This window comes from Salvia hispanica, chromosome 4 (assembly GCF_029641045.1).
Source record: "Salvia hispanica isolate PSC_SH4W2 chromosome 4, Shi_PSC_v1, whole genome shotgun sequence".
Taxonomy (NCBI): Eukaryota; Viridiplantae; Streptophyta; class Magnoliopsida; order Lamiales; family Lamiaceae; genus Salvia; species Salvia hispanica.
The window spans coordinates 2,819,389-2,889,137 of record NC_142695.1 but is presented as its reverse complement, the minus strand read 5'-3'; the positions used below and the strand labels follow the sequence as shown (position 1 = coordinate 2,889,137).

Here is a 69,749-nt window from a genome sequence, read left to right as displayed (position 1 = left end):
TTAATTCAACAGATTAGTAAATTGCCATTTAAATTTATTTTTATATATATTTACATCACATAATATAAAGATTTCATAAGTTAATTAAAAATTTGATGTTCACCTTTTAATAATATTATAAGTAATAGTTCCAATTTTCATGGATGGGAATATTGCACCAATGTATTTTATTTTAGTTAATTTATTTAGAATAACAAAGTTTTATAAACCAAGATAGGAAGAAATACCTCATTGTAAAATCATAATGGTGGCATAAAAATGATGGAGTACTACAAAATTATAGTTTTAATTTTAATGTTTATACCATATAAAAGCAAAGGCCCAAAATAAGGCCCTGTGAATTCCAATTAGCTAAGGCCCAAATCTCCATCAGGAGAGACTTTCATAGTAATAGTACTTACTAAGTTTTAAGAGTAGAATTGGACATACAATCAACTATGGATTCAGTAAACGAAACTCTTGAGATTGGACACAACGGGAAAAGATTTTTTCGGCGGCATATGAAGACTGAGACAATGCGACGGTCGTTGCCATCAATAAGAGTTAATGAAGAATGAAAGTGAGTCAAAATATATATTCGAATGATAGAATTTGATGGAATTTTCCAACCCTCGTGGATTGACAATGGAGGCAGTCAATACCCACGATCACCTTGATTCAAAACTGCAAAATGCAAACAACATACTCTGATTTGAGGATATAGACTCCTTAAAGTAGAATAATTTGACACTTGATATTCAATTTGATTGATTATATAAGATTGAGTTTTATGAATATTGTTCGATTGGATAGATAGAGTCCGATATATAATATGGGGACAAAGCCATTGGATTAGTTTTAGCATATGAGATTTGCATTTCAATGTGACAACATTAATTTAGTGTAGGAGTAGGACCAATTCAATTTCGAACAATCTTGAGAAGATTTAACGTTGAACAATTGAAAATACTTGGGCTTGGGCCCATCAACAAAATCATTGCTCAACCGTTGGACTGTGACCAACACTTAAATAAAAATGAGTTTTTTTAAATGTACAGTCCAAGTATAAATCATGTAGAGTAGCAGCATCTTATAAATTGGAACTAACTGATGTTTTCTCAACATGATTTATAATTTAGATGCAATTAGATAATAGACCAGTTATCATAATTTTTTCAATGTTTGATTATCTCTTTCGTTAATATTTCGGATCCCATTAGTTTTATATTTTTCTACTTTTTCTACCGCTACCACCGCCACTCCTACCACTGCCACTATCACCTTCACTACCATTACCATTGTTATTATTGCTAATTTCTATTTTTTTTTTCACTCCATTATTTGAAATGTTTGTCATTATTGATAAAGTTAAATGTGCAAACTAAATATTAGGAGTAGTAAATTTAATCTTAAAATTTTCAACGCCAAAGCGGCTTGATATACTATCTTTAGTTTCTATCTCTAGTCCTTTAATTATTTTTTTCTCATTATCTTTCTCTCTCGCATCTTCTACTGGCATTGTTATATTGGTGCTTATGGCGATATTGAGACTCAATAATACTCCATACATTTAAGAATCCACATGAGATAAACTGTCCTACATTTTGTCTACAATTTATAGTATCTCAATAATAAATATGATATTTATTTAAAAGTATTTATATTTTTAAAAATAATTAATATTGGTTCATTATCTATTATCTATCTTTACGGTGGTTCAATTTTCTGATCTACTGTTTAGATGAGATACGTCTTATCAATTTTGAGTTACGTTTCATCGTCCGACTCTGACTAACTCAATCTTTCGAGTTACGTTTCATCGTCCGACTCTGACTAACTCAATCTTTCCTACTCCACAAACTACTCCCTATGTCATTTCAAAATATTCCACATTACTTTTATTTTTTCCTTTTTAAAAATAGGAGTAACACAACTAATCTCTTCTCATTATAGAATCTCTCTCATACTACGCATTTTCTTTTCCAATTTTATTTGCATGCCCAAAAAACCGACTCAAACATAGGACATAAGCGGATTGTGATCAATTAAGATTATTTAGGCTAATTGAGAAATGAGATGCAATATCAGCCACTCATTTTTATTAAATGAGTGGTCCAGATTTTGCCACATAATAAATATTTTTAGATTAATTTAATATGAAAGGGCAGAATAGTAATTTTATGTTTTAATTAGGGATGAAGAAGATGGCCACCCAGAGAGTCGATGCGGTGATCCAATCATCATTCTTCTCTCTCAACCAGATCAATCCTTCGAAATTCTTCGTCATTTCGCTGATTTCTCATCGGAAGCTTTGTTTCTTAGATATTCCGGATAGGTGGAGAGAGCTTTCACGAGCGCGCTTCGATCCTTCACCGTTGAAGCTGAAGGAATCGGCGTTTTCGACGCCGTCGAGGAAATGGCGGTATTCGAGAAGCTGAATCAGCAACTGAATTGAATCAATTGATGATCTGAATGTTCAATTCGCGTTAATTGAAAACCTAATTCGGTGAAATTTAGGGAAAACACAGGGAATGGGGGTTCGAGAAGCTGGAATTCAGAGATTCGTGAACGAGGATAAGGCAAGATCGGAAATACGCGATTCAGGCGAGAAACGCCTACGCGACCGGCGTCCACATGTCGGAGAATGTCGCCGGCGGGAGCTCTGCCGCAATCTCCTCCCGGCGAAGGCGGCGCTTTCTGGAATTCGCAGATCGTATTTGGACACACATGTAATTTAATTTCTAATCTCATTTCATTTTGATAGCAGCAACGTTGATCCGATTGATTTTGTATTGATTTTTATACATATTCTTCCTCTTTCCCCTCGGATTTTGTTGCTTTTTTTGTTTTTGTTGTTTTTTCTTGCTTGAATGATTGATGTATGGATGATGATGGGGATGGAGATTCACCTAAATAATGATATTCCTGTTAACTGTGATATCTCAACTTTGTTTTAATTGTTGACATTTGATATTTTGGCTATTGATATGTGAATTATAAGTATTATTTTTTAGTTGTTGACATTTTAATACGAGTTGTTGACATTCGATATTCTGGCTATTGATATGTGAATTATAAGTCTTATTTTTTAGCTGATGACATTTTAATACGAGTTGTTGACATTCGATATTCTCGGTATTGATATGTCAATTGTAAGTGTTATTTTTTAGTTGTTGACATTTTAATACGAGTTGTTGACATTCGATATTTTCGGTATTGATATGTCAATTATAAGTGTTATTTGTTAGTTGTTGACATTTTAATACGAGTTGTTTATATTCGATATTCTCGATATTGAAGAAAGGTTAAATGTACAAATTTTTTATTGTTGTTGGATGATTTATCAAGTATGAAAGGAACGGAAAATACGTAAAGAATTCTGCTTTTGAGGCAAATGTTACGTCTCTCTCTCTTTTATTTCTCCAAATTAAAGCATGAAATATTTTGCACTCTGGTTGTTTGATAATATTTCTCATTTGAAAATTAGTTGCTAAGATTTAGTTATCTCCCTTTTTTAATATCAACTATGCATGTCAACTACCTATATAATCTATGTCAACTACGTATACAATTAATAACATTTGTTGTTGACATCGTAGTTGACATATTGTCTCCGTAGTTGACATCGCGAAAATGACAATTATGCCCCCTAGTTGACATAATGTTTGAGTAGTTGACATTGCGCGAAAATTGTGAATGGGTGGCTGAAAATGCATCTCATTTCTCAATTAAGCTAAAAAATCTCAACCTAACAAGACCCGTTGTTGATATTTGATTTTGCTCTCTATTGACATCTATTGTATGATTTTGTTTTTTTTAATTTTAAGATTTGTTTTCTGAGTTGTACACACTTTATACAAGCTGTTGACATTTGGTTATAAGTTGTTGACATTTGAATACAAGTTGGAGTCAGACTTGCCTCCGTGCTACTCGCTGATGAGGCGTCCAAGCTGCCCCAGTCCTGCCTGGAGGGGTAATTACAATTACAATTCATGTTTTTAAGGTTAATTACAATTAAAAATCATGTCAACTATATATACTAGCCATGTCAACAACTAATATAATTATGTCAACTATGGTGCATATCGTGTCAACGGTACATACAAGTCATGTCAACTACGGTACATATCGTGTCTACTACACGTACAAACCATGTCAACTATGTTACATACTATGTCAACTACACGTACATGTCATGTCGACTATACATAGAAACCATGTCAACAACAATTATAAGTCATGTCATCTACACGTACAAGACATGTCAACAACAATCAGAGTTGTTTTTTAGTTGTTAACATATACTAAAAGTTATTGACATTATCTTATTAGTTGTTGATATTTGATTCTGCTCACTAATGACATCTATCTTATAATTTTCTTTATTAATTATAATATTTGTTTTCTGAGTTGTTGACACTATATACAAGCTGTTGACATTTGGTTATAGGTTGTTGACATTTCAATACAATTTGTTGAACTGATTAACATTTGATATAACTGCTAAGTTCAAACTTTAGAATCCACAATAATAGTTTTAAAACCCATCCAACTATATAATTTAAGATTACTTACATATGGAGATGTAGTCATATAATTTAAGATTACTTAAACATATAATTTAATTATGCTCAATTATAATTCATGTTTTTAAGGTTAGTTACAATTAAAAATCATGTCAAATATATATACTAGTCATGTCAACAACTAATATAATTATGTCAATTATGGTGCATATCGTGTCAACTGTACATACAAGTCATGTCAACTACGGTACATATCGTGTCAACTACACGTACAAACCATGTCAACTATGTTACATACTATGTCAACTACACATAGAACCATGTTAACAACAATTATAAGTCATGTTAACAACAATTATAAGCCATGTCAACTACACATAGAACCATGTCAACAACAATTATAAGCCATGTCAACTACACATAGAAACCATGTCAACAACAATTATAAGTCATGTCAACAACACGTACAAATCATGTCAACAACAATTATAACCAAATGTCAACTACACTTTCAAGCCATGTCACCAACAATTCAGTCATTTTATAAAAACAATATACTATTTAATCTTAGTTTTAGTTATTTTATTTTAACAATATTCTCTACTTTCTCTTTCCTTTTCTCCTGTTGCTTTTCTTTGTTCGTTTCAACTTGTGTGTTATCCATTGGGCTTGCAGCTGGTGGTGAGATAGGAGAGGCTGATTCATTGGCTCACCCCTTTAGGATCATAACCTGGCGATGTAGGGATATTTTCTCTGTTTCTTTCTTCTGCATACTGCTTGTAAATTAGTTCTACAATGTTAGTATATAAACTGTAGGAGTAATCTAATGTCAACTCAGAGAAACATATGTAAACAAAATGATGTACTTACTTCATCAAAGAAATGTCCAAATTTAAAAGTTGGAAATTCGGTCAAATCTTCAAGAACTTCCTTTTCTTTTTCAACAATAACTATTGATTCAGATATTGTTTTCCAGTGATCAAAAGTATCAGGCTTGTCTTGAAGGAACGTCTTGGACAAATGAAGAAACTTGTCGGCCACAGATTCAAGTGAAGTCGTTTGGCTTCCAAGTGCATATCAACTCAAGCAGTTGCATCAAGAAGCAAAACACATATGATGACTGGTGGGAGGGGGTATTGATTGACAAGAGAAACCTCATATACTTATTCAGAGACAATAAAATTACAAAATTCACTGGATAAAAAACAGGCATAAAACACCAAAATATGATTACACATCATCCCTAAGACCCTGACTGTTGGGAACATCCATGAATTGACACTTGAGGAGATTCTAGTAGAGATTGAAAAGACTTACAGCTTACCACATGCAATGAGTCCAGGCTTCTCCCTATCATCCATACGGACACATAGCAGTAGAAAAGCTCTTATATACCAGGGGATTGCACCCAGAAAGAAACTAGTAATAAACCTAGCAAAAAAGCAGCAAAATCAGAGAAGTTCCTATTTCATTGAACAAGATGGTAAATCATTCGACTATCATGAAACTATCATCTGCACCGCATACATTATCTCTTAAGAAAAGCATTTTTGAAATAATTAAGTAGACAATGACTGCTAGATAAACTTACAAGAGCCATCCAAGACCAACACCAAAACAGGGGAGCCGTTCCTCCCTAAAAGGTCCATGAGCAACAACATGACCTAGAAACATTTATATGTTTTCTACAGTCATCCTAACAGTCATTCAAACAAGCATACACTATGTCAATATAATTATGTCAACACCTATTCAAACAAGCATACACTACTACGGTCAACAGTATATTATTATAGCTATGTCAATAGCTAGTATATAAAATGTCAATAATCTTAAAAATTTTAAAATCAAACAGAATAAATCAATATTAATTATACACGATATCATGTCAATAAGAAGTATACCCTGTTGACAACAAGTGCATGCATGTTATTACGATTATGTCAATAGATAAAGTACATAATAAATCTATGTCAATAACAAGTATACCCTATCGACAACAAGTGCATGTATATTCTTAAAATTATGTCAATAGATAAAGTACATAATAAATCAATGTCAATAACAAGTATATCTCATATATAGCAAACACAATTATCTGGTTACTATTATGTCAATTTGACTATGTCAACAGCGATTCTAATAAGTATACACTATGTCAATAACAAGTATATCATGTTTAAAGCAAACATAATTATCTTATTACTTTTATATCAATTGTTAAAGTTTATAATGTCAACAGCAATCCAAACAAGCATACACTATGTCAACAGTATACAATATCATCTCAATGACAAGTATATGCTGTTTATAGAAAACACAAGTCTATTATCATAACTATGTCAATAGCTATTGTATGAAATGTCAATAATCTTAAAAATTAAAACAAATCCTTAACTGGAAGCAGATGCATGTTCTCTTTCGTTTTTTCCAGCAGCCTTGTTGATTTCCCCCTCTTCCGAATCTACCATCGCTAATCAACAATAAAAAATCAACAGAAATCGAATTCAGAAGAAAACAAATCCATATCTATTTTAATACACTAAAATCGAAGCAATATACTTAAAATTTGAATCAATTTCTTAACCTGAAGAATTCGCTTCCACGACCGCCGATTTGGAATGCCTTTTTCCGGCTACAATCGGTGCTTCAACTTCAACTACTTCTTCGATCCTCATTTTTGGAAATTAATTGATGTAGAAAACTGAATGAAGTCTAAGATTAGGAGATGAATAGCGGCGAAGGGAAGAGAAGATGCAGAATTGTAGGAGAAATTTGGGAGAGAACTCAGAGAAATGTTTGAGAGTTTTACGGCGTGTTTTGAATACAGCTGAAACATTTTAGAACTAAAATGACAAAAATACCCCCCTGTTGACATAAACCAGGCATTGTTGACATCGCGCGAAGATTGTGAATGGGTGGCTGAAATTGCATCTCAATTCTCAATTAGGCCAAAAAATCTCAACCTAACAGGACCCGGACATAAGCCGTATATCCCAAATCCTAATATTTTGAAAATTTAAATTTTGCACCGAATTCATCCAACTCATATTTCGGATGCCAAATATATAATTGGGAACCCAATTAATTCAATTTGGTCGAAATATGAACAAATCAAATTGATAAAAATAAATTAGACACAAAAGTACATAAAGTAGGCATCAAAGTTATGGATTTGATCCCCTAGCTAACAATACTTGTACATGCATCTATGCAGCTAATTTTATTAATTAATTCTGCCCACTGTTTTGTGTCTTAATACCAAGGATCTCCTTGCACAATTATGGCATTTTCTTTATTTCTATTAAAATCTTAATAAATACTACCTGTCAAATTAAAATATCGAAAATCTGGAACATAAAATTAAAACATATGTGAAATTACATATTAATGGAGTACCTGTGTTATCAGTATTAATAGTATTATTAACAATTATACAAGCAAGGTAGTGATAAAATGCAAACATAAATATTACACAAACTCCAAATTTTTCAATAAAATATTAACCAACATCAGTATAAAATTTCAAGATTTTGATGTCATTACAATGCCAACACAATTTCAATACAACATTATTTGATATTTTTGTTGCTATTATATTATCATATGTTGATATTTTCTAACGGTCTGGATCGAAGTTTGAAGTTTGTACAATATTTAGAGTTTGCATTTGATCACATTCCTATACAAGTATTATATGCCTTAAAATTTAGAGTTCTTTTTATATAATCTCATTGTCTATTTGGTGACACATGAATAAAGTATATCTTTTTAAAGATAGAATCGAATTGAAAAAATGCAAAGATACTTATTCCTTCCTTGAAGACTAGGATCATGGATGAAAAGATGATGCACGAAATTTTATTTTTCATTCAGATAAATGTGCAAAGATTCACTTAAGATGAACACAAAGGTGTCATGGTGCTGAACCAATTTCTCAATTCGTTGTTAGTTTTATGTTACCGTATTTCTATTATGGATGCTCTTAGTTAGAATTGACGTCACATTAAAAGTGGCGTCTAATAAATATGGTAGATTTGTTAACTGATAGTGACAAAGCTTGAGTACTACTATAATTTGAAAAAATTTATACCAGAAAGAAAATATGATAATATCAATCTTAGACAATCTAGTCACTCATTTTTTATTTAGTGGATTAGAACATGTCTTAGTTCTATTTATATACACACGCGTATATAAATAGATTACAAATTTAATATATAGAATCATAAAATTAGCAATTGGACCACAGAATCAAATCAGAAAACATTAACCTTTTTAAATTAGTTATTGGAATATAATGTTAATCATCCTTAGAAATTGAACAAACATTACTCCTTTTAGTCTAAAAGGGACCACAAACTCAAAATCATCTCCAATCAACATATGCCGCAGCACCATTGGAGCCCAAAACCCACATATTACCCACTAATCCACACACTAATCACCCTTGATCTCCACCATTAATTAATCAAGAAAAAACCCAAAATATCAATATTCCTCAAAATTGTACTAGTAGTAATTGGGATGTATGCATAGGCATGGGGGAAAGAGTAAAGTGGCACATAATTAGATTTTGTCAAAATTCAAGAATGTGATGATGAATTCTCCGACCTCGGACACACGTGTTGGTGCGGCGGAGTACGATGAGCGGCGATCGGGGGCGCCGCCGGTTGACACGTGTGACGGCAGACCAAAGGAGAATTGTTTTGCACAATCATCATGTGGGAATGGACATGTTCACGTGCAATGGGTTGTAGTAATATTTTGTAGGCGCCACACCCATTTTATTCATTTCATAAGACCAATAATCTTTCTAGGTTGGAACTTGAGCCCCTTGTTTGATCCACATGGGATAAATATATAAAAATAGATAGGAATAAGTTAGCTAAAATTCTTTTTAAAATGTAATTCCTGTATTCGCGATATAAAGTTCTATTTTACTCTTTCGACGAGTCCATATAGTTAAAGTTCATTTATGTTTTGAGTTTGTTTTTCGTTTTTTAAAACTCACAGCGAGCCAAAACGGGACTGAATATCGCGAGCGTCGGGAGTATTGATCATAAACCGTGAATTTAGTGCGAGACATGTATAAAATCGCTAAAAGTGTGTTTATCGGTCCTAAATCATGAAAATGTATGGTAGATTCGAAATCGTGGGATTGAGATTGAATCTCGAGACAAAAAATTCAATTTTCAAATCCATTTCATAATTTATTCTACATTTCGTGGTTTGACAGAGTATATAAAGAGAGTATGAGTGAAATATTATGATGCATAATTTATGTGAACACCGTTTTCGTTTAGTCTGTATTAATCTTATTTGTTGTGTTTTATATATTTATTTTGATTATAATAGCTCAAATTTTTTATTGACATTGTTATTTTTACAAATTACATGCCAATTAAAGAAAACTTGATTTTCATATAATTTATAAAATTATAGACATAGTTAACGTTTTTAAGGTGCATGTTAAAATCAAACTAAATGTATAAAATATAAAAAAAATGTTAATTCGGACTAAAAAAGCACAAACAATATTGATTTATATATGGAGTATGTAAATATGGAATTGGGGGCAGGTGGACATGCATGCATATATTTGTATTATAGGTCAATCTTGAATGAATAAATTGTAAATAGTTAGCTAGAATATGTGGAGTGGTTATATGTATGGCTAAATTTCGTGTGGCATTTTCCTCTTGTTCCTTTGAAGGGAACTCATTTCATTAAATTAAGTTAGAACCACAAATAAAAATAAATATCCATCTAAACAGTTGTAAATGTTTCGTCCACAAAATTGGACCCACGTTTAATTTGGGATCACATTAAAAAAAAAAAACTGGCTTTTTGAGAGCATTGGAATGTTGGCTAAATATAGTATTTTGCATTATAATTATTCTTAGACCTTCACTATCTAATAGCCACAATAATTCTTTATAATATGAAAAAAATAAATAAAATAAATCTAAAATCAAAATTCTGATATTATAATTTTACGAATGAAAAAGTGAAAGTACTTGAAACTCATCATGTTTGGTCACTTTCGTATAAAAGTGGTGGGAATATCATTCTTAATTTATGAATGGTACATTCAATTATTTATAGCTGAACTAATATTAATGGAATAATGGTGGTTCTAAATTGTGAAATTACCTGCCTATTAATTAGGCCAGTAACAGTTTTTGAATACAGTGTATAGTATTTTTTCATCCTTTTCAGATGTTTTTTTATTAAAATTATTTAAATGACGTAAAATTTGCCTGCCAACTGATTTTTTTTTTTCGGTTTAATCAAATGTACATTGTATGTAATTGGGTTTTTGAGGTATTTTACAGTTATTTTGTAACTCAACTTAAATTTACCCATATATAAATGAAATATTAATTATGTGATACTAGTATTATATTTGTGAAGATTAGACATATACCTAATATAGACAAGAACATAGGTTGGGTGAGCATGGGAAGACACTTATCCACACAAATAACTATAAAAACACATATTCCTATCACTTAAATTAACCAATTTAATTCCAGCCTAATAGGATTAAATTGCCTTTGCAGCCTTTGGTTTTTTGCAGTTTTAGTGAAAACAAACCTAATGTATGCAACCTATATTTTCTTGCCCTTCCACTAAAGGGATAAGCCCCAAAAAAAATTCTCTTTTCCAACTTTTTAAACATTTTTGGTGGAGGAAAATTATTCAATTTAGGTCCATAATTAGGGTGCATCCATACATTTCACGATGTGGGTCCATAAAGATATTTCACGACTACGTGACACTATTTTACTTGTTAAAATAAAGAAAACAAAAATTCGACCTACATAAATTTATTGGTATATCTCAAAAAATCCAACTTTTATTATAATTTCTAAATAATGGTTTAAAAAAAAGGATTAAAACTTGGGCATGGAACAAATTCATGATTCTCTAAAGCATGGTGCATACACAATAGTATATCCTAGCAAAGATTAGGCAATAACTAAAATTAAATTAGAAATAAGATAAATAACCCTTTTATCAAGAATGTGATTAGGAAAAGAGTGAGATGATGGTTAATTGTTCATGCATTTGTGCCAAACTTTATTCAGTGATTAGGGACTAAATAATAATACTAGTAATAAATGATGAAATAGCAACTTCACTTTGGAATTGAAGGTGGAGGGTACAATCAATGTGTATGGTTTCATTATTGGTGTTAGAATAGAGTCAAAATTGAGCAGACTGATAGTCAAATTTGACAAACATATGTAATTGCTCCACCGATTTAGATAATCAATTCTCGCGTAAATTTTCTTATATTTTACTCCCTCCGTCTCAAATAATTTGATCCAATATTTCATTTCGGATCGTCCCACATAATTTGTCTCATTTCACTTTTACCATTTTTGGTAGTGGACTCCATATTCCACTAACTCATTCCTACTCACATTTTATTATAAAATTAATATTTTAAAAGTAGGACTCACATCCCACCTACTTTTTCAACTCACTTTCCATTAGATTTCTTAAATTCCGTGTCGGGTTAAAGTTTCTCAAATTATATGGAACGGAGGGAGTATAATTGTGTGATGCTTTAATTCATTATACTATTTATAATCTCATATGCCAAATATTAACTTAAAATACAATGGCAAACATTTGAAAGATAAAACATGAATTTGTAATTGATTAACCGTTAAAACATTATAAACAATCATAATCTTTTTATATTTAATAATGAATCGTTATTGATGCTGCGGCACATAAAAAGCAGTTGAAGAGCTGTAAGAAATTTTCGATGAAACAAAACGCAGAGAGGATTGCAGACAGCAAAGATAAGAGAAATTCAAAAAAGGGCGGTTGAACTAGTGCTTTGGAACTTGAACCCAATACATACGTAAATTGACCTGTGGAGGTATAAAATATCACGAACTTTGAACAAATTCTAATTTATTTAATTCAATATTCGCAGGACAATTCTAAATTTTTTTATTTTTATGACTTTTCTCACGATGGAGATCTCTAGCTAAATCGAAGCTAAGAAGATCCCTGTCAGTTCCTCACACTCACACCTACCCATAGGCTATCGCACACCTGCCCTAGGTCTCTATCATTGTGGCTCAATGATTTTTCGGGCAAATGTGATGCTGAATTGGCGCACATGTGTAAAATTTTCATAATTTGGACATATAATGGTGCTTACGTGTATTAACGTGTTGATATGGACAGCCAAATACATCGTTTTGTTCAAGAAACTAAAATAAAAACAAGTTCGATCATGTAGAGCTAAGGAGTATTTTTTACCTCAACAAACAACTTCGTATGTTTCATTGAATATATTGTTCACTTAAACCTTTCTATCTATCACATGAGCTTTAATATCACCGAAATTAAAACATAACGAGTCAGAAAAATCAAAACTTCAGATACTCCATATCATTCAAAATTTGAAAGTTACGGAACAAATCAAAATTGACACAAAATTCATAATTTTCCGTGCAATTACCCGCTCTATTTATACCTTAGAAACCTCATTTCTCATGCTTGTGGGAATTCCATCACCTTTTTTCTCCAATTCCACCATACACATTACACACATTACAAACTCCATCCACACTTTTTTTTGGAGAAAAAAGTCAGATTAATCGTTGCTGCCACAGATGAAGGTAATTAATCTCCAACTCAAGCTAGCAACAGTCACACAATCAATACTAATATACAGTAACATAATCTTCAACATTCAGATCTTTAGCTGGATTCGAAGCAAACGCAATGGAAACGAAGGCAGCAACACGAAGCCCAATCCACAACCAAAATCATGTTTGTTTCTCTCAAATAGTTAATCCGACACCAATAGAGCTAAGAAGAAGATGAATTTGCGTGATTCAATTTCAATTTTGAAATGCATGCAGATGAGAAGAAGATCACCTGCAACGAAGAATTCTCCGATTGGCCGAACACGCTGCTGGCGATCGGCACATTCGGAAACAACGCCGATCCGAAAAATTGCGAGCAAGCAGCTGAGAGTGATGAATCAACACCAGCGATGAATGATGAGGCGGTAGAGCACCTCATAAACTGCCTGCGCGGCGGCGATGGAGGCGGCGATCGGCGTCTGGAGAGGCTGGGCAGCCTCGTGGAGAGAGGCGGAAGAGATATTAAGCCGGATAAGAGAAACAGAGGCATCGGAAAAAGGTCGTTGTCGTTTCTGCTGAAGAAGGCGCTCCTCTGCGGCGGCGGATTCGCCGCGGCGCCTCCGATTATCCGAGATCCGCTTCCAGATCTGAAAATTGATCAATCGACGATGGAGAAGGTGACTGCTCGATTTCTAAATCAAATTCAAATTTAATGCATGAAATGAATGAATGATTTAAGTATTTAAATATGTTGCAGATATTGAGGGCTATGCTGCACAAGAAGATATACCCTCAAAGGCCAACAACTCCAAACAAATGCTTGGATATGGGTGATGAGGAAGAGGAAGACAACACCACTCATGGAAGCAAATGGGATAAAACCGACTCCGAATGTAAGTAGAAATCGATAACGGTTTTTCGTGGGGAGAAACGTGTTACCAACTGTGCGTTCGTTCGATGTTTTTGCAGATATTGTGCTGGAGATTTGACGATCTACGATCGGCACAATTCTTAACTGGATTGGAGTTTGGGCATGTTTTTGCCATGGCTTGCTGTGGCGTCGAGTGTCGACACTCGACGGCATGGCTAAATCGGGTTTTGCCATGGTTGGCACATCACTACACATGTTATGCTTCAAGATTCTTGTTGAGATGTCAAATTGATTGTAGATTGAAGAGCACATATATATGAGTTTTACACACTGTCTTTATTCAGAATGTGTATAAATATTAAATGTTCAAAGTTACTATACTGTTTTACATACACAAGCTGCATAAATGTGACCAAAATCAAGACCCACAACAGCATTATTATGAATATACAGCTAATCTGATAAAGCAAAATAACTCTTCCAGATAGAGGATTCTGGAGATATCAGAGATCAAACCTTCTAGCGTTCTTGTTGAACATACATACATAGTCTCCTTCAATCGAAGAGAAGTTTGAAGGGAGAGGCTGTAGTTGACTATCTGACATTGTAAAATGAAAGACGAAGGAAAAAGGAGGACGAACGGAAGCAGTAAAATTATTTCTACCACCCTTTTAAATGCTCAACGCTTAAGAATTTTATTCAGAAAACCTTGCACAGGACCTCCCATCCCAGCTCCCACTGCTTCGGCCAAATATTTTACCTGCAGATTCGAAGTCAAAAAGCTTCAGATAACGATAATTGGATTGCTATATATGTGTTCTTGCGGAAAGAGAAACAAAGAAGATACGGTAAAAAACCGGAAATTAAAACATGGTATGTACATGCTTTGTAACACATAACTGCAGTAGGGAAAGTAGGCATTTACAAAATTATTCCAATAATTCCAGCCATGTTTTAGAATACAGGTGGGTTTCCAAAACAGTTTCATTATAATTGATGCATTTATTAATACCTGAATTACTAATTAATGGTTATAATGGTTCTGTTATGGATTATCTTATCTTGTCTAGCTATGTGTCTAATGTCTTGCAAAGTGTGGAAATAATTAGAAAAATTATAATTAACTGATAGATCCCAGAACCAATATACTAAGCATGTAGCATTCAATTCTTTGAATCTGCTCCAATCATAACTCTCAAAGGACTTGATAGAAATCAGAGTTATGTAGAATAGGTTCTTAGGCTCTCAAGTCAAAAAGAAAAAATAACTAAAACGGTGGCAAAAGTTTAACTCGAATAAGGAACCGGTCCTCAACCAATGCATCAAGCATGTAGCTATTTGAGATGATCATTGGGATGCTCTAGCTCAATGAGCTGGCTTAATTATAATTCTATATATCTTAAGCCTACATCTTGGAATAAGTATTTGCACCTTCTCGGCTGCATCATGGAATAAGTACTAGCCGAAAGTTAGATCAAATCAAATAATTTAATACAGTACATGGCTAAATCCATTACTATTATTTAAGGAACATATATTATAGCTACTTTCTTTGCCTAAAGATCAATTTCTATCCTCCTCGGCTCCTCCCAACCTAGTTTAAGGGTGTTTATGCATGTATGTTGTTCAGAGCACTTCCTTTCTCCAAAATCAATAAAAAGATTATGCTGCATTTCTAAGCTGGAGTTTTTAATATGTTCAGAAATGGAAATTACAGTATGAATTTCATGTAGAAGCAAATGTTCCTCATCCTAACTTGCTTGAGCTCTTCGGAACTATTATTCCTCACACTTCAAATTAGGTAAACATACAAACGTAATATGCTATACATTCACATAGACATGTTTAGTGAATCTAGATTCAGGGCCCATAAACTATTCAAAACCACAGTAATCTTTTAGGAAGATTTATAGCTCTAATAAGAAGTCGTTTCTATACACACACACATAAGATGCGATGCCTTGTTTTCTTCTTTAAAACAAAATAGAGTAACAAAAAATTTGATAACTAAAAGGTTAGAATATGCACATTTTCAAAGGAGTTTTACTATATATTCATATACATCTCTTCCTCTATCTAAAACAAGCAAAGAAGAGCATATACTACAATAAATTGGAATAATCATACAACATACTGAGCATTGGGTAATGGGCACTAAGGACAGTTATTCTTGAGAGATTGAAACTGTCAGTTGGTTTAGCATTGGAAACCATGTACTCAATCGGTGTCATTTAACGCTGATGTATTTCACAATTTGGGTAGGATTCAAAATCAAGTGAAAAAAGAGAAGGTTCCCAAAGAAATATGCAAAATACATCTTCGCATGTCAAACAACTCTGTTTCCAGAGTATTATGATTACCTCTTCAAGTGACTTTCTCAGGTCAAATGCATCTCTAACTCGGTCATCCAAGAAAGCCCATGTGTCCTGAAAATCTGACAAAAGAAAGCGTGGCAAGTGAACAAGCCATTCGCCGGTGATTAATGTAAACAATACTAGTTAATGCTCTATCCAACAATCTAGCAGGACTAAACAGCTATTTAAAGGATAAATTAATTGCATCACCACCATGATGTAACTACTGTTTCTGACATGAAATCCTGAATGGGAAACACACAGGAAGCTTAAGATAAAATGATGTACGGAAATGAATAACAGTCACACTGTTATAGAGTAGAAAATTAGAGAATCAACTTTTTGAACGTTCTTGCGATGTTAAATACTATTCCCTCCGTCCCAAGATACTTGAGTCGTATTCCTTTTCAGGTCGTCCCAATGTAGTTGAGTCGTTTCCTTTTTGGCAAGAAACTTTGTTCTCTCTCCTACTTTACTCTCTTTCTCTTTTAGACTTTATTCCCTTTCCACTTTAACCTTGAAACATTAATTTCTTAAAATCCCGTGCCCAAAATAAACGTCACAACTACCTTGGGATGGAGGGAGTACTAATTAGATGGACTACAAGAGTACTGATTTGGGAGAGAAAAGTCAGGTCAAGGGGTATTTGATGGGGCAGCAGCAGCCTAAAACTGATACTGTTTGTTTATTATGCTAAAAGAGAATTCTATCAAGAGCTAAGACTACAGAACCCTTCCGCACTGACTTTAGTTGGGGGCTTGAAGCTGATGTGCCCATAATACCAAGGTCATTCTGAGATGGAACTGGACTGTTCGAATAGAAAAATACATAATATGGACTCTAACCTGGGGAATTATCTGTCAGCATGTATAGTTCGGTTGTCGAATATATTCCACCAAGGACTGTGCGCTTCACATACCAATCAGTATCAGTGGCCTCATCACCAGCAGCATGCCAAATTTCATCAACAAGCATTGCCCTTTGCTTGAAGCTTGTAGAGATATTCAAAGGTTGCGCCTAAAATGAGCAAAATTCAGAGAAAGTATATGGTAAACGAATGAATAAGAGACTCACTAAAACAGTTACCTGTATGCCAAGTGCTTGATGCCACTTTGAGATGTAAGGTGCCTGCATCTCTAAGCGAATTCTGACTAGCTTGGCTACACGGTGGCTTGGAATCAAGTTCTTCAAATCCTCTTTTGTGTCAATAATATCAATTAACTTTTGCAGACAATCATCCATGAAATACTGCACAAAACAAATAAGGACATAGGACATTAAGCATGATATGAGGCTGCTTACAAGTGGCACATGAACTGAATTTTGATAATTAGAGAAGCAACAGTATACAGCAAATTAATAGCATACTCCCATCATGGGGAAAAGATGAAATCCCTGTAAACTGGCCGTACAATGGAAATAGCAGACTGTACAGTTCAACTACCATATAATTTAACGAGAAGATTATGCATAGCAATTGTCCAACTTAAAATAAGTCAATCAACATGATGTGAGTAGAACCTGGTTATGATTGACAAACACCATAACTGTTTAGAGCAACCAATTACTTATTTTGAGTGAGGAGTTGCAAACTATTGAAAACACATACACACTCTTTGCTTTCCATATATAAGATTCAATACAAAGTCAAGAAAAGATGAGAAACAATTCAGTTTACCAAGTTCCTAAATCAACAATTCATTCGTTGTCAATCAGTTAATTTGACTCCTTGAGGCAGGAAACATGCTGGAATTAGAAAAGCAAAGGAAATGATAATCAACCATTCTAGTTGGAGGTAATACATGAAAAGCCCCAAAGCAAACGGATGTAAAGATCAAAAGTTATACCTCAACAAGAGCAGCTTCCTTTCTAGGAAAAGATCCTACAATAGAAGGAGAGACACCAACCTCCTTCGCTCCAGCAACCATTGCAGATTCTGTCCATCCTAATCTAACCTGCTCCATAAAATCACACAATATGCGCATACATATGTCAAACAGAGGGAAAATACAATATTAACAAAATTGAGAATAAGTTTTCTGTTTTCCTCCGATTAAATCATCATGCAGCAAATTAACAATGATAATCAATCACCAGGACAATGCACACAAACAAAACCAAAAGCAAATTTGCATATAATACAATTACGCGATATATGAAGAGAGCTAATAAATTTGGAGGGGGAGACCGTACAACGTGGCCGAGCGAGGCCTGAAGAACGCGAGCTTGCCCTTCCTGCCAGTGAGATTTGGGGCTGGCCGTGGCTCTAGGGTTCCGCCGTTGATCTGTTGACGGCGACGAATTGAAAGCAGCGGTGTTATCAGGCGTGTGATTATGAGCGTTATCGGCCGCGCCAGCTGAAAACGCCGCTCGGTGTGCGATTGGGGCTGAGAAAGGAGAAGGAGAGGCTAATCGGAGAGTGCGGCGGCAGATCGCCGCCGGCAACAACCGCCTCGCCGCGGATCGGTACATTGAGTTAGTAGTGGAATTTAGTAATGCCACGTATGCACTGCAATTCAAGTCCGCGGTTACCAAAAAAAGGAAGTGAAGCAATTTTGCATTTGTCACGAATATTAATATATACTACTCCTAATGATCCTATTTTTATGATATTAGTATAATTTGTTAAAGTTAGAATTGAATAATACTCCCTCCCTTCCCTCATAGTTGAGGCGGAACTTTTCAGCACGAAGTTTAAGAAATAAATGTTGAGTGTGTTAAATAAATAGATAAAAAAGTACAAGAAAGAGAAAAAAGGTAGACAGAATAAAGTAAAAAGTGAATAAAGTAGAGATAATAAAGTGAGAGAAAGGAAAAAGTTACTATATATGGAAATGACTCAACTTGAGGGAACTTCCCGAAATGAAAAAATGACTCGACTATAAAGGAATGAGGGAGTAGACGACTAAGTATATGCCTTCGTTTATTTAATCTTGAAAATTCTAAATAAGGTTATATTTAAGCATTTGAGTCGAATTGAGAGTTTGGAAAAAAGTCTTATTTCATGGCTTCATATATAGAGTACAAGTTGGTGCTTGAACCCTTATCCCAACAAATCCGATATAAGTTGGTGCTCGAACCCTTCTTCTAGCGAAATGATACTCCGCACGGTTGACAACACCGTATCAAATATTTTATGGGAAAAGTATGAGTATAACCATATGAAATATTTGATGCATGCATGAAAAAAAAGCAAAACAACTATCTCACTTAATAAAATCACGAGCAAATCCATGAATCATTGTTAGATACAATGCGGTTGCTGCTTAGAGTGTGTGACGAATAGAAAGAAGAAGCCAACTGAGGTGATGTTGTGTGCACAAACGCTGCAACACCACTCCCCAATTTATAGAAGCCAACTATGCCGACCTTTATTGAATGCATGACCGATGGAGTTAGTGTGGATTAAATTTTATAGATATCTATCACGATCATAATAAATATTGCGTACAAGTTTGTGGATGACTACGTACACATACACAGCCAATGCTATTCATTACTATCTCATTTATCGAAGTGAGGATGATGCTATAAATTTTCTTTCACCAATTCCCTTCATCACAATGATATCGAAGTGAGGATGAATACCCTCCATTTTTTTTTTGTTACTCCATGTTTGCTTGCTATATGCGAATTATTTCATTCACAATCGTTATTATAGCCATTTGCTTGGATTTCGGGTTATAGTATTGTTTAATGGATTCAGTTAACCAAAGATAACGAAATATATTCATTGAGCATTAGTAGTTAGGCATGCACTATGTTACTTTATTCTTGAGAGTTACATATGCCTTAGTTGAATATAAATAACTTCAACTAAATAAATAGAGTAACAAAAAAATGCCATTTATTACATGTATATTTTATGTTTCATTGCAAACCATACACGAAATAGGAGTGATGTACAATTCAAAATTTGTCTTTTATGTAGTACTAGTACTTATTTGCAAGGTCTAGTTCTATATTGTTATTTTGATTTTATTTTTAGTAATTCGAATCCGATGTAGTATTTTCGTTCCCGTTTCGAAGGTTAAAATCAACAAGAAGAATTAGGTGGTTTTATGACTTAAGCTTAATTAAATTATATTGGAACATAGTTATAATCCCATAAAACAAAGGCAGCTTCTGCCAAAGGCAACATTAACAGACGAAATCAGCATCCCAAACCGCCGCATCATCCATCTACCATCTCTTGTTCTTCTTTTCCTTTTTTCTTTTTTTCCGACAACACTTGTTTTTCGATACCACTAAGGATGATTGGCCGATCCGGTCCTGGGAATCCGAGCATCGTCGTTGGGGACGACAACATTCTCAGACCCGCGTCCACGAGTAGGAAACGGGGCTCCGCACTTGATGCTGCTCGTTCTTCCAAGTGATCGAGCCGAACTCATTCCTCGAAGCCCCCGCCCCCTTGGCCGAGACAAAGGTCACCGTGTAGCGTAGCTTGTCGCCCACCTTCTTGAAGGCGAGCGTCGCGGGCTTCACGGTGACCACCACATTCTTCGGCGCCTCGACAGCGACCTTGTACACGGACCCGGACACATCCACATTAGTCAGCTCGCGAGTGTACCGCACAACCCTAGACTTCCCGAACAGCACGGAGAAGGACGGGTAGTTGAGCTGCCCCGGGTCCCGGAACTTCCTCGCGCACGTCACGTTCGGGCGCTTCGCAACCACCTGCACCATCTCGACCGTGTACCCCAGCGAGCACAGGAACGCAACGTAATCATCCGGGGAAGCATCGTACACGAGCCCGGGCGAGAGCGCCTTCTGAGGGTCGACGTGGCCGGCACCGTGCGCCAACGGCGTGGAGAGCGAGTAGTCGGCAGCGTCGCGGAGGGGCGAGTTCGAGTTGTCGACCGTGTACGCCGTCGTCATCAGGGCCGACTTGATCGCGCTCGGGCTCCACGCCGGGTGCGCAGCCTTGAGCAGGGCGGCCAAGCCGCTTATGTGAGGGCAGGACATGGATGTGCCTGAAACATCAATGTCAAATAATATAATGTAGTGACAATGGCACTAAGGTATCATTCAACAAAAGGTAGGTATGGGTGTCTGAATATTTTTATTTTATAAGAATGTGACCACTATCACTAAGTCATGTCATTTTCAAGCTCAACCATTTTCAGTTACACCCTTTACTTTACAGCTCATGTTGATCTATGTAGTTACTTTTTTTGTGAAGATATCTCCACTAATGCAAATACAACACTATTTCTATGTATGATGTATCCTATATTCAAAATTCAAAATCATCACCAAAAAATTTGAAACAAACATCACCAGTCAACACTCTATTTATTACAAACAATCCCCTAGTAAATGCCGAGTTAAAACTGGACCGGTGGTTAAAACCAAACCGGACCGGGAAGTTATCCGACACTTCCCATTTGAACCGAAACCATAAAAAATCGGAAAACAAAAAAAACCTATGGAAATAAGAAGTAAAACCGGTCAAGATTAGTTCAAAACCGGAATTGGGAAATTGGTTGTAGAGTAGTCACGGTTCCACATTTCTCAGAACCGGAACACAAACCGACGGTTCAAAACCCGGGGCACCACTACAAGCCCCAATGAATTGAAGTAATAGTAAAAAGGCTGCCTTAAACACAGAACCAACTACAGTATATAGTAAAAAAATCAAAACAAGACTTAAGTTTGACATGTTAGACCTCCTGTGTAAAACACTAGAGTAATTAATAATATTTCAAATTTCTTAATAGTATCATGGCAACAGCATTGAGAAATATCATGAGATTTGTTGCTGCTGAATCACACTTACCAAATAAAAATAATAATAAAGTAATAAAAGCAGTCAAATAATGATGGGCATAAAAGAGGTAGCCGTTATGCAAGGAAGAAAAATACTCACCAGACATGATGTTGAACTGGGTCTTCCTAGTGTCCTTCTCGAGGCCGGTGGGGCCCACAGCCCCGGACCACGCGGCAAGTATGTTCACGCCCGGCCCGATAACGTCAGGTTTCAGGATCTGGGGCGTGACCATGTTCGGGCCGCGGGAGCTGAACGCCGCCACCACCGGCGAGGGCTTCACGTTCAGCACCGTTCCGCCGAAGCTCAGTGCGGCCGTCGGATTTTTCGCGGTCTTCACGTACTGCCGGATCACGTCGCCCATCTTCTTCCCGACGGCCACGGCCGGGAGGAGGTGGCTGTCCGCCACCAGCTCCTCCCCGCTCGCGGCCGTGTTGGCTAGGATCATCCCGATTCCGCCGGCCTCCTTCACCACCGCGCCCTTGTCGACCCTCGCGCTGATCCCCCGGTCGCACACCACCACCTTCCCACGCACCGCGGTCGGATCGAGCGAACCGGCCATACATAAATTAGCGGAGGAGTTAGTCCCCTTGTTGTAAACCAGTTCAACCAACTTGCTCCCCATTCCACGGCCGCTGTACAGCGATACACCGGTGAATTTCCGGCCATCGCCTAAGGTGGCATAAGCAGGAAAGTCACGATCGATCGTGCCAGCTCCGACCGTCATTATCCACGGAGCGACATTAGCCAAGGAAGCCTTAGCCGGACCACTATTCCCCGCGGAGCAGGACACGAAAATCCCCTTCTCCATCGCTGCAAACGCGCCAATGGCGATGGTGTCGCGGGAATACGGCGCAGATCCGCCTCCGAGGGATAGAGACAACACGTCGACTCCGTCCTGGATCGCTCGGTCCATTGCAGCGAGGATATCCGAACCGAGACAACCCGAAGACCAGCACACGCGGTAAGCAGCCACCCTCGCGTGCGGCGCCATACCGCGAGCATTGCCGCTGGCGTACCTGAGCAACATAAGTTCAAAGAGAATGATAAGAAAACAATTCCACAATCAATACATATGTTTTTTTCTCAATTTTGATCATCAACAATCAATATGTGCTTAATACTACCAACATTTCAATCAATTTCTTCTCTAAATCAATTCTATTTTATCAATTTTACATTAAAAATTCATGAAATTAGCTAACAATCACATAGTATATCCAAATTAATTGAAATAAATATAATAAAAATAGAACTAAACAATAATATCCAAATTATAAGCTCAATTTATAAATCCGTTACCCTAACAAGCTGGCGTTTCCGACGAGAGATCCAGCGGCGGTGCTGGCGGTGTGAGTGCCGTGGCCGTCGTCATCCCGCGGCGACTTCGATTCCTTCTTCCCGCCGGCCGCCGCCATCATATTGTAGCCTCTGGAGAAGAATCTCGCGCCGATCAGCTTCTTATTGCAATGGATCTTCGGATTGAAATCCGCCGCCGCCTCGCACTCGCCGCGCCACCGCGCGGGGACATCCGTCATCCCTGCGTCGGCAAACGACTTCGACTCCGGCCAAATTCCGGTATCCAGGACGCCGACGATGACGTCCTGCGACGCTTGGTTGAGCTCCTCGAGGCCGTGCCCCGCCCACTTCCCGTCCACCGCCTCGAGGCCGAGGAACTCCGGCGTGCGGGTGGTGTGGAGCGAGTACACCGTGTCCTCGTACACTCCGACCACCGCGTCCGACTGCCGCAGCGATTCCGCCTCCTCCGGCGAGAGCGCGGCGGCGAAGCCGTGGTAGGCGGCGTCGTAGGTGTAGAGGATGGAATCGGCGGCGGACTCGGCGGAGGTGAGCGCCTGCAGGTGGCCGGAGTACCAGTCTGAATGTGTGGCGTAGTCCGCCGGCTTGAGGTGGTGCTTCATCTGCACAATGTAGGTCTGCTTGCTCGTAACGGCAACGAGGCATGACTGGAAAACGGCGATTGCGCAGAGGCAGATTGCTAAGCGCGTCGCCATTTTTGGAAAAGCTTCGAGATATCTCTCTCTCTCTGTTTTATCTCTTTCTACAGATATGTTTTATATAGAGAGATAGAGAGAGTGTATGTATTTCACTGTGTGTGAAAAATGGAGAGGGTCTGAGGAGACAGTGGTGAGGATGGCGTGATTTTAAATAAGGATAGAGCTGAGATTTGAGGGCTGGAGTTTGAGTTAATTACTTAAATGCCACTGCCAGCTCAGACTAAGGTAGTTGGTGGATTACGGCTCTATTTTTTTGAGACCCACTAAATAGTTAGTGGGTTGGGCATGTCGTTTCTCTATTTATCTAATTTTAGATTAATTTGATTTATGGAGTAATATTCTATCCACCGTTAATTGCAATTATCTTTGTCCATAAAAAAGTTTATCCTAGGTCATTAAATTTAATGTTAAATTGATAATGTGAATTTAAAGAATGAAAAGAATACTCCTAGTTCAAATATTATTGGTGAAAAATAAAACATACTCCGTTCGCCTCACTTTAGAAATCTCAGTTGAGTTTAGCACGGACTTTAAGAAATGTATAGGAAAGTTGGTGTAAAAAGATAGTGGAATCTAGGTTCTATTTTTATAGTATATTAGTTGGAAAAGTTTAGTAGAATGTGAGGCCTAATACCACTTATAGAATATTCCAACCGAAACTCCTAAAGTGGAACAATGAAAAATAGTAAATCAGGACTCCTAAAGTGGGACGGAAAGAGTACTTTATTAAATAAAAATACCAAAAAATTCAGAAAGTTTAGGCTAATTGTAACTTTAAAGAGCATATGTAAAAATCATGAATTTTAAATTTATTCGTAATTATTCTCCAAAGAAATTTTTGTTGAAATTGTATATGATATGGTAGTAAAAAAAATTTATGTGGACGTCACCAACAGTGAGTTAAATGATGTTATTTATTTATGAAGAATATAACGCCATTTGAATGAAAAATATTAATACTCCATGTAGCTAACCACTCATTCCGCTTCGTCATAGTTGAGTCATTTTTCTATTTCGAAAAGTTTTTTCATAATTGAGTCATTTTTATATATGGTAATTTTTTTCTCTTTCTTACTTTTCTCTCTTACTTTATTTTCTCTACCTTTTGCTCCCTCTTACTTTTTTATCTATTTATTTAACACACCCAATATTCATTTCTAAAACTCCGTGCCGAAAAGTTTCACTCAACTATGGCGAAACGGAGGGATTAGTTTTTTTCAGGGAATAAATTCAAATATTTGAATAATTTATCCTCTAATTTGATGATATTTTTTATGATTTGTTAATTTTAAATACCGTGTTGAAAAAGCGCTTCAATTTTTGTCCACTATAGTTTGGCAGATGGCAATTGTGAAAAATTGTCTCATTACAATCTTTATTTTATTTGAAGGGACAATATTTCTCTTTATCGAGCGTACTTAATCCGTGACTTATGCTGAAATGAAATGAATCGGTCATATTGTTATGGAAAACGACAAATAATAGAATTATTAGAGGAATATGAAATGACTATATGATAAATATATTAATGATTATATTTATAGTGAACAAGTAGTTTATTTATTAGATGTGAAATAAACTGTAAATAGCAAAGTGCACGCAATAACTGCTTTCAAGTTTCAACTTTACCTTTTACAAATATCACTTATATTGAATTAGTTTTTGAAAATGGTATGGTTCAAGTTAGACAATTGTATGTCAATTCATTTTTAGGTAGTAAAATTGATGACGGTAATTAATACTTCATCCACCCATGATTTAAAATGTCCTTTTATTTTTTGGCAAATTTAAAAAAATGTGAACGAAAACTATTGTAAAAATTAGTCAAACGTGGAATCCTTTTATGAAGTACTATTGTATTTGTGCTTTAATAAGTGTTATATGGAGTATTGTACTGTATTAGTATTGATTTTAAGAAATTATTTGATTTGTAAAGAAAAATAGTTGAAAAAATAAATGAAATATGAATTATATTAGTAGTATGTAATAATTTTATAAAAGTTATGAGATGTGTAACCTATCATTTACTAAAAATAGGAAAATGAATTAAACATTTAACGTGAAACGCCTAACCAATCTAGTTAGAAAGTGACGAAAAATAAAAAACTTTCGATAGTTGACATTCCAAAATAGCAGATGAGACAGTATCTCATCGAATATGCGCCTATTAAAAATAAATGGTTGTATGCAACTAAGTTTGAAGATTTTTTTTTCTAATCAATAGGTCCTGTTTCAAATTGCCATGGTATTATGAATCATTTGTAACAAAAACATACATGCTCTGATTATTTCGTTTTCACAACCTAGTGAAAATTGAAAATAAGAGACGTTTAGATTGATGAACTCTCACGATAAAGAATATGCAAACAACAATAAATTTTATAAATATTCCATATTTATTGTTAAATACAAAATCCGTGCACTAATTATGTACTAGAGTAACCCAGCTAGAGAATAATGATCACTAATAGAAAATGAAGAACAATATAATTGATAAGATAATTCTTTCTCATCCAAAAGGGCAGAAGCTAATAATCTTGCAAGTTAAAAATAAAACTATTATTAATTATCTTGAATAAATACAAGATTATGTAGTTGTATTATCCTAATTCAATTTGTAAAAAGCGTGTCGTCAAAGTGTAATTTTCAATCTTTGACTATTTGTGGAAAAATATAACATGACATAGATTTGATTTGAAAGTGATACTTTAGACTTAAGGGGTAGAGTAATTGATTGGAAAATTATTATGAGAACATACTTGAGTTATGTTTAATTGCTTTCGGTTCTCCCTTTACATTTATATTAAATTATTTTATTTATATTATTTGCTAATGTTCTTTCTCAATCTTCCAAGTCACTTTGTTTATTATATATAGGTCCATTCTAATATGTTGACAAAATTAAATATAATATTTAATGGCGAATTTAAGAATTTTGATTTAGCAATAAGATATTAATAATCCATAATTTTAGAAAAAACTATGTGTTTATATATTTGACTAAAGTCAAACATTCACATTACCTTTACAAAAATTCACAACTTTTTCAGCAACTCAATAACATAAATGCAGATTTTTATGAGTTGCAATAGTATATAAAACTGAAAAAAATTATCACTACATTACACAATAATAACTGAAGTTTGGTATAGAAAGAAAATTGGAGTGTTGGTGATTATGTTTCTAACTTAAAATAATTAATGATCAGTAGAATAATTCGTAAGATCAATTGATGATCTTTATATTGATTCTCTTTTTATTCAAATATGAATTGTTTCTTTTGTTAATAAAATAAAATTATCTATTTCTATTTATAATAAGTTTATTTCCCTGATTAGAGGATATTAATTTTTCAATGACAATGCTTCAAAATATTTTTCTATTTATTAATTTTGTAAATAAAACTCGTATCGTTCACTATGAATATTATTATTCGTACCAATGTAATATTATTATCCACTCATAGGCCTTATCTAAGAGTACTATGTACTACTCAACAATTTACAATCCCAGCATAAAAGATGAACTACTAACTGTAACTCTAAATGCAAATTAATTAATAAGAACTAACCAGTCGCATTTAATAGAATTTACCATGAATATAATGTGGAGTAGATTAATAAATATCTCCCAACTGTATTTACACACTACTCTATGACTATATGTTAAACCTCCTCATAATATACATAGCTGGAATTTCTTGCAAGTTACTCGTGGTGAATTTAAATCTTAGCTAGAAAATAAATTTCAGTACTAAATACATGTTCAAAAATAAAAAATTTATTTCATGTTTTGTATATATTCTTGTTTTAGATGCGCGAAAGAGCAGCGTCGATAGAATTCATTCGAAACATTGGAGAAAAAGAAATGAATATGTTTTATTGAGATAGATAAAATAAAAAGTACGAATTGAATGAAGTATACCAACATATTGTAAAATTTGGAAATAAAGTTGTGGGGAAATTATTTTTAGTAAATGTTTAGCTTTTCATACACCCCCTAGCCATTATAAATTTATTAATTACGTATAATAACAATATTAATAATTGAGATTACAAATAGAACAAATGTCATAACAATTCTCAATTTTTAAAATGACTCTTTTACAAATTAGCTAAAGACTCCTTTCGTTTCATAGTAGTGGAGCCATTTTAGCAATTTGATACATTTTATAATAGAATAGTCATTATTTTTTAAACAAAAGTCAATAAATTTCTTTCCATTTACTATGTCTTACTTTATTCTCACTTCATCACTCTATCTTTTTTATTTACTATTTTATTTTTTCTTAATATAACTCAATTACACAACTTTTCTTAAATATCGTCCCGAAAAAAAAAGGTCTCTACTACTACATTAAGAAGAGAATATAAAGTATTTGAAAAGAAGGAAATATACAAATATATAAGCTGCTTATTGGCTAATAGTAGAGTGGTTAATATAGTATATAATAGTTTCAAATTTAAATTTGTTAGATAAATCTTTAAATTTATGTTCATTTAATAATAAAGAATGATGTAGTATAAATTAACTATAGTTATTTAATTGGATTATTATAGTATAGTCAAAATTTGGGTATCTGACAAACTTCTCAAATTGGAAGAACACATTTCGAGGCAATTTAAAATTCAAAGTGCGACAATATATATCATGGGAATGCAAAAAATAGGTAGGCCGCACGCGCACCGCCTCAAAATAGATATTGGCCAATTTAATACCTCTAATTACATCATTATCTTCTTTAATTTTTTACTACACCATGACTCCAATAAATCTATATTCCAAATTATATCATAATTTTATTTCTTTTTAATCATCCAATTTATATTATTTAATAAATTAATTAAATACTAAATACATTATATAATTCAAAAGTACTAAAAATGTAGACAAAGAATTTTTCTAAACAAAGTGTAAAAATATTGTAATTTAGTGTCTGAATGCAATGGATTAATAATGTTTTGATCCGTAGTTTTATCCAAAAATGTAAAATTACCCAATTCACACATTCTCACTTATTTATAATTGCAAGTATATACGGACTAGAAATTAAAATTGAAGGAGTGATTTATGGGCAGACCCAAATGGAGGTGACTAGGGGCTAAAGTCCTTAATGAATTTATGTTTTAAACATTTTTTTATTAATTTTTTGTAAAATTTATTGATATTTAATATAAATTATTGTATAACTGCCCTTACAAATAATGACAATTAACTAAAAATATACATACAAATAAAATTTAGAAATCCCAGCCCCTATCTATATATATTTCTGCGTCCACCTTTGGGAGTGAATATATAACTTATTATTTTTTATTATAATACTTCTTCCATGTTTTAGTGTGCTCATTTTGCTAGTTCTATCCTAAAAAACGTCCCTTTTCATTTTTGAAAACCACCCGTAATTAAATCCTTATATTTTATTCCAATATTCATATAATAATTTTGGTGTTAAATTCTCCAAATCATTGTCTCACATCGGCTCGGTGATGATCCTAGCTTCTCTATGTAAGTGTGGATAACCCTCCCCCTTATGAGGTCTTTTAAGGGGTGAGTGGCTCATTTCTAATATGGTATCAGAGCAGATCCCAAGTCGATGATGGTTTATCTCTTAATCTCTTCTCTTGCCTACCCACGTGATGGAAGTCCGATGTGTCATTCCGGCCCATACGTGAGGGGACGTGTTAAATTCTTCAAATCATTGTCTCACATCGGCTTGGTGATGATCCTAGCTTCTCTATATAAGTGTGGATAACCCTCCCTCTTATGAAACCTTTTAAGGAGTGAGTGGTCCATTTCTAATAGTTTTATTTTTCACTCATCTATATGTATATTTATTAAAATTCGTATAAAAAAAGGGCGAGCACGTACACACTTACAAATTTACAAGAGGACAGAGGAGCATAATTTTGAGATAGCTTGGTCACTTATTTGAGACTTTAGTCATCTTTTGTTGATTATTTCTTCATGATTAGCTACTAGCACGCTAGGAGATAAAGGTAATTCCTTTTTACATTTAACATCGCAATTTAGGGATAAGTAATTTAACTTTAATTATGTGTTTTGGTGGTTCATAGTTGGAAGTCCATATATAAATTAAATACTCGTGTCACAAAATCAATAATTTTATTTATAGGATTAATTATAAGGTGTCAATGCATAATCACGGATTTATTTACTTTTGAAGGAAAATGAAAAATAATGATTCATCAAATAATTAAAGAATTATAGGAGTTTATACAATAGAATTCCATTAGCATTCTAGAGGGCAAAAGATGATGCTATATAGTATGATAGTAGTGCCCAAATTATTGCTGAAGAATTAATGTCTTTAATAACGTGCAATTATTTAACATGTGTATATAAGTTATGAACCAAAAGCATTGGTTGCTAAAACTATTTAAGAAAAATACATATAACTGTTAATAAAGAAAGTAGTTGAATTTAATTAATAGCCAGACTTCTCTCTCTATAGAAAAGACTTTCATCATTTGGATGTCTCCGAAGTACTTTTATAGTGATATTTACTCATTTAATTTTGATAATGCTTTTCATTTCTACTCCTAAAGAAAAAACATTCACCTCGCATTTTCATACATTAAAATTTAATTTAATAGAATAAGTCCCTTTAGCATTAATATCAAATCCCAAAGCTTTTAGAAAGTATACATGTTTAGACTTATCCTTAAGAATCCAAAATAAATAATTTTGTTGTTTAGACTTTAGACAAACTCAATTATGGAACATTAAGATATTGGTAAACCAAATTATAATCAATTCAAAATACTAAAATCACATGCCCGTATTGATGATTAAATTTATTTTATTCTAAACAAACCCTCTAATTAACGAAAGTAATACTTGTACCAAGTCATGCCTATAAATTGTACTACTACAACAAAATAATTCTTCGAATTACATACATGTGCACGTACGAACTATGTATATATAGTTTGTCTATTTCATTAATTTTAAAACCAATTTACACTAGATCATTTAGTCCTAAATCCGCATAAAATCATTCCATAACAATTCCATCATAAAATTTGAAGTTTATTAATTTTATCCCCAACATTCTCAAAATTTTCGACCTACTAAGTCCTTCAAATCTACTCAATTATTTTTCATATATTTACTTCTAAAATTAAAAAATTATGTATATTAGAAAGTGAAATAAAATCAGTAAAAAAAGTTATAACAAAATTATTGAAAATTAGAGATGAATTTGATAATTCTAAAGTTGAGATGAATCTGATGAAACAACTAAAAACAAGATAGATTCGATACAATTTTAAGTCAATAAATTTGGTCAAAACTTTGCTAAAAAGGTGATTTTACAGATGTCATGAAGCTTGCGCAAATAGTGGCGGCATCACATTTCCTTCACTCTAAAGAAATGTGGCATAATTTACGCAGCTTATTTTCTTTGGATTTTATATTACTTCCAACATGTTCAATAATTTTGCTATACGTGCTGCAACATATTCATTACTTATTTTAGTAGCATGCATCTCTAAATCAACTTCTAATTAACTATAGGTTCAAAGCCTTTGTCTTAGTGGCAAGGAGCTTAGACATCAATGGAGGTGCCGAATTCGAGCCCTCTTGAAATCAGTTATAATTTCCTCATTTCTTAGAAGTTTATATGTAATTTCCTCTTTCATATATAAGTTAATTTTTTATTTTTTTAAATAATAAAAAAAAACTTCTAATTAACTATAGCACTTGATGGATGGATGATAAAGCGTTATTTAGTCGATTTTAGTTAGCAAGATGCTTCATTTCCAATTAATAGGATGGATGCTTAAGTTATCACAATCAAAGATACTCAAGGATCCAGAATTTCTTATTTTAGAGTGTTATGAATAATTACATAACACGCTGGCGTAGGAGCTGTCTACTCCATGTAGCCGTTTAATGGTCGATTGATGACGTTATAATGTAGCAACGCCTTTTCTTCCCTTCTTCTTTGTCTCTCTCGTCATGTGTCTATTTTCTCTTCTTGTTTGGTTTATTCTGCAAAGAAGATTCAACAAGAATACATAATTTTCAGAATGGAGAATGAAGAGCACTTTAATTGATAAGGAACTTTGGATTTTCTTTTTCTATGTTATTACGTGGTTCATATAAAATATTTACGGTTACATTTAGAGAGTGTTGAGTCTGCTTGAAAGATGGAAAATAGTCGTTCATTTCATCGTATAAGTGTGTGGATTTATTTTGCTCTTCTTATTTGATGGAATGATTGAATCATGTCTCGCTATTCTTTTTGGCTTGCGGGTTTTGTTTGGTACAGAGAGAAAATAATAGAATGTGAAATAAGTATATTAATTTATTTATATATATTCATTATTTATTTGGATTTTTTTAAAATTTGCTGATATTGACTTGAATGTATGAATGCTGTACGGTAGTGTTAGCTACTATGAAGAAAATATGTCATAACTCATCGGTGTTATTTGTTTTTTTGTTAGTATAATAAAATCACGCGGTTTGTCACTCTACTAAAATTACTAATTGAGACGTGATTCTTTTGCCATTTGATACAATATATATTAAAAAAATTACTACATTTCTCAATATATTAAAATTACACTAATACCATAATTAACTCTTACTTTATGGGGTATTTTATTCTTTTGTATAAATGCAAATTCTCATCATTATTTTGAGAATTTCCACTCATGCTTCAATTGTTCATAAAATAAGATATAGTATTAATTACTTCCCCCAATTGCAAACTCTGATATTTTGTGAATTTTGCAATGTCATATAATATCAATTATTCTTAAATACAATAAATGCTACACAATTTTGCAATCGTGGATCCAAATTTATTTTAATGCGTCCATATATTCAAATATTGCTTTAAAAGAGCATTTATGGAAATTCTCATATGAAAATATTAATTGAATTTGGCAGGTAAGTTTCGTCTGTTTTTGTTGACATTCAACAGGGTGTATTTATTTTTTGATATTTATCTTTTTCGGTGTAATCATATAACTTCTTTCGTTTCACATTGTTTTTAAAAATATGGAGTAATTAAAAACTTTGGGTGGATTTTTAAAGCCATGTGATGTATAGCTACTTAAATCACATGGTCCCTCATGATTCCAATAATTGCTTTTTACTAAAATCTATTTAAGCATTTCACATGCACCTTCCAGTAAGATTTTTTCTTATTTTAATTATTATGTGTCCTATGAAAATGTAATTTAGTAGTAAGATATTTTTTGTCCAATTAATAGAATTAAAGTCGAGTGACAATCTCATTCTCGTAGAATTTTTCAGCTGTCACAGGAGATACAATTTTATCTAAATTTTGACCACATGAAAAAATATAAAAACAAATGTTAAAGTTCATTTATGATTTTTAAGATTGATTTATAAAGTCGCTGAACAGATCAAAATTTGACTAAAATTCATAATTTTTCTGACAGTTTGTCAATATTTTTAATATACTATTTCCTCCGTTCCACAGTAATAGAGGCGTTTCGTTTTGAGCTCTCATTTAAAAAAAATAATATTAAATAGTTAAAGTGGAGAGAGAGTAAAGTAAGAAAGAAAATAATGCAGTGAGGAGTCTTATCTACAATATTCTCTCTCTTACTTTACTCTTTCTCCACTTTAACTATTTAATACTCCCTCCGTCTTTCTTTAGGAGTCTCGGTTGAGTTCGACACGGGTTTTAAGAAATACAAGGGAAAGTTGGTGAAAAAAGATAATGGAATGTGAGTTCTACTTTTATATATTAGTTTTATAATAAAATGTGAGTGGGAAAAGGTGAGTGGAATGTGAGGCCTATTACCAATTATGGAATATTCCAACCAGGACTCCTAAAGTGGGACACCCAAAAGCAGTAAACCAGGACTCTTAAAGTGAGACGGAGGGAGTATTATTTTTTCAAAATGAGTGCTCACAACGAAATGCCTCTGTTACTGTAGAACGGAGAGAGTATAATATATAGTCCATCCATTTCTTATTAATAGAGTCATTTTTCTATTTTAAGAAGTTTCAAGATAATTGAGTCATTTCTATTTTTGACAAAAAATAACACTCTTATTTTATTCTCTCTGCATTTTTTACTTTATTCATCATTCACTTAACATACTATTCTGAAAATTCATGCTCAAAAAAAGTGTATATTAACAAAGAACGTATCTAGCTATAATATATCTATAATATATAGTAGAAAGGTCGTATCTAGCTATAATATATCTATAATATATAGTTCAATAGATAGTAGAGTGATCAATTCCAAAACAAAATCAATGGATGCATGTTATAAGTATTAATTCATGCCCCAAGTCTAATTAAATACAATGAAATATTAGGAAAAAACCATTATCACCACAAATGGCCATCAAGTCCAAGACCTAAAAAAGTAACGAGATATTTATGAATGCAGCTTTGTTTATTCTCTTATTGAAGGCACTACAACAGTTCAACCATTAAATAATTTGGAAGAAACTAGATTTAGAAAGTTAAGGTGGATTATTGTCTAAAACAAAATCTTGAACCACAACTGACAATTATTAGTGACAATATGGGAGCACCAGCAATGATCATATGGCTCACTTTACTAGACCCACACATTATTTTTGCATATCCAAATACCATATATACATATATTTATCATATAATATAATAGTAAATGATAATAAAATGACATCATGATGATATAATGGTTATTTGGATAAATCAAATTTGTCATGGAAATAATAGTTGAATGAATGGGAGCAGATCTGGCCCAATAGGATTATTTTCAGAGCTAAAATGATATTGAATTTTAGTATATAAAATTTATTTGAGCTGCATGAATCAATGAATCACTATGATGTGCTCCATCAATTATGTTCTACTTGAGGTTTAAGCATATCAATATGCTGACCTACCTGCATTATATGAACTCATTGTGATCTTAGTTAAATAACACTACTCCATGTATAATATATTTGAGTTTTTCTATGTTATTGAGTACTATACAATGTAACAACTTCAATTTGAGTTATAGGATAATATTAAAAAAAAATAGCAAATTAAATACTCATTATCCAAAGTAGACAAATATTCCATTAATTGAAAAGATTGTATAATTATGAATTTATGAAGCGAGGCGATAGATAAGCTTCCTCCGTTTTACTAACCTCCAAATCAAATAAAACATTATAAACTTATACTTGAAAATATGTGACATACTAAAACTTTAGTGGATATAAAATGGGATAAGATAAAATTAATAAACTATATCACACATGCACTTTGTTGCATTAACAATAAGCAAAATGGATAGTTTGTGGAATATCTCCTTACTTTTGATGGGATACATATCCTTCTTATTTTATTACTCTAAACCAACACAAGTAAAGAGTCTTCATCTAATTGAGGAGAGCAAATGAACAAGAGTTTTACACCCTTGACTGCATTTTCTTTGATGGTAAATTTATCATTGACAAATATCCGAAAAAAAATCTCACCCTCTAAAATCTAAAAATTTACCATTTCTTGTTATCCATTTCGCTTATATGAGGAAATATATTACTAACTCATGAAAGATATTAACTCGTGAGAAATAAGAAAGTATGAAATTCTTTATTATAGATAAGGAAACAAAATAAAGAAGTAATTTAAGGGGTGAGGATTTTCTTTTCCGTTTTATTTCATAATTAATAATAATTATATTGAGGAATAAATCAACAACGACGCTTTGGCCGAGTGGTTAAGGCGTGTGCCTGCTAAGTACATGGGGTTTCCCCGCGAGAGTTCGAATCTCTCAGGCGTCGTTATTTTTTTTATTCTATTCTAAGAGCATCTCCAATGGCGGACTTCCCGTCGCCCTTCGGAGAGGCTTCCGGGAAGTCCGTCGGGGAAGGGCGCCATTGTGGCACGGAGAGGAGGACGTGGACGTCCTGTGAGGACACGGGAAGGGCGGGGGACGTCCGCCATTGTGGCGACGCTCGGAAGTCCGGTATTTAAAAGAACTCTATATATACGGCTCGTTTAAATTTTAATTCCGTAACGTAAATTGAATATTTGTGAATTTGTGAATTTTTTTTAATTGCGGGAAGGGCGATAGGAAGGGCGGATTGTGCAGTGGAAAGTCCTTATGACGTGGCAGGAGGGTGGGAAGCCCTTATGACGTGGCAGGAAGTGTATTTGGAAAGGGCGACGGGAAGGGCGTCGTCCATTGGAGATGCTCTAAACAATGAAGCTATGTTTATTTTTCAATCTAGCTTTTCATAATCAAAATCACACTTTAAAAGAACAAGTGATGGTAGTCTCACATACTCACATACAGAAAATATAATCAATAATGAACAAGTGATGGTTGTCTCACATACAGAAAATATAATCAATAATGGTACTCTACACTCTAGCCATCATAACTCAAACTCTCTACATTTGACATTAATTGATTGTAACATTTGTGGCCATGATAGATCAGACATCTTTGACACCAATTGATTGAAGGAGAAACATAACTGATAACTCAAATATATGAAATGACATCTATTGACTTAAGGAGAAGAGTGACTCAAACATCAGACACCAATAGGAGAAAAATAAGTTGTGTTTCATTCAACTATTTTACCAAACAAATTTTGTATTTGGCATACATCTCCAAACCTATTTAAAATCAAGATTCTTATGAATCTTGAGATTTTAAAACTGGCATTACCGCTAAATTGGCTAGTAGTACTCAATTATGTACCATCAAATTTTCTAGCAGATCACAATATATAAATGTGTAAAATATTTCACAAAATAGAGAGAAACAACAAAAAAAGAAAAGAAACTGTGGTAGATAAATCGTTTTTCGATATCAGCAACAACCAACAAGAGACATATCCACAAATCATTAGCATAGTAAGATGGTGCTGATAATAACTAGGCAGAGCAAAACATGTGTCTAAAGATGTTCTGTTTAGAAAAAGATGTCCAAATGATATATTGTGATGATTCAAGGCTCCCGATTCTTTAATGTTCGCTCCAAGAAGAAACAATAGGAACACTAATTCTCTTGGCCAAACTTGAAGGAGGAAGCCAGTGACCAGTCCAGTCACAAACTCTAGTGACCATACTTCTGAAACTCCCACTCGCTGTTGTCTGTAAGTTATTGTGGACCATAAGATACCATCGTGGCGCAATAATGACATGATTAGGTATAGTGTGCAACGTGGAAAACGACTTACCAAGAGGACAAACTTGGCGAGTCTTAAGCCACCTGCTGATGCAATGGAAGTGGAAAGCATGGTTGCAAACCCCTATAGAAATTGTAGGAGGAACAATATAAAAAAACTGAAAACTGCAAGAAAATAAAATACAAGGAGAGATAGTTACAGTAAATAATTATGATCTGGGACGATGAGTTGTACTGGATGGAATATAGTGAAGGCACCGGTGATCTCATTTTTTAAAGACCAAACATAAACTTCCTTTTCAATTTCCAGTAAAACTTAGAACTGACAATATGAAGTATATTAAATTTCGTTCACAGAATTCATGCTCTCTGCCATGCACAACATTCCAGTCATGAAATGGCCCTACTTAAACAAAGTTAGAATAAACTTAAGAAATACCAAGGGCACTTCTTGAGAGAGAGAGAGAGAACAACTGAATGCGAAGATATTTGGCACCACAGACCAACTAATAGATGATTACAAAAGAAAACATCCTTGAAACTTTTCTAAATAATGAAAAGGGACTGCACATATCATGACACAAACAATAAGCAAAACAGCATAGTAAGGACTAAGGACCAATCTTCCTCATACTACACAGCTTTTTAGGAAGCATAAGATGACACACCACGAAGGATTCAAGGTGGCTCATCCAACTGTTGCTGTAACCAAACAAGGTAAAAACTTCCTATTATAGGAGGCAAGAGTAGTTCGCATTATAAGCTAAATGGGAAATCTAATGGCATCATGGCACTTCTAAAACAGCAGCAGCATCACATTTGATCACTTTTCAATTTAGCAGTCTATAAGGCTACAGTTAACTTTAGGCAATTCTCTATTTGTCAGTATATAATTGCACGAGCTAATTTCAGATTGAACGGGTATATTTGTTCAGAAAGACAAAATGAAACCAACTTAGAGCAAAAGAGAAGCAAGATACCCATTGCTGCCAGAGTTTGAGATTTGAGTGATGTTTTGACAAATTAGTTATTGCTAGTCGGGCATCTTATGGACACGGGTAGCTAATAATGAATTCTCACTAAGTTGTGACGATTGACCTTTTGTATAACTTATGAAAAGAGTATGAAAATCAGAAACTAGCAGACATAGGATTAACATCAATCTTAAGTTCTTAGCATCGAACAGTCATCCAAATTCTTAATTTACTGTCATATAGTTTTCCTTTCTCAATGAGTCGTTTACAGCTCAGGAAAAACTTAGCTCCAATTCATCAGCAACATATATTTATCTTAATAACACAATAATGACTACAGGTCCCAAATGACATAAAATCCAACCTAATAACATAATGCTTATACTTTGGTGGGTAGAGTAGTTGAATGAAAAGTAATTCAATCTTTACTTTTCCAGATTTCAACCGGGTAGATAACCCAATGAGGTGTGATACGATTCATTCATTCCTTTCTTCCTAATGCCTCAGATCATAAAGATGATAGATCTATTACTTTATCCACCTTTACCATTAAACTATCTTATTCTAAACCACAATTTCTCAGAGAAAACAAGAGTAAAAAATTGCAACGATTTGAAGTACTCCTATATAGCAACATACCCCAAGCAACCGTGCATTCCTCGCTCGTCGCACTAGCTTGATTAGCCTGGCACTCAATGCCTATCAACAAAAATCACTAAAATTAAACAAAACGGATCGAAATTCGAAAAAAGCGTAAACAAGAGAATAAGAGACATACATAGATCCATGATGTGGTTCCTGCAAATAGCACAATTATCGACCACGATATCTGCAACAGTACGAATTAGGGTTTATCAATCCAAATCACGCGAAAATTTCAGAACGAATTCCTAATCGCATACACTCGTATAAATCAATTCGAATCGGAAAATAGGAGTGGAAATAGAACAAATACCCCAAGCCCAAAGCGAGACGGCGTTCCACTTTTTAATCTCGAATTTCTTCGATTTCTTGCAGGAGTGCGGCGTGGTAGTGGAAGGGCCGGCGCCGGATGAGCCCTCTCCGGCCGGAACCATGTTGACGTCGGTGTCGAGTGTCGACATTTTTGCTAGGGTTAATGGCAGCTGTTTTGCAGAGTATTAATTTGGGGGAAGGCAATGGCAATCGAAATCTTTGTATATCAAAAAGGAATCAAATTTTTCTATTGATTAAACTTTATAATCATAATTAGATGATTTATTAAATAGATTTCATGAAATAGTTCGAATTCTAGATATTCTAGATATTCGATTTATGATTATATTTATATTTCGCATTATTCTAATTTGGTAGTACAATTTTTATTTTACAATTTTCCTTTCTACGCCAATAATTTAAGAAATTTTTAACTTTGTCGATAATAAATAGGTAATTTTCATGAAATTAAAATTTGGTGATAAATTTACACCATGTAGTGAATTTTTCGAGAGCTCAATTTTTTCCTATATTAAAATTTTGCATGGCATGTCAGGTTATATAGTTGAACAAAGCGATCAATATATGAAATGCCACTTTTTTTAATCAATATATTAAACGATATCGTTTTGTGTTTTACATTCCGCTGAAAGACTTTCGGCCTTAATCCGTAAGCTCGGTCGAGCAGGATTAGTCGGATTCTGCCAGAAGGCGAGTTCGGTATACCTGTGCTTAAAAAAAAAAATCTCTCCAAAATTTTGATTGTAAGAATTTTACTACAGCGCATAAATTCAAAACTTTTGCAACCAAGTCTTAAGTTCGTGGCAATTGACAAATAAGAAATTTCGACCATAATTTACAATTTTAGGTACCAACCCTATTATTTTTACTTTATTTATCAAAAAGTTCAAATAGAAATACACATATGATCAACAAATGAGTTGATTTGATAGGGTTTCGAATATTATCTCTACTCTGTAGGAAAAAAAAAGAAGAGACAGTGTATGAATATACTTATTTCGTAGTCCGCGTATATAATTAATTATATTTCGATTCTCTAGTAAGATTTATATTTTATGAGTAATTTACATATTTTGTTCACCTACAATTACGTTCTAATATTTTGATAATGCAAAAACAATTCGAGTAATATGTATGCTAGTGATTTTTCATTGAATTTTGATGGGTATAGTATACCGTATATGCTTATGTATATTACTTCATGAGTATTACTCCTATTTTATAATTAAAAAAAAAAACATATTGAAATTCCACTCACAAGGTATAAGTGTCAACTCAACTTTGTTTTTTCCTTAATAATAGTAGTAATATTATTAATTAAAAATTAGTACGAGTAGTTTATACACACTATTTCACCAACCTCTATACATTCCCAAGTAAATAATCGTTTGGTTTATAGTCAATATCGTCGTAGGGATCTAGAAACGAAATAAAAAATAAATAAAATAGTAGAATGAAATTTCGTACACACTAAGCTTTCTATAGTCCACAATATATAATACATGCTTCTATTGAATATTTTCTATTTTGTACCCATTCTCAAGACTAAGTTGTTGTTAGCCAATAATAAGTCATAAAATTACAAAACTATTCATTTATTATTCTTGTATTATTCTTTTTTTGTTTTGTTTTCTTCGATTGCTACTAAAAAAAAGTCAAAACAATCTCAAATAATTCGAGAAATGTGAAATCGACACCATGTTTTTGCCTATAAAGTCATCAATTATTTCTATGCCATACTTAAAATCTGACCTATTGATATTGTTTATTAATTATCAAATTAAAAATATAGATTTGTTTACACTTGCTTGTTTGTTTACTTCTCTGCATCGGGTAAGAGCATTAGCAACCGCGACAAAAATAGAGAACTGTACAGCCTCTTCGACCGTATTACAAACTCAATATTCAACAGCGATTGTGAGAACAATTGGTGAGAGATTTAAAGATCAAGCATTTTCTAATAATAGACTAGTCTTTTAGTAAATTATCTATTTCATTTTATTGAGACCTCAATCTTTAACAATAATTATTCGAAATTCTGATCTATTAATCAAAGGGGAACCATCATATAGAATGTTGTCAATTATTTTTGTTAACAAACCAACAATCCAAAAATAACCAATCTTCCCTTTTCATTGCATTAAAAATCACAAAATTCAAATGAATAAAAAAAAATTAATGACAAAACCATGATTACACTTGGCCTAATCACATGTGTAATTCTACACAAACCAGCAGCAATGGCTAAAATTTATGTACAAAAAAGTCTGCATTTTATGATCACACTCTCCTCATCCGGTGGTGGTGCGGCGAGTTCATCTCTGTGAAAGTGAGCGGCGATTTCGGAGACTTCGCCGCCGGTTTCCGATGATTCTCCCGCTTCATCTCCTTGTGTTTTTCCCCGTTGCTCGATATTTCTCTCGAATCGCTATCCGTGGAGACGAAGACGAAGGTTCCGATTTGGTTTCCGTCGCTATCTTGCAACGGCTCCAACACTTCGATCACTTCGCTCATCGTGGGCCGGAGTTTCGGGCGGTGGCTCAGGCACTGGTACGCCAGGGCCGCCGCCTTCTGGGCCCCAGCCTCAGAGTACTGGCCTTCCAGTCTGGGGTCCATCACGCGGCCCAGCTTGCGCGGGCTCTTGAGCAGGGCCCGCGCCCATTCGGCCAGGTTCTGCTCCCTGGAGGGGCGGGTCTTGTCTACTGACTTCCGCCCTGTGAGCAGCTCGAGCAGTACTACTCCAAAGCTGTACACGTCGCTCGCAGCTGTCAGGTGACCTGTCATGACATACTCGGGGGCAGCATACCCCTGAGTGCCCATGACTCGCGTGGAGACGTGCGTGTCGTCTCCTTCTGGGCCGTCTTTGGCGAGCCCAAAGTCCGAGAGCTTGGCTGTATAGTCCTGCAAAACAATGTGGGGCCATTCTATTAAATAATTACTTTGAATAAAAACGGTACGTGTTATGAATAAAAGTGATTGTTCTTACCGAGTCTAGCAAAATGTTGGACGCCTTAAAATCACGGTATATAACGGGCTTTTCGGCTTCGTGGAGGAAAGCAAGCCCTTTGGCTGCTCCAAGAGCTATCTTCATTCTTGTTGGCCATGGAAGTGAAACCGAAAATCCTGTGTAATAGAGGAAAAAAACATTAATCTTATTTTAATTTTCAAATCAATTCAATTAATTACATATGTTCTTCTATTGCACATCAATCATGTAGAAAATTGAAATAATAATTTTATAACGTGTGGAATGATCCACCAACTTATCTCAAATTGTCCAATAAAAAAAACAAGAAGGATTATATACTAAAAGATTAATTAAGACAGGGTAACAACTTATTTAAATCAAATTCTTTGGCAGTTGTCACCTACCAAGAAAAGATTGATCCATTCAACATGACAGTTAGATAAACAAATACATCCTCCAAAACACTTTTTTTTGGTTTCAATCAACTTCAAACTCATCTAATTGACTTTTTCCATCAACTTAATTATATAGTTTTGGTGACATAATTAAATTCAAATTAACTTACTTCTAAATAGCTGGTTTTCAAGACTTCCTCTTGGCATGTATTCGTACACCAAAAGCCTGTGTTCTTCCTCACAACAATATCCAATCAACTTCACCAAATGAGCATGTCTTAATTGACCAAGAAAAATCACCTCTGTCTGCAAATTAATCAAGAAAAAAAACATAATTAAACCAAAAGTCAACCATAAAACATCATGCATAAAATAAATAGTCTGCACTAGATTGGTCTTGTCAGGACAATGAAGTACAACTTAGTTGATAAGATATTTACCAGCCATTCGCGGTGGCCTTGTCCGCCATCCAAATCAAGGAGCTTAACGGCGACGGGCTGGGCCTTGAGGCCCGGCCTAAGCTTGTCATCAACAAAGCCCTTGTGGACGGGCCCGAACCCGCCTTCGCCTAGGAAGTTACTCGACGAGAAATTCTGCGTGATGACCTTGAGCTCCTGCAGCGTAAACACATGAAGATTCGATCCCGCGAGGGAGATCGATAGATCCTCGGAGAGCACGGTGGAGCCGCTGAAATCGGACATCGAGATCCTCGGGAACGAGGTCTGCTTGGCGACCGGCTTCTTCTTGCCCCGGACCGGGGCCTCGGGCTTGAAGCAGCCCGGGAAATAGTCTTGCCATTTCATCTTCCTCTTCACTGCCATTTTGAAAATGAGGAGGAGTTTTGGTTGTGTTTGGGGTTTATATGGGGAAATATTTGAGGGATGAGGTTGAAATTTTCAACAATTGTACAAAGACATGGAGACAAGAAGTGTGCACATATCTCCTTTTATAATGAGACTTAGTAATGTTTTAATTTTATATGGTTAGTTAATGTGTGTGTAAATTAATGTACAGCTATACCATATATGTTCACCTACTGTCCTAACATACGTATCCCATTTGACAATACGTGAGAGGTTGGTAGAATTGAAAAGTTTTACTAGCTTGACTCATTGCCGGTCTACTTTGATTTATGTTTCACTTATGTATGTATACTTTAATTTAATTATGGTAAAATATGAGGTATCACGTGAAGTGACAAAAACTATTACTCCTACCTTTTTCTTGAATTTTGAACATCTTAGGTGATGATTTAGTTATTATATATGTCCACGAAAAATAATTTGGTAGTAGACAAAACGAGTTTTAATGCAAATTTGATAACATAAGGATAAAATACAAATAACGAGATAAAGTAATTGGAATACTGTTAGAGTAGAAGATATGACTCATTTTTATTAGGGAGCGAAATTTACTATAAATCGATAGAGATTAATTTTGATGGACATATCAACATTGAAAAACAATTCTTCTCTGTTTATCCGACCAACTAAATTGTTTTTTATTAAAATTATGGTATTGTTCATAAATGTGTTGTTGTTAAATTCTCTAAATTCTGTCCCACATCGACTTGGTGATGATCCAATCTAATCTATATAAGTGTGGATAACCCTCCCCCTTATGAGGCCTTTTAAGGGATGGGTGGCTCATTTCTAATATGGTATCAGAGCAGGGCCCAAGTCGATGATGGTTTATCTGTTTATCTCTTCTCTTGTCTACCCACGTGATGGAAGTCCGATGTGTCATTCCGGCCCACACGTGAGGGGGCGTATTAAAATTCTAATATCTTGTCCCACATCGGTTTGGTAACGATCCTAGTTCATCTATATAAGTGTGGATAACCATCCTCCTTATGAGGCATTTTAAGAGGCGAGTAACCCATTTCTAATAGTTGTCACATTATTGTATTAAAAAGCAATACTACTATGTTTATCCGACCAACTAAAAGTGTACTATATAAACTTTTATTATACAAAAGATATTAGTTAATTTCAATAAATCCTAATATTGCATTACATATAAAACACAATGTTTTTATTTTATTATTTAATTCGGTAAAGCCGCAAATAGTATAAAATGGAAGGAGTTATATTACGCGTGGGTTAAAAAATGAAAATAAAAACATACAACTACTAATATAATCAGCAAAACAAATACGTGTAATTATGTAAATTGGTTGAATGGAAAATGACCATTGTGCCCTCCGTTTGACTTTCTTTGTGGGGACGACCTGGATCTGCCGATTGCCGTTTTTAAATTTTTCTATTTTGAAAATATTTGTTCATTTATTTGAATATTATTCAAATTCTAGTTGGATAATTTGAAATATTCTTTTCTTGGGCATGTAGATTACGTGGACTTTTTTTTTTCGTTTTTTCCCTCACGCGGGATTGTTGATCTTTCATAAACAGTTAGAATGCTACCACCATTTAATTAATTGTTTTATATAGGAATATTGTAGATGGAGAATTTGCTAAAAAAGTCATGAAATTTGATTATATTTTGGTTGTCCTTGTGAGTTTAAAATTAATTGGTAAAACTAAGAAGTTTGATCATGTGACGAAAAAATCTAGTTACATACGTGTAATATATTGTCGATGTTTTTAAACCAAAAAAGACGACGTTATCGGTATGAACAACTGACATCGTTTAACTCACCGGTGATGGTGTATACATGTGATTTACCAATGTCATATCACATACAATGTTACAAATATTTTCGTTGTGGAATGTAGAAATGAGTCACTCATCACCTAGTTATGCAATGATATGCAAAATAGACATGATCACTAGAATCATTGCCAAGTAATTGAGGGACAAATGAAAGGTTTTTTAATTGATAAAGACCATAATTTGACTATATTTAGTTTTGAACAATTTGCTCAATGTTGGATTACAAATTTGTTTTTCCTAAAATAATTGTCAATTTTTAATAAATTATACACGCTGATTAATGATTTGGTCAGAGAGGGAAGGTAAGGTCAATATGAGGAAGAATCGTTCACAAGAATTCATAAGATAAAATGGGGGTAGGTTTTCTTGCAACTCGTTAATGTTCTAGAAGTTTGATCATCATTTAATGTAGTACTACTAGTACTATTTTTAATTATGAATGAAAAAAAAAGTACGAACCAAGACTAATGCACACCACAAAATTTCAGATTTTTCAATGGATATATTTGGCGCTACACTCGCAAAATTATTTAATTTACGGCAAACTATCCCACATTTAATTAATTAAAAAGTTAATAATTTGAACATATTTTCAGGTGATATGTTCACTCAATTAAATTTATAAAAGAACATTTTAATTTTATGATACATCTCCTCTATCATTAGCTTTTGTGATGGTGGATAGATATAATTGTCAATGTTTAGATAGTAGTTAAGGACCACACTACAAAGGATTTGAAATCGAGATCTTTACTGCTAGGCTAACTCACCCACATAGTTGTGTCAGATTGTTGATTTTCGAACTCACCCACATAGTTGTGTCAGATTGTTGATTTTCGATTTGACATGAGATGATAATAACAGTAACTATTGAGGTTAACTTAAAATGATAGTAGCACTTAATAATTATATAATAATAAGTATAAGTATATGTTAATTGTATGTACAAATGTAGTTAAAGTAATCATTATGTCTACCATTGATATGTGTCATGGCAACCAGACTATCTGGCATGGTATATGATGACAATTACGTAGCTTATTTGTTGCAACATCTTGTCTTGATTTATTCCACAAAATATATAACCAAATTATGCGGATTAACACACAATGATAAACAATGATGAATGTATGAATTGTGCATGCTGAGATCTTATAATGTAATATAATAAAATCTTACAATATTTATCCAGAGAGAATATTTTTGTTGACCCCCAATTCAACAAATGTGAGATAAATAATTAAGTTACAAAAATAATTAAAATGCGTAAGTAAATTAAGTTTTGTATTGTGTTGTTGTTGGGGTGGAGCATGCACTTTCTTTGGTGATGAAGTTATGATTGAAAACTTTATAAATGAATGATGAATCATGCAGATTGATGCATGCATAATAGTACTACTATATAGTTTTTGAAAAATAAAGGGTTAGAAATAGTAGTAGTTGGTAAGAAGATGAAAGCTGCGTGGAATATATATCAGATTATAACCTTAAAATAACAAATTAATTTTGATTTATATGAATTTATAAAATTAAAAACTTTTTATTGAAAACTAAATGTATAAATAAAATAATGCTTATATTATATGGCTATGTAACATTATATTTCTCATTATATATAATAAAATAATATCCCACTAAGTCAAATGTATGTTATTCCCTTAATCCTATCTAAATATTTCTCGATAATATTACCTCCGAATATAAAAGTGGTCTTGACTCTTGATTGTAATTGACAGTTTAAAATTAGAAATTTTGTAAAGAAAAAGAGAGATTAGAAATACAAATGGTTGAAGTCTTGTAAATGTAAAATTATACTTATCTTAATAGAGAAAAATGATAGAAATTAATTTTGGTGGATAATCCAAAATAAAAAATACTGGAGTATATTTCGTGGATGAAGTTCAGATAGTAATATATACTATATAATAACTCTCTAAATCAAATGGGAGTTATCACCTAATAATCCCATTATAAAATATTGGACATGAATATTAAATAACAGATTTAATTATGTTTTCAGTTTACAATTAGGCATTTAAATGGCCTATTTTGCTTAATAGACTCCATCTACATTTCATACGATTGCGACGTATCAACAGATCAATTGCATTTTCATGTTATAAACATGTTACATCATAAATCAACACCTCTCTTTTTTTTGTTACAAATATCAATTATTGTCACAATCTATATGATTATTTTTTAAAGATTCCCAAATATTTAATAAATGAAGTATTCAATCATAACATTGAAATTAATGTTTTAATGTGATTTTTCTCGCCTTCACCAGTTAAATCATAGTGATATTCGCATGTGATTCATTTTTTTTTATATCATGTTAGATTTTTGCTAGAGCTATGTTATTCATGGATATATGAATATGAGACTAATTAAACTTTAGTTAAATTCCATCCCTAAATACTTGATGATGTGAGGAAAAAATTCACTAAGTATTTAAATTGATTTATTTTTTACATTACATTTTTTCTATGGGACAACTCAGGCATATAAAAATCTTAACCAACTTTTATGGAACATTTTTATTTTAAATATAAAAAATATCAAATAAGGATATAATTGTGAATATTAGGTTATACTTCATCAACTCGTAGCCTACTAAGTGCGAACTAATTTTATTCATATTTCATTATAAAACTGCATAGATATAAAAAAAAATGAGATGAATATTGCATTAATCTTTTATACCTATATTTTTTCACTTTTTAAAACTCAAGAGTCGAGTTTAAATTATTCATGTTAGAGTAATTCAATAGAACAATGTAAGAATGGCACTAGAATTGAAACAATAGGATTTTTTATTTCCCTACAAAATATCTTCTGGTTTTTAATGTAAAAACTAAAAACTTAATTAGGACTTTTGGAAAGTTTAAATTTAGCTTACTTGTGGAATAAACAAGAAGCCCATTTGGGCAGCTGCCAAAGTCTTGACAATGACATTTTAGAAACTTCGATTCACACCAAAACCTTCCATTTCAAATTCAAATAGGACTACTTTATGTGCAATTAATTATCTTCAAAAATCAAATTTTCGTAAATTAATGGTCTTTGCAGTAATTTGAATGTGAATTTCATTAAGGTCAAAATAATTAGGATTGAAAGTATAATCAAACACACAACTAACCTTTACCTTCTCATTCTTAGTGGAGTTTAACCAAACCTCTAACAAATTTAATTTTCCTCATTTAGGATATGTTTAGAGGAAATTTTTGTGATATTCATTGACTGTAATAGTATTCCAATTAATCACGCAAATTTATTATTTAACTTTGGAAAAAGGAAGTGACTCGAACGCATGGGAAATGTATGCTAATTTAGAAAAAAATTTACAACATGTGGAATACAAAATGTCAATGTGTTTCTTGTTTAATTATATTTGTGATTAATGTTGTGTGACATAGTGTATACATAATTAATTGTAATAATAAAAAATTATATAAATCCTTTAATCATGTGGCGTTAATTTAATTTGAAAGGAACTTTAAGACTTCTCTGTCCAGAGAGATTATAAAATAAAGCATTTTTTCTATTTTCTTTGAATTTTAATTATTGATCTTTTGAACGATGTCGGTTTCATAAAACAATAGTACTAAATTACTAATGTACTATTATAAAAAAATATTAGCTTGAAACAGACACTAATTTCCACTGGAGGAATGATTTTATTTGAGGAGTTTTTTATTTTAAATTCTTACTATTTTACTTATTAAATTCTGGTTTTATATGAATTTTAAAATCAGCATGCAAATTATCAAAACTATTAATTTGATCAGATTTTGTAACTAACCAAAATTCCAATGCTACTGACTAATTACGTGCACGCATCAGACAACAACTAATATAACATCACATTAAATAATTAAACAACAACGTATAATACTAATTAAATTATATATTTGCAATTGCTGAATTTAGGAATTTCAAGAAAGAGGGAGCATATATAAATGGTTTAGAAAATGCCTCTAGCAAGTGGCAACTATGTACAAACAAACCAAACCTTTTTGGGTCAAAAATAAAAATAAATAAAACAAAACCAAAACCTTTTTGGGTATAATTTATCTTTAATCGACAATTTGCACACCTCTCCCACTACAAATTAGGCTCTAATTAAATGTCAATATATGAAAATTTATTTAAGTCTTTCGTTGATTTTATCTCCTAAAAATACTTAAATAAAAGATGAGAATGAGCTATATAGTCGGCTGCTGAAATATGTATATGTATACACACACATCATCAAATACGCAATAATACACGTATGACAAAAAATAAAGATGTATGGACAAAATAAAGTCCATAGTGCTTTGGTCTAGCAAATACTATCTACCATGACCAATCCACTAAAATCTGCAGGTTAAAATCCTTGATTATTTACACTTGGAATTCTATACCTGTTTCTTAATTCCAAGACCACAAATCTAGAATAATTAATCTTTTCTGTTCACATACAAAATCATACTACTACCTGTCAATACATAAGTATATAAATATCTATTACTTCCAATTTCAGAAAAGGTACTTAAAATGTTAAATTAGAGTCTAATTAACTTTTCACAATTAGAGGATCTTCATATTGCTAACGCAAATGAAATGAAGTACTAAACATATTATAATTTGGCATTAGAATCGAATTAGTGCTTGTTTGGTAGTGTAGATAAGACCAAGATATATGAGTTATATGGCTGTTTGGTAGATAAATAAGGTTCATGTTAGGCTATCAAAGCCCATCTCGGACCGCTGAGGCCTGAAGCAGATTAGTTCAAAAAAGTGGATTATTTAACCGCCCAAAAGAGTGAGATAACATATCCTTATCTTAAAAGCCCATTTTAATTAATTATCTTGTGTTAATTTAATATGTCTCCCAAACAAAGGATACAACTTACAAGGATTTGGCAAGAATTGTACATTAGTGATTCAAATTTATCACATCATAACTAAAGTGTTACGAATTGAAATCATGCAAGGTATACGACTTGTCCATGCATATCAGTTGTATTTGTAGGTGAGCAAATCATATCCAATATCAGAGAATGGGTAAAAATTACAAATATATATATGAATTAATCCAACTCCATTAGTATGAAGTCTTTAGAGAGCATCGAACAAAGCGGATAATATAATATCATACTAGTAAGACAAGTCGAGAGTCTCGTGACCACTATGGCTATGACTAATCTCAATTCCCTAAATTATATATTCGAGTAATTTCCATCTTTAAATCTTTATAAAATATCCACATGCTTACGAGGTCGTCGAATAGATATTATTTCCATTCAAAAGTTTTTATTTTCAATGTGCAATTAATGTGCTGAGTCGAACTTCACATAATTTTAATTCCCATATTTCAATCTTACACATTACTTTTGACTAGCCCACTATATTCTAGAAAATAATTAATAATCAGGCGAAAATGTTGAGTAAGACGAAATAATTTGATGTACTGTAATTAATTAATCATACCGCGAAAAATACTAATTATTGACTATTATTTATAAATCAGATTATGCATTTCTATTTTTAATTCGAACGCCCATTATCCACAAGGCATTTCCGATATTCATATTGCATAATCTAATTAATTCTTAATCCATTCTTCAATATCAACAATAAAAATGTAGAGGGTGAGAAACGAAAGAGAACAAGATATACTCCCTCCGTTTCATAATAATAGAGTTATTTTGTTATTTTGGTACGTTTCAGAGTAATACAGTCATTTTCCTTTTTGAGTAAAAGGAACACATTTTTCTACACCTACTTTACTCTCTCTATCTCATTTTTTCTATGTTCATCTTTCTACCTTTTTCATTTTCCACTTTATTCTCCCTTACTTAACTCACCTAACACAATTTTTCTTTATCTCCGTGCCGAAAAAAAATGGCTTCATTACTCTAGAACGGAGGGAGTATAAGTTTTATTGCGATTCGCTGTCCGTCAGTGGTCAATCAACGACAATATTAGAAATGGGCCACTCACCGGGGAGGGTTATCCACACTTATATAGATTAGATTGGATCATCACCAAGCCGATGTGGGACAAGATATTTGAATTTTAAAACGCCCCCTCACGTGTGGGCCGAAATGAGACATCGGACTTCCATCACGTGGGTAGGCAAGAGAAGAGATAAATAAATAAATCCATCATCGACTTGGGCCCGCTCTGATACCATATTAGAAATGGGCCACTCGCCCCTTAAAAGGCCTCATAAGGGGAAGGGTTATCCACACTTATATAAAAGAGATAGGATCATCACCAAACCAATGTGGGACAAAATATTAGAATTTTAACGGACAATGCCATGTCGACTACTTCGGAATAACACCGATCGATCCTACACCGACATGTTATGTTGATGCACTCTAAATTAAAAATCTTGGATTAATGATTACTATTGGGCAGTGGCTGATTAGTCCTAAAAATATGTACAACATGATCTTAAACAAATGAAGGAAACATTTTGTCTTAGGTTCCACACTTGTTTCTACAATTGTGACGGCGTCGGCTTCGTCAACTCATCAAAACTGCGCTGCGTCAACTTCTAAATAAAAAATTATAAAATACATACATAAATAAATAGGGATAAATTAATGGATCAGTTTTGCATTACAAATACTCCATTTTTTTTATGCATATGCAGAACCTTTAAAAAGGCTACGAAAATGTCATGTGTGACAAAGTCAAGGTAATGATATCAATGTTACCAGTATGATATACTCCATTAATGATAAAAAAAAGGATATTTAATTTGGAAGTAAAAATAATTGTGCCCAAAACATTATGGAGTAGTATTTGATTCCAACATATATACTACTGAGAGAAGCTGTGACATATCTCTTGAATTCCTGGTCGATTTATAAATGACAAATAATTATTCTAAATCCCATTTCGTTACATACTAAATTTCAAGCATAAATAAAAAAAAAATTAGCATGAAGGGGTGCTCATTTTACTTTTAATCTCTCACTCTTATAAAAAGGGTTTAAAATCAAAGTAATATTTTATGATATGAAAACTATTATAGTGTCAAAGAATATGAAAGAACAAAATATTAAAATTGGATTCCATTTACAGTTTATGGGCTTCTGATCGCTTAGGCCCACTAACTATATCGACCCGGCCCATATATGATTTGTTAGCATCAAAAATGGCTTTTTATGACTTAAATTGTAATGATTTTGAAATTCAAATAATAAAAGGATGACTACTGAATATAGTTATTAGTTATGTTTAAGATTTTCGGTAAGATTTTATTTATTATTTATATTTCAATTTATCTGTAAATTTATAGACTTGTCAACATGTAAGTGTGGTTAAATCATGGATCGATTTACTTATAGATCCGATCTTTTAAAGGTGTGGTGGATAATTTCCTCTATTTATCTTTTGATATGATCTGCAATTTTTATTAATTTGTATGATTCACACCACTTTGTCGTATACATTTTTTTCAATCCTCTCTTTTCAACTGAAATTGTGTCATGATCTTTCATAAGTTTCTTCCTTTGCGTGTCTCCTTTTCATAGATATAAAGTATTTACAAGTATTGACATATGTGTGTTAGATATTTCAAAATTTTACGCCACGTATATAATACATGCTCCATCCGATTTATTGAAAAATTATATAAAAAAAAAGTTAGGTACGCAAATAGGAGTAGTTCTTTATGCCATAAAGTGATGGGAATCCACTTTTAAACTCAATTAAATAAAGACAATGTAGGAGAGGTAATAATATTGGATTAATCATGTTGAGTGCATATTTCAAGAATTAAAAAAAAAAATTTACAAGGACGTTATAATAAAAAAATGTATTGGATTAATCATGTTGAGTGCATTCAAAAATACTTTCCAACATTTATCTATAGTTAGTTGAGATTGTCTCACTATTTTAGGCATTACCCTTTTAAGTTTTTATCAGACATATATTTCAACTTGCCCAATTGTAATTCCAATTCAAGCCCAACAAATTTCATACAGTACAAACGACGTACCTAGAAGTAGGTTAGGGTAAAATTTAGGGTTGTGTCCCAAAAAATGTGTACTTCCAAATTTAATCCCCAAAATGTACTCCCTAATTTGATTCCATAATCATATACTATATGTGGTTAAAAGATACTAGCTCCGGCACATTGAAGATGATCCAATTATTGTTTTAGTTTGTTTCAACTAAATGACCTATTACTAAAAAATAAAAATACATTTATCTCTATTTTATTCTCTTTCCACTTAACACGTATATAAAATAGCATAGAATCTCGTATCGTTCAAATAATGAAATTTTTTCTTATGATCATATGCTGTTTATTTATTGTATTTTTTCATTTTATTTTTGGTTTCTTGTTTGTAGAGCATTTTAGACACATTATGAAATTAGAGATTTTTAAATTTGAAAAATAAGCGATGACATCTGAATAATTAAAAGTGCTAATTGCTTACAACATAACAAAGTTTAATCAAAATTTGAATTGCACCCACGTGACACACCTTTCCTAATTTAAATAACAAACCGTAAAGTTTAAAAACTTCCCAACTGTCCCACTTAACCAAGTAGGAGTACAATATATTTTTTTTAAGTTCAAAATGATGTTGTTCACGTTATCTTGTTAATACACAATTAACTTACTATTCATAAATATCACCAGAAGTTTATATGTATGCAACAATTTTGTACTCCACTGAACTTACAACAAAGAATTTATCATTGGAATCATAGAATGATTGAGAATTTTATGTTTGTCATTCAAATTTTAAAACTTAATTTTGACAAACTTCATAAATTTATGCAATTCACTATAGCTAAATATAGTACGTCACACTTTCCTTTTTAGTTTGTCTCACAAAAAATGTTATATTTCTTTTTTAGAAAAAACACAATATCGCATTAATATAAATATAGTACTCCCTCCGCCCCATTGAAGATGACCCACTTTCCTTTTTAGTTTGTCCAACTAAGATGACTCATACTTAAAATGGAAACTCATTTATCTCGACTTTATTCTCTCTCTCTTACTTTACTCTCTCCTTTCAATACACAAAATAAATTTGCATAAAATCACGTACCGCCCAAGAAAAGGGTCATCTTCCTTAGGGCGGAGGGAATATTATTTGCTCTCTCCACCTAATACACAAAACAATATCACCTAAAATTTCGTGACAATCCCCAAATGTGCCATCTATTATGTGACGGAGGCATTCTTATGCTTCTTTTTTCTTTTCTTTTTTTTCAGTATTTATGATTACTTCTTACTCCCTCCGTCCCAGATAATCTGAGACACTTTGACCCGGCACGGGTTTTAAGAAATTTAATGGAAAGTGAGTTGAAAAGGTTGGTGGGATGTGGGTCCTACCTTTAAAGTACTCCCTCCGTCCTATGCTACTCGCACTTTTTATTTTAGGCCGTAAATTTAAGATTGATTTTTTAATATAATTAAATTAAAATTTTAAGTGTAACGAGACATCACTTACTAATGGACCTCTTAACTTAATCTAACATATTAATTAAATGCATTAATTCTAACTTAAACTATAAATAGTGTAAGAAGTTTGTGACGTGCCGAAAAGTAAAAGTGCAAGTAACATGAGACGGAGGGAGTATTAGTTTTATAATAAAATGTGAGTAGGAATGAGTTAGTGGAATATGAGGTCCACTACTAAAAATGGTAAAAGTGGAGTGGGACAAATTATGTGGGACGGTCCGAAATGAAATACTGGGTCGAATTATCTAGGACGGAAGTATTTCTAAAGTGACTTATTTCTAAAGTGACTTGCTCTATAAATGCCTGATGTGACATTTGAATATTAGTATAGTAGTACATACTTTGTAAAACTTAATTAAGCTTAATTGTACAGTATATGTCAATTAGAAGCGACGTCACTAGCCACGTCATCCCTTGTTTTGTTTCTTTCGTTTCGTAAAAATATCTCCCACGCAGGACACGGAGACCATCCCCCAATCGCTGTTGTCCAACACACCGCGTGTGGGACCCACCTTCAATTATATGCGGAGGCGCGGGGCCCACCCTGAGCCCCGCTCCATTGGATAATAAAACTACCTACCTCTCTGCACCACTCTCCACTCTACTATCTGCTCCGTATTCCCCAATCCGGCAATCCCCATGGCTCGCCTTCTGCTTCTCTTCGCCGGAGTTCTGATCGCCTCCTCCTCCGCCGCCGCCAGATCCGGATCGGAGCTCCTCGACAATCCGATCAGGCAAGTCGTCGACGGTCTCCACGAGCTGGAGTCGTCCATTCTCAAAGCAGTCGGAGACTCGCGCCGCGCCGTCTCCTTCGCTCGCTTCGCTCATAGGTCGGTGTCGATTCTTATACTGCTGTGTTTTTTTGGTTTTGTAAGTTTGATTTACTCGATATTGATTTTTTGCTTGATCGTGGAAAGGTACGGGAAGAAGTACGAGAGCACGGAGGAGATACAGAGGAGATTTCAGGTTTTTTCCGAGAATTTGAGGATGATCCGATCGCATAACAGGAAAGGACTCTCCTACACCATGGGAGTCAACGGTAAATCCAGCTTTTACTGATCTTTGTTCAATAATCAGTAGTTCTTCACTGAGATAGGATCATCTTCACATAGGTTGCAATTTTAGATCAATCATGACTGCTCAAACTCTTAACACTTTTTCTCCAGATAATCAATAATAAGCTTTTTCTCCAGATAAGATAGTTTGTGTATTTGGAGATAGGATCATCTGGAGATAGGATTCATGTTGTGTATTTGTGTTGATATTTTTTGAATCTATCGCTCAATTATTGATTGTTTGGTTTAATATGTATTAACAATAAGATAGTCCTTAGGAAAGTGTGATGAAATTAGTTCAAAACTTCAAAAACTCTCCTTAAAAAAGAAGATACTTCCGTAGTGAAAGGAGAGACTGCTAACATTAGGTGAGGAAGAACTGATTGTTTAGATGTATTGTTTCGTTTCTTTGGACTTCTGAAACATCACAGGTGCAAACATAGATAGTAATATGACATTCAGTTTGCATCTATAGCCATAGGCATACAATAATGAACACTGAAATAATGCAAGATATGAAATGTTTCCTTTGGACACGAACAGAGTTTACTGATCTGACATGGGACGAGTTCAAGAAGCATAGACTGGGAGCTGCTCAAAATTGCTCTGCTACAAGAAGTGGCAACCATAAGCTCACTGATGCAGTCCTCCCTGCCACGGTACTTATATTTGTTTTCATTCTCAATATCCAAAAGGCTTTTTAGTTGCTTCTTAATTTTCTTGCTGATGTGTTCCTATGCTTAGTCCAGTTAGGCTCGATCTGCATTTGCACTCTATTGAAAGCTCACTACCTTGCTAGAACGCTATATTTTATTTGGCTTCTAATGATTGCAGAAAGACTGGAGGAAAAGTGGCATTGTTACCCCAGTGAAAAGCCAAGGTAGTTGTGGATCTTGCTGGACATTCAGGTAAGATGATTTTGGGACTTCATCAAAAACTATACATGGCTCTTAATATATGTGATGTTGCAGTTCAACAGGAGCACTTGAGGCAGCTTATTCACAAGCATTTGGAAAGAATATTTCTCTGTCTGAGCAGCAGCTCGTCGACTGTGCTGGAGATTTCAACAACTTTGGCTGCAACGGTGGATTGCCCTCTCAAGCCTTCGAGTACATCAAATACAACGGTGGCCTTGATACCGAGGCTGCCTACCCATACACTGGAAAGGATGGAGTGTGCAAGTATTCCTCTGAGAATGTTGCTGTCAAAGTAGTTGATTCTGTCAATATCACTCTGGTAAGATGATAAACCATTGGTGTACTTTTATTTCTTTTCATTTTTAACACTTTAAGAACCAAATAGGGTGCTGAGGATGAGCTTAAGCATGCGGTTGCATTTGTTCGGCCGGTGAGTGTGGCGTTTGAAGTAGTTAATGGGTTCAAAGCATACAACGGTGGTGTTTACACTAGTACCACTTGTGGCAGCGATCCAATGGTGCGTTTCACCCCCGGTCACTGTTACTATACATGAATTGGTATACTATATATAATGTGATGTGATGACGACTCTCTCTCTCTTTCGCGCCTTCTCTTGCAACGTGCGCAGGATGTTAACCACGCGGTTCTGGCTGTTGGTTATGGAGTTGACAATGGAGTGCCGTATTGGCTCATCAAGAACTCATGGGGAGCTGACTGGGGCGACAATGGCTATTTCAAGATGGAGATGGGCAAGAACATGTGTGGTAAGTGTTTTGCAACTTCTGTCATCAATTTCATGTTAAAATTTTTAAGAGTTAACTAAAAATTTAAATGACAAATCACTAATTTTCAAAATTTTGAACCTATGACGATTTTTTATCTGGGTAAATGTGATGTTGATTTAATGCAGTGTATTAATGTGATGACATGGACGGTCAAATGACATCGTTATGAATCCGAGAAACTAAAAAAATCATCTCCCACCTACACCTTGTTCCTTTCATGTTTCTTCCTAACCACAACTTCTATGTAGACTTTTTTGTCTTTCAAGTTTCAACCCAACTTCAATTTTCCCCAAATTTGATAAGATGGAACAATTTACAATTTTTTGAGACTTCATTCATGATTTATCAATTTTAAACTTTGGTGAGTTGTTATTCAACTTTCAACAAACCAAAAATGACATTCTTTGTGATTTTATTCGTAGTTAACCCGAATTTTAAAGAAGTGCTAAAAATGAGTTATGAACTGATGATTGACTATTAAAATCTTGTTGTAGGTGTTGCGACATGTGCATCATACCCTATAGTTGCTTAAGCGAACTCCTTCAACGATTTGATAAGAAAAGCTTCAGTTTCAGATGCAGTAAGTGTGATTGGCAAAATGGATTACTAAATAAGACAAGATTTAGGTCCAGCAAGTGAAAGAATTTATGGAATTTCATGTAATCTATAATGAACCTCCTCTCTGTATATAATCTTAAATTATGATGTTGCATAGCATTTGCTGGTGGTGTTTTTCAAAAACACCCTTTTGATGGTTTTATGTAGATTATTGTACTTCTTCAACAACAACCTTTTGTTATAGCATTAATCTTACACTTCTTTAAATTCCTTTTGTTTAAAAAGATCTCGTTGAAGTCGTGCATTTCATGCTGTGAGTTCAAGAATACATTTCAAAGCTTCATCAACGATGTGTTACTTGATATCAATAGAAATTGGATTAAATATACAAAGTATAATATTTTTTCAAAAAAAATTGGATAACCGACAGAGAACTAAACATGTGAAGTTTTATCGTACAACAATTTTCTATTCTCTTATTTAACTAATCAAATGGTAATATGGTACTATTATTCTCTAATTTTGGCATAAAATTACTAAAAAATCGCTTATAAAATTTCAAAATTGTTGTGCAGCTCATGATCCTACCTATCATGTCACTATTATATTCTATAAATGATTTCTCATTCACTATTATAATTTATAATAAAATTGTCATACGATTAAAATGCATACGTCATTATCTTCTTTGAGCATCTCCGATGGCAATAGGCAATAGGCAATAGTCTAGCTAAAAACTCCTCCTACCACATCATCTCGGACTAGAAACTCCTCATGCCACATCATCAGGACAAGAATTAATTAAAATACAAAAAAAATTACATAATTAATTAAAATACCTAAAAAAATATTAAAAAACTGCTAGCCAGTCGCTAGCCGATTTTGGAGATTGCAATAGAGGCTAGCCGGTCGCGTGAATCGGCGTGAGCTAGCCGAAATCGCGGTGGCCGCTCGCAATGGCGGCTAGCCTATTTGCTAGCCTCCATTGGAGATGCTCTTAGCATCCCCGTTCCGAGGTAAACATATAGATGGAATTCGAGGTCTATAGAAAACTCTAATTTTTCTGTTATAACTAAAACACTACTATGTTAAGGCATGGTAATTTTTTGTTATAACTACAACACCTACTACTCCCTCCGTCCCATAAAAGTTGAGTCGTATTCCTTTTTAGTTCGTCCCAACAAAGTTGAGTCATTTTCTTTTTTAACAAAAGACAAAACATCTAATTACTCTTACTTTATTCCAACATTTACTTTACTCTCTCTTATCTTTCCTACTTTTTTCATCTCTCCTATTTATTTAATATAAATTCTTAATCTCCGTGCCCAAAAGTTTTGTCTCAACTTTTATGGGACGGAGGGAGTACAATTTATAGATAATAAAAGTTAAATTTTTATGGTCCATGATTAATTTTGAATAAATACAAATTGCATCATTTCTAAAATTATTATAAATGATTATCATGTTAAAGATTATATAATTAAAATAAGGAGATCTCTAATATTAAACATTTATTAAAATACATTATTTACATATCCAAGTTTTTGCTCTAGGAATGTTTGGTTAATTGATTTTAGAAATTTTATAACCTCCAACACCTTATAAAATGCAATGTCACAGGACTGAAAAAATATTAAGTGGTCTAGACACACCACATGGCATAATGACGTGGTGTGTCCCACCAATGAGAAGTAGATAATTATGAGTAGTAGAAATATACTTAGAAATTAAACCATATAAGGAATTAGTTATAACAGAAAAATTAAAGTTTTCTATATGAAATTAGATTGGTTTAAACATTAAACTTTATGGCACAAAACTATATGATTTGAATTAAAACTATTATGAAATTAGATTGGTTTAAAAAACTAGTCATAACAGAGTTACTCCATATTTGTAAATTTATGAAATGAAACATTACATAAACAATTTGATGAAATTCCCATTCAAATCGTATGTCAAACACAGTCAGTTTTGCGGAGGTATAAAATTAACAAATTACGCCTGAGAAGAAACACAGTCGGCGGAGAGATCACGGAAGCACAATCCGGCGACAAATCCATGACTTTTCCGACTAAATTCGCCAGCAACAAGTGACAATTTCGCTCCAGATATGTCGATGGACAGGCACGGCTCTTCCTACGCTGCATCTCCCGAAGAAACCAACCTGTATGTTTTCTTCTCATCATCGCACCGATTCTGACATATAATTGTGTTTCTGAATTTTTATCATAGTGATTTTCGTTTCCTATTTTTGATTATCGTATGCTGTTGTTGGAGTGGAGGTGATGAATTCGGCCTAATTTGCTATTTGAATTGCGAAATGATCATTGTGTGTTTCCGGATGTAAGTATCTAGCTCGTCGAGGACTGTTACTTTCGTTGGAGTAAGTGATAGTATAGATTTTAAGCTTAATTCAATTAAAATCTAGACGATTTTAGTTCAACATGAGGCAAAATCCGAAGTTCGTGTTTATCTGACTCGTTCTTCTGCATACAATGTCCATTGCTTCCTTTTGGCCTGTGATCTGTCGAGAGGAACTTTTTTGGTTCAGGAATTCACATATTTAGAGCAAACATGAACAAAGGGAGTTACAATCGACAATTGGCTTGAAAATATGGGCATAAGTAGCCATCTATTGAGTTTCTAGCGTGTTACTTTCTTTATGGAAACATAATCAGCATGCCATAGTTTTCCGATATAACCACTGTGTCGTCTATTCTTTTTATTACGTAGCTACTTGCTTTGCAGGTTCCTTGACATACTGCAAGAGGCTCCCTTATGTGGTCACCGGAAGCGAACAAGGATACTTGGGAGTATCTTTTATTGTATTTTACTGGCAAGTTTTCATCCACTGTAACGTATGTTCATTAGATATCAACATACGATTGTGGAAATCTGATTTTCGTTCCATTCTAGGCAGGTTATGCAATTTTTGCTCTGGGAATTACGTGGATTCTTAAGTCTTTGGAAGATTTAACCGTCTCACTACTGTGTAGCTGTAATATCATTCTTTTGGTCGTTACAGGTCATTCACGAACATTTAATAACTTCTCTGTCTATATATGCATGATATATCTGAAGTTTTATGACTCTCTTGAATTTGCTTCTCTTGGCATGGTTTTACTATCGGTGTACTTTGTAAAACAATGTAGTTTGGGTTTAAATTTTATTTCTACATTAACCAGAAAACGTTGAAGTTTTACTGTATTGAAATGAGCATCTGCTTATCGAGCTTAAGATGGAAGAGCAACTTGTTTTAACAAACAGCATTTTAACTTTGGCATATGAAAATAGAGAGATATGCGAAAGAAAGAGAAGAGTAATATAGCCATGCGAGAGTTGGCATGATTTGAGGTTTATTTTCATTTTTCCCTATTACATTTGGATCCCACCATCCTTAATTGAATCCTGGGTAGGATCTTTAATCATAAATCAGATTGTATTTTGCTAGAGCATATTACGCACTTATTTTGCTTAAGGAAATAAATTGGTTTTGTTTGGTTTCCGCTGGAGCCTTAGTTGAAAATGAAACTATTGTTCTCATCTGACTTTACTTATTGCTCTAACTGTTTCTCTCTCTGCATTAATTCTGTTTCTGCTTTGACAAATTTGCATTATATGTGAACTATAATCCCAATACGAAATTAGATTCCAAAAACACTCTAAAATTCTAAATTTCTTGTCTGATCTTGGAGCTTCACTGCTGGCGATGTGTTTCTAGTTTTCTAGAGTAAGGCTAGTAGGCTACTGACTTTGTCCTTTTTTTTCCGAGGCTGTGAGTTGATTTAGTTGTTATCTAACGAGTAATGGTTTTTCTGAAATCATATCATACTTAATGCAATCAGAACTTTATTTGCCTTCTTGTATTTGCATGCTACCGCTGTGAATCCGCAGAAACGTAATATGTAAACCAGGCAACTGAGAAAGCTCACAGTTTATCATTCTCTCTCAGCTCCTCGAAGCAAAATTAAACAAGTGTATTGGTTGTTGACCAGATAAAAGAATCAATTGCAAAGGAAATGTGGATGACTAGGATATAATCTTGGTTAGGCATAGCAAAAGTTAAACCAGTTGCCACCAGTCGTATATTTACTGATAGTTAAGTGAAATTTGGAGATGTTTTTATGGATATTATATGGAACCTATGTGAATGAATATTATGTTCTTGAAAACAGGTAGCTGGAAATGAATTCTTTATTGAACTTTTGTATTTGCTAAATATAGCCTTGCCACCTTGTACAGGCATTTTTCTACAATATTTGGTTTATCAAGTTCACAAGATACGCCTGCAGGTATTTAGTTATCCTTTTCGTGACGGATCAATGCCATTATCATCATAGCTCTTACAGGTTCTCATCAACAAGATACACATATAACCCAAAATAAGATTTTGAAATGTGCATTGGATTGCATATATCATTCTAAAACACCATACCAAAAAATCGTTAGAAGGCATCAGTGAAGATAGCAAGGACAGCAGAAGAAGTCTAGCTTAGTTTTAATCTTTAATTTTGGGTTTTATTGGATTTGTGTGTAATCCATTGAACTCACATGTTTAATACTATTTGAAGTACATGTGCTGTGGATGCATTAACTGGTGCATCAGGTGATTTATGCTTTTGACGACTAGAGTCTTCAGGTTTATCAATTGGGAAGTTGACAAGTGTTGACAACTATGAGACACACAATAGATTAAATGATACTAGTATTCTAAGAAATAAGGAGGGCAATATATGAAAAACAGCATCAATGATGGATTCAATGCCGTAGATTAAGGGTTGTGTTGTTAAAATGAACTTCTGTTTCTATTTCAGTCGGGTTTTATTTCAACTAACTTAAATATTTCTTATATCAGCTATTGGGGATGTTAATGTGAAATAAAATAAAATTCTTGTTGCATTTTGACTTGACCATTCACAATGTATCGCTTGGTTTTTATCCAGGACGCCCTGGAGTTACAGTTCCACGTTTTTAAAACTTTTTTATATTTGTATGTATTAACTGTTGGATGACATGGGATAAACTCAATTTTGTAGGGTTATTATGGTTTCAGCCAAAAGTTGAAGCATATAATTCGCCTACCATTTGCTACTATCGCATATGGTATGCATATGATTTCCTATCTTTCTGTCATTCAGTTCAGAATAGTCTGTGGCTGATGCATTAGTTATCCAATTGACATAAATTACAAATAGAATATCGACTTTTTATGTGCAAAAGAACTGAACTACACCTTTTTGTGCTGGACCCATTATTTAATATAATCTCCTACATAGAATTATACGCTATGATTTTGAATTCTCAAGTGATTTCTTGCTCATTCTCTTCTTATATTTATATGTATGACTCTGGAGACACAAAAAAGAAATTAAAAACTTCATGGAATATGTCTATCTGATCTATGTTAGTTAAATGCAGGAACTGCTGCAATGCTGCTTGTCATGGCCTGGAAGCACCATATAAGTTTTCTATCAATTTCTATGCTACTCAGGTCAACATACTTAAATTACAATGCATGCTTTGGGAACCCCATATATCACTTTTTATACATTAACTTGCAGAAGTAGTACATCATTCGCAACCCTACTTTTTATTCTACTGCTTTCTGCCGTTTTTGATCCTGTCTTGTAAGATGACTAAGTTCCCATTTGATGTTTGAAATTGATGTTCGAAATTGCTGCATAAACACTGCCTAAGGTAGCTTTTGATTCTTAGAACTTAACCATTTGTCTGTTAATCTTTGCAGAATCATTATGCTGGTTGAAGCAGTATGTGCAGGATTTTTCATGAGCGTCTATGTTGGTTAGTTGGTGCCAAATTATGTTATGGAACTTAGTGCCACAAATTCTTAGAAAATAGTTCAGAAGCATAAAATTATGCTATGATTTATTTCATGTGGATTATATAAGGTTACCTGAGATATATAAAGTTATTGCTTAAGAGCATTTTGGAAACTGCAGGTTATGTGCACCAATACAATTCATTGGATTCCCAACCTGACGTTTTGAACTCATTGTACTCTCCACTGCAACAAGCAAGTCCTTTAGAAGGATTGAGGTACTGACTTAGTCATGCTATATACATCTAAATACTTTTGGCGTGCTTAATTCAACAAACTTTCTTAAAGTTTGGCATGTTATAGACAGACTCGTGACTCGTCTATTGTTGGAATACAGTGGTGATGTATGAGTTAATTAAATTCGACTTTTATACCCCACCTCCCACCCACACACACACACCACCACTTTTATAAAAGAAAAGAAAGAAAAAAAAACTAGTCCACATATTACTAACATCCTCTTCTTATTACAATGCTCATTGACCATCATTCAGTTGCATTAAGAGAATAAGTCGAGTTACTTAAAAAAATAGACCTCCAGTTCTAGGAGATTAATACTATGATCATCCGAAACTTTAGTATGGCCATTTCACTGTATGTATTTGACATTTTTTTTTTAATTGTAGGTACCATGATGGGGGGCGTCTATCAGATCAACAGATGGCATTGTTGCAGTATCAGAGAGAAAACCTTCACTTTCTCAGTGAGGAGGTAAGTTGTATTAAGAAACATGTCACGAATTCTGCTCATACCTTTCATATCTCTGGTGTAGAATATCATTAATTTGATGGAAAATTTGGCTGTTCCTGTTGACTTCTATAAAATCTAATTTTGTTAATTATTTTAATGAAATCATACAAGTCAACAGTGCCCGAGTGCATCTTTTCTTAATTTCTAAAGTTTAGAATTTGTGGCATGTTACTGTTATAGCATATACACATACATATTTAGGATGTTTTCTTGTGTGATTTCTGATCTTAATTTTTTCCAATAGATTCTTAGACTACAAGAATCTTTGAGCAAATATGAGAGAACTAATGATGGTAGCACGCCTCAGGTAATCGTAATCCTTGTTATGTACTATGTTCTTTCTGGCCAGAATATTAGAGAAACACTGACACTGCTTCACGCTAGCTGTTGTATGATGGATAAGAGAACATATTTTAGAATGCTAAAGTTTTGTAAGTCAGCAACAGTTTGGATGTGGTGTTTAGTTGCCTAATCTTCGAGTCTCCAAATTTTCCAATTTGTAGTCTAGCATCATGCTGGTGTTTATTGACTCAGTTCCAGAAGACGGTTACTATGAGTTACTTTTCTGTCAGACAAATAGGCTTGCTTGGTATTGTGATAAGCTGGTAGAGTGAGCTTTGGACAGTAATTGTTGGGTTGCCTTTCATTACTGGAGAAGTCTGAGATGTTGGTAGGATAGATACATGAGCATCTTGTTCCCTTAGTTTGACATATGATACATCTCCTAGCTACCAATGATGTTTCCTTCTGTACACGCATCTCAGGGATGTGTCATTGGATCACAGACTCTGGCACTTATTTGAAATATAAACTTATGATAAATTTTCCTGAACCTTGTAGGTTGATCTGGCTCATTTGTTAGCTACTCGTGATCAAGAACTACGAACACTTTCGGCTGAGGTAATTAAATTAAACGCTCTTCATGGCAGGTTATAGCAGTATATAGAACTGAATCGTTTCCTATTGAGTAAAGACTCAAAAATTTAGTTTGACCTGCTTGAAGTAATTCCTTACCAGTGAGTTTTTGGTCGGCATGTGATTAATATATGTGCAGACGTGGGGTCAAATTATTATGCAGCTTATAAATGAGCTAATTCTGTTGGTGACTGTTGCTGTTCATTTTTAATCTCTTATGGAAGCTGACACAACACTATAAGTTCTTATCTTTCTATGTTTTAGACCTGTTAGTCGCCTGTGATCATAAAAACTACTACTACTATATATTTTTATTGCATTGAAAAATTATCATTGTTAGCATTGGAATACCCTCTCCGCATATAGAACCTTAAGGATGGGCTGAATGCTAATAATTATAAATAAATATAGCTTTGTGTAATGCAGCCTTTAGAGCTTTATCCTACTCATAACACATGCGTTTGTGTTTCTAGAAACCTAAATTCTTTCCCTTTACATATTCCATTTACAAGAGTTGACATTATTTATAGAGCTTGTGATTTATTTGGAGTCTAAGGATCTTCCTACAAGGTCTTCTTTACATGGATCTAGACATTTTGGGAGTTCTAACTGCTCTTTCATTGCAGATGAACCAGTTGCAATCTGAACTTCGACTTGCTCGCTCTCTGATAGCTGAGAGAGACTCAGAGATACAAGGTGTTCGCAACACTAACAATCAGGTAGATATTTGCTACAAGTTTTTTCTGTTTTCACAACCCTCCTTCAGTAGCTAAACCAGGACGGGGGTGAAAATGCCAGGGACAGAAAAGAGGCTTGAAAATACATTTAACGATACAACTTATGGGAACATTAAACCATATATGAACAGTGATCTGTGCTATTATAGATAAATTTTATTTCATGCTTTTCTAGTCATGTACAGCAGATTCCATGTTAGCCCATGCCAAAAAGTCCGTTTGAGAATATGCATCTATCTTGAATTCTTGAATCAACTTTTAATGCACTATCGGTCATGGAACAGTACATCGAGGAGAATGAAAGGCTTAGAGCTATACTGGGAGAGTGGAGCGCCAGGGCAGCTAAGGTAGTGTGCTAGTAAACTTCCTTGTGTTTTTTGGAAAATACATGTCTCTGCGTTTCGTAGAGTTTCTGACCTTTTTGTTGGATGAACGATAGCTGGAACGTGCATTGGAGGCTGCAAACATGTCCAATTTGGAACTGCAGAAGAAAATCTCATCGAAGACTCGGACTACAGCAGAACAAGCTGATTAGTAAGGCTGGTAATCTCACTTTCTCGTTGTTTCTCTTTTCTTCGTTTGTTGGGTGCATTCTTTTCTTCTTTTGTATAGGAGAGTGTATAGACAGAGGATGAAGTTTAGTGATTTAGGATTTGCTCAACAGAAACTGTATAGGAATTTGAAGTGTGACATGTCCTTTTTCTTACTTTTACTCAACTTGAGCTATGATTCCTAGCAACAAGATTTCTACTAATTCTTTTTCTATTTTACCTTTTTTAAATAAAAAAAAAATCATTTTAAGGATAGTAATGTCCATTTATAGTAGTATGCTTTTTATGAGTATTGAAAAGGTATTATCGAAAATAGGTACTATACCCTCCGTTCCACATTAGCAATTCCAAATGAATCCGGCACAAGTTTATCGAAATAGCGGAATGTGAGTCTCATTTTATACAGTTTTATAATAAACCATGAGTGAAATATGAAGCATACTATTTATGTGGGACGAACTAAAATACTAAAAAATTTAAACTCCTAATGTAGGACGGATGGAGTATAATCTAACATTTACTTAATGCAATAATAGCAATAAAATTGGATTTTTATGTTTTCAAAAAAAATAAAAGTTATTTTTTCTCAATATTTGAGCTGTGTGGTTAAACCGTAACAAGTTCGATACAATTTGGGTTGGTTACGATACCCGGTCCATATCTTGTTATATCAGTTTACGATGTCTGATGAGTTAAGGACGAGAACTCTAATGGTGGGCTAATACAAGATTTGCAAAATCGTACGAAACCAGCCATACCAAAGGCGGAGAGAGCATACAGATGAATATTACATTATCCACTCCAATCACACAAACAAAATTTCAATTAACTAGTTCTTACAATGGGGATACATGAGTGGTCTCGTTTAAGAAGAGACAACCAAACACCAAATTGTAGAAGTCACTTCCTTTCACTGTGCTTCCATCTCCAAATATGGACTGAGTATCATATGTACACGCGCGGGTACAGTCAGGGCAATACGTAACCTAGCAAAACATATTCTTGTCATGAGATTGTCTGATATTGAATTGGCCAGAAATTATGTGGCATTGTCTCGAGATTAAGTATCAGGCCACCGAACAACATTCATAAGACTCTATCTTAGATAATCCATCAAACCAAACACCAGTATCAAACTCACGTCAATGAGCAAATTAGGAAATAAAAAACAGAAATAAATAACGAAGCTATTGCTAGCGGAACACATGCTGCTAACACAAAAAGAGCATGAAGATGAATTCTCGTCAAAAAATTCCACGTAAATTAAGAAGCCCCATGGCTTCACTGTTTGACGTTTGATGCAAGAGTAAAACACAATTTCATGTTTTCGTCTTGTTTCTTTAGTGAAGCACAGGCCTTCGTACCAAACGGGAATTTATGAATATTTGGCATGTGTGGTGATGGTTTTCATACCCATGTTTTGTAATATACCAAACATGTTAGAATTCATACCCATGTTTTGTGAGGTATACTATCTCATTTTTCTCTTTGGATTCAATTAATATGCCATATTCTTATATCTAGAAGTAAAAGAAGTAGGAGTTCATCGCACCTCTAGCAACTTAGGTAGGTAGTGGCTGTCGAGCATGACATCGACCCCATACATCGCTCTAGATGTTGGACTATGCATTTCTGGATGAACTGCAGCAGCTGCCTCGAAAACAGACCTGATCATCTTTTTAACTCTTAGATGGATATCCAACCATTTAACTGCAAAAATTAACCATGAGCATCTTGTGAATGAAGACAACTGCTAATTCATTGACAAACAGTGGAAATGGAAAAAAATCAGTACCATTATGCTCCTTTTCAAATTCTTTTACAAAGTCCGGCGTGTTCATGTGATTCAATCTTCCCCTGTAATTCTAAAGAACACAAAAGTCGCAAAAATAAGAAGACCACATAATTTGCTTCGATTTTTTTCTACAAAAGCAAGTACCAACCCAAATGCACTCTATTTAGATAATGATATCCTTCACAAACTTGGTGATGGCATCAAATTACTTGTGAGAAGTGTTCAGTGATCGTGGAGGTACTATTTAACCCAGGAGGTAAATGGTAGACATAATTACCATAACGGTGAAATGTGTCTCGTATTCAAATAAACTGTGCTGCTCCAAAGAGTAAGTGTTATTTGCCAACCTAACCTGGAAATAGAGATCGAGACATCTTCAAAAAACTATAACTTAATATATGACAAACCATGATACCAACACCATATAGCATCATTCCCGGAAAAAAGGGAATGGACACATACCCAAAAGACCTCTGAAATGAATATCTCCAAAGGGTTGATACTGCGCACTAAGATTATGTAGCGTAGATCAAATTTTTTCCCTCTAAATAAGGCAGGGTGTTCGATGTACTTTTGACATATTTTCGGGCCAGTCTCCATGAGGCGGATAATCTGTGATAAATTCTGGGTAACAGTTGTATCAATAGTTCTTGCCATGTTCCATGGTTTTAGGATCCACAAGTTGTCAACTCCATCCCTTTCACGTGTAAAACAGTCCCCGATGAGTTGAGCAAGATGTGTTTCAAGATTATATGTCGGCTGGATCCACTGAGGAGCACCATGGGCCTGTAAGATGGAGGTTGTATTCAGAAGCATTTTATATCAATAAGACATTTGAGCTATGCAATTTATGAATTGATTAATGCAAGAAGTTGGAAAGTATAGAACCTTCTGAACAGTTTCGGCCAGATGATGTTTCATAACAAGGCAAGCCTCAAAAGGAAATTGATTTATGTATTGCTGATCATTCAGTCCAACTGCCTTCTTCATCTCCTCATCAACTTGCAAACTAGTCCATATAATATCTGCATCCTTTGGTTCACTTGCTGCAGAAAAAACAATTAGAAATAACATGAGTTCTAGAAGTAAGAAAGT

At 33.9% G+C, this 69,749-nt stretch overlaps 8 protein-coding genes and 1 non-coding gene across 11 annotated transcripts in view; 4 read left to right on the top strand and 5 right to left on the bottom strand.

Annotated features, from left to right (window-relative positions):
- Positions 1-12,984: 12,984 nt before the first annotated feature.
- Positions 12,985-14,372, top strand: LOC125193517 (protein NEGATIVE GRAVITROPIC RESPONSE OF ROOTS-like). 2 transcript variants are annotated; one of them, XM_089057412.1, is made up of 5 exons: positions 12,991-13,156; positions 13,235-13,310; positions 13,403-13,803; positions 13,884-14,019; positions 14,096-14,372. In XM_089057412.1, exons 1-5 carry the CDS (start codon positions 13,151-13,153, stop codon positions 14,113-14,115), a joined length of 639 nt encoding a protein of 212 aa, XP_088913538.1. In that variant the 5' UTR covers positions 12,991-13,150; the 3' UTR covers positions 14,116-14,372. The 2 variants fall into 2 exon arrangements, with proteins under 2 accessions (XP_088913537.1, XP_088913538.1); XM_089057411.1 differs by having other exon boundaries at positions 12,985-13,310.
- On the bottom strand, positions 14,333-18,905 carry LOC125197076 (uncharacterized). Its single transcript, XM_048095776.2, has 6 exons — positions 18,545-18,905; positions 18,199-18,306; positions 17,438-17,599; positions 17,197-17,368; positions 16,358-16,431; positions 14,333-14,757 (listed from the first exon to the last, which is right to left on the bottom strand). The coding sequence occupies exons 1-6, from the start codon at positions 18,821-18,823 to the stop codon at positions 14,677-14,679; spliced, it is 876 nt and encodes a 291-aa protein (XP_047951733.2). The 5' UTR covers positions 18,824-18,905; the 3' UTR covers positions 14,333-14,676.
- Positions 18,906-20,408: 1,503 nt separating this feature from the next.
- LOC125193159 (Subtilase family protein) lies at positions 20,409-24,261 on the bottom strand. The gene is made up of 3 exons (XM_048090908.2): positions 23,421-24,261; positions 22,221-23,137; positions 20,409-21,324 (listed from the first exon to the last, which is right to left on the bottom strand). Exons 1-3 carry the CDS (start codon positions 24,128-24,130, stop codon positions 20,663-20,665), a joined length of 2,289 nt encoding a protein of 762 aa, XP_047946865.2. The 5' UTR covers positions 24,131-24,261; the 3' UTR covers positions 20,409-20,662.
- An 11,573-nt stretch (positions 24,262-35,834) lies between these two features.
- TRNAS-GCU (transfer RNA serine (anticodon GCU)) lies at positions 35,835-35,916 on the top strand. The gene has a single exon. It is a non-coding gene; the product is annotated as a tRNA-Ser (tRNA).
- A 1,019-nt stretch (positions 35,917-36,935) lies between these two features.
- Positions 36,936-39,438, bottom strand: LOC125192207 (RING-box protein 1a-like). Its single transcript, XM_048089722.2, has 5 exons — positions 39,204-39,438; positions 39,027-39,077; positions 38,888-38,947; positions 37,327-37,398; positions 36,936-37,240 (listed from the first exon to the last, which is right to left on the bottom strand). Exons 1-5 carry the CDS (start codon positions 39,349-39,351, stop codon positions 37,203-37,205), a joined length of 369 nt encoding a protein of 122 aa, XP_047945679.1. The 5' UTR covers positions 39,352-39,438; the 3' UTR covers positions 36,936-37,202.
- Positions 39,439-41,338: 1,900 nt separating this feature from the next.
- Positions 41,339-43,502, bottom strand: LOC125191774 (serine/threonine-protein kinase RIPK-like). The gene is made up of 4 exons (XM_048089185.2): positions 43,027-43,502; positions 42,757-42,892; positions 42,210-42,346; positions 41,339-42,124 (listed from the first exon to the last, which is right to left on the bottom strand). Exons 1-4 carry the CDS (start codon positions 43,405-43,407, stop codon positions 41,504-41,506), a joined length of 1,275 nt encoding a protein of 424 aa, XP_047945142.1. The 5' UTR covers positions 43,408-43,502; the 3' UTR covers positions 41,339-41,503.
- Positions 43,503-55,356: 11,854 nt separating this feature from the next.
- Positions 55,357-58,331, top strand: LOC125197334 (vanillin synthase, chloroplastic). The gene is made up of 8 exons (XM_048096068.2): positions 55,357-55,579; positions 55,667-55,788; positions 56,348-56,463; positions 56,639-56,712; positions 56,776-57,040; positions 57,107-57,238; positions 57,350-57,485; positions 58,001-58,331. The coding sequence occupies exons 1-8, from the start codon at positions 55,389-55,391 to the stop codon at positions 58,036-58,038; spliced, it is 1,074 nt and encodes a 357-aa protein (XP_047952025.1). The 5' UTR covers positions 55,357-55,388; the 3' UTR covers positions 58,039-58,331.
- A 1,645-nt stretch (positions 58,332-59,976) lies between these two features.
- Positions 59,977-67,114, top strand: LOC125192314 (protein FIP1-like). 2 transcript variants are annotated; one of them, XM_048089856.2, is made up of 14 exons: positions 59,977-60,233; positions 60,816-60,903; positions 60,988-61,092; positions 62,310-62,359; positions 63,104-63,170; positions 63,486-63,558; positions 63,814-63,869; positions 64,028-64,124; positions 64,533-64,617; positions 64,901-64,963; positions 65,497-65,556; positions 66,198-66,290; positions 66,593-66,655; positions 66,748-67,114. In XM_048089856.2, the coding sequence occupies exons 2-14, from the start codon at positions 60,846-60,848 to the stop codon at positions 66,841-66,843; spliced, it is 966 nt and encodes a 321-aa protein (XP_047945813.1). In that variant the 5' UTR covers positions 59,977-60,233; positions 60,816-60,845; the 3' UTR covers positions 66,844-67,114. The 2 variants fall into 2 exon arrangements, with proteins under 2 accessions (XP_047945813.1, XP_088925775.1); XM_089069649.1 differs by having other exon boundaries at positions 60,816-60,907.
- A 486-nt stretch (positions 67,115-67,600) lies between these two features.
- The window catches only part of LOC125196988 (tubulin-tyrosine ligase), a 5,702-nt gene continuing 3,553 nt past the window's right edge, over positions 67,601-69,749 (bottom strand). Inside the window, exons 10-15 of the mRNA XM_048095669.2 lie at positions 69,543-69,700; positions 69,117-69,440; positions 68,932-69,006; positions 68,655-68,724; positions 68,412-68,569; positions 67,601-67,845 (exon numbers count right to left, since the gene is read on the bottom strand). Coding sequence (XP_047951626.1) covers positions 67,696-67,845; positions 68,412-68,569; positions 68,655-68,724; positions 68,932-69,006; positions 69,117-69,440; positions 69,543-69,700 — 935 coding nt within the window. The 3' untranslated portion in view covers positions 67,601-67,695. The remainder of the gene's footprint in view (positions 67,846-68,411; positions 68,570-68,654; positions 68,725-68,931; positions 69,007-69,116; positions 69,441-69,542; positions 69,701-69,749) is intronic.

Bases quoted from the DNA above. Each gene is read 5' to 3' on its own strand.
- LOC125193517 (XM_089057411.1), top strand. From the start codon at position 13,151: ATGAAGGTAATTAATCTCCAACTCAAGCTAGCAACAGTCACACAATCA. The intron at 13,311-13,402 runs GTTTGTTTCTCT...AAATGCATGCAG, and splicing joins CAATCCACAACCAAAATCAT to ATGAGAAGAAGATCACCTGC. The intron at 14,020-14,095 runs GTAAGTAGAAAT...ATGTTTTTGCAG, and splicing joins GGATAAAACCGACTCCGAAT to ATATTGTGCTGGAGATTTGA.
- LOC125192207 (XM_048089722.2), bottom strand. From the start codon at position 39,351: ATGTCGACACTCGACACCGACGTCAACATGGTTCCGGCCGGAGAGGGC. The intron at 39,078-39,203 runs GTATTTGTTCTA...GTACTGTTGCAG, and splicing joins CGTCTCGCTTTGGGCTTGGG to ATATCGTGGTCGATAATTGT. The intron at 37,399-38,887 runs GTATGTTGCTAT...CAATTTCTATAG, and splicing joins GGAATGCACGGTTGCTTGGG to GGGTTTGCAACCATGCTTTC.
- LOC125191774 (XM_048089185.2), bottom strand. From the start codon at position 43,407: ATGGCAGTGAAGAGGAAGATGAAATGGCAAGACTATTTCCCGGGCTGC. The intron at 42,347-42,756 runs GTAAGTTAATTT...TCTATTACACAG, and splicing joins TGAAAACCAGCTATTTAGAA to GATTTTCGGTTTCACTTCCA. The intron at 42,125-42,209 runs GTAAGAACAATC...ATTGTTTTGCAG, and splicing joins CCAACATTTTGCTAGACTCG to GACTATACAGCCAAGCTCTC.
- LOC125193159 (XM_048090908.2), bottom strand. From the start codon at position 24,130: ATGGCGACGCGCTTAGCAATCTGCCTCTGCGCAATCGCCGTTTTCCAG. The intron at 23,138-23,420 runs GTAACGGATTTA...TATGTTGCTCAG, and splicing joins GGAAACGCCAGCTTGTTAGG to GTACGCCAGCGGCAATGCTC. The intron at 21,325-22,220 runs GTGAGTATTTTT...TTGATGTTTCAG, and splicing joins CCAGTTCAACATCATGTCTG to GCACATCCATGTCCTGCCCT.
- LOC125192314 (XM_089069649.1), top strand. From the start codon at position 60,178: ATGTCGATGGACAGGCACGGCTCTTCCTACGCTGCATCTCCCGAAGAA. The intron at 65,557-66,197 runs GTAATTAAATTA...CTTTCATTGCAG, and splicing joins TACGAACACTTTCGGCTGAG to ATGAACCAGTTGCAATCTGA. The intron at 66,291-66,592 runs GTAGATATTTGC...GTCATGGAACAG, and splicing joins TTCGCAACACTAACAATCAG to TACATCGAGGAGAATGAAAG.
- LOC125197076 (XM_048095776.2), bottom strand. From the start codon at position 18,823: ATGTACCGATCCGCGGCGAGGCGGTTGTTGCCGGCGGCGATCTGCCGC. The intron at 17,600-18,198 runs GTATAACTTTTG...TGTTTTGTGCAG, and splicing joins AGGAAGCTGCTCTTGTTGAG to TATTTCATGGATGATTGTCT. The intron at 14,758-16,357 runs GTAATCATAATA...TCGAATCTGCAG, and splicing joins TGAGAAAGTCACTTGAAGAG to GTAAAATATTTGGCCGAAGC.
- LOC125197334 (XM_048096068.2), top strand. From the start codon at position 55,389: ATGGCTCGCCTTCTGCTTCTCTTCGCCGGAGTTCTGATCGCCTCCTCC. The intron at 56,713-56,775 runs GTAAGATGATTT...GTGATGTTGCAG, and splicing joins GGATCTTGCTGGACATTCAG to TTCAACAGGAGCACTTGAGG. The intron at 57,041-57,106 runs GTAAGATGATAA...AGAACCAAATAG, and splicing joins ATTCTGTCAATATCACTCTG to GGTGCTGAGGATGAGCTTAA.